This window comes from Linepithema humile, chromosome 4 (assembly GCF_040581485.1).
Source record: "Linepithema humile isolate Giens D197 chromosome 4, Lhum_UNIL_v1.0, whole genome shotgun sequence".
NCBI lineage: Eukaryota > Metazoa > Arthropoda > Insecta > Hymenoptera > Formicidae > Linepithema > Linepithema humile.
The window spans coordinates 14,340,102-14,412,190 of record NC_090131.1 but is presented as its reverse complement, the minus strand read 5'-3'; the positions used below and the strand labels follow the sequence as shown (position 1 = coordinate 14,412,190).

General features: G+C 31.6%; 5 protein-coding genes, 1 long non-coding RNA gene and 1 pseudogene across 11 annotated transcripts in view; 4 read left to right on the top strand and 3 right to left on the bottom strand.

Moving 5' to 3' along the window:
* LOC105671172 (transcriptional regulator ATRX homolog) overlaps positions 1-4,125 on the top strand; it is a 9,040-nt gene extending 4,915 nt beyond the window's left edge. The window contains exons 1-11 of one of the 2 annotated variants that reach the window (XM_067352765.1): positions 130-238; positions 622-809; positions 887-1,036; positions 1,126-1,257; positions 1,352-1,495; positions 1,685-1,756; positions 1,957-2,043; positions 2,808-2,903; positions 2,992-3,203; positions 3,547-3,706; positions 3,810-4,125. In XM_067352765.1, the coding sequence (XP_067208866.1) occupies positions 623-809; positions 887-1,036; positions 1,126-1,257; positions 1,352-1,495; positions 1,685-1,756; positions 1,957-2,043; positions 2,808-2,903; positions 2,992-3,203; positions 3,547-3,706; positions 3,810-3,916 (1,347 nt within the window). In that variant the 5' untranslated portion in view covers positions 130-238; position 622 and the 3' untranslated portion in view covers positions 3,917-4,125. Of the gene's footprint in view, positions 1-129; positions 239-621; positions 810-886; positions 1,037-1,125; positions 1,258-1,351; positions 1,496-1,684; positions 1,757-1,956; positions 2,044-2,807; positions 2,904-2,991; positions 3,204-3,546; positions 3,707-3,809 lie in introns of those variants that run through there. The other variant, XM_067352766.1, reaches the window with a different exon arrangement.
* Positions 4,126-19,225: 15,100 nt separating this feature from the next.
* On the bottom strand, positions 19,226-24,417 carry LOC105671196 (breast cancer type 1 susceptibility protein homolog). Of its 4 annotated transcripts, XM_012365147.2 has the most exons (7): positions 23,713-24,417; positions 23,411-23,447; positions 22,224-22,407; positions 21,491-21,549; positions 20,183-20,981; positions 19,790-19,904; positions 19,227-19,714 (listed from the first exon to the last, which is right to left on the bottom strand). In XM_012365147.2, the coding sequence occupies exons 3-7, from the start codon at positions 22,305-22,307 to the stop codon at positions 19,530-19,532; spliced, it is 1,242 nt and encodes a 413-aa protein (XP_012220570.1). In that variant the 5' UTR covers positions 22,308-22,407; positions 23,411-23,447; positions 23,713-24,417; the 3' UTR covers positions 19,227-19,529. The 4 variants fall into 4 exon arrangements, with proteins under 4 accessions (XP_012220588.1, XP_067208876.1, XP_012220570.1 ...); XM_012365165.2 differs by lacking the exons at positions 23,411-23,447; positions 23,713-24,417 and adding an exon at positions 22,630-22,905 and having other exon boundaries at positions 19,226-19,714; XM_067352775.1 differs by lacking the exons at positions 23,411-23,447; positions 23,713-24,417 and adding an exon at positions 22,538-22,556 and having other exon boundaries at positions 19,226-19,714.
* Positions 24,418-28,764: 4,347 nt separating this feature from the next.
* On the bottom strand, positions 28,765-32,236 carry LOC136999231 (uncharacterized). Its single transcript, XR_010889603.1, has 3 exons — positions 32,038-32,236; positions 31,531-31,598; positions 28,765-30,657 (listed from the first exon to the last, which is right to left on the bottom strand). It is a non-coding gene; the product is annotated as an uncharacterized lncRNA (long non-coding RNA).
* Positions 32,237-33,383: 1,147 nt separating this feature from the next.
* LOC136999612 (uncharacterized) lies at positions 33,384-36,585 on the top strand (annotated as a pseudogene).
* Positions 36,586-43,282: 6,697 nt separating this feature from the next.
* On the top strand, positions 43,283-45,244 carry LOC136999733 (putative nuclease HARBI1). The gene is made up of 4 exons (XM_067354361.1): positions 43,283-43,779; positions 43,996-44,273; positions 44,363-44,936; positions 45,003-45,244. The coding sequence occupies exons 1-4, from the start codon at positions 43,505-43,507 to the stop codon at positions 45,010-45,012; spliced, it is 1,137 nt and encodes a 378-aa protein (XP_067210462.1). The 5' UTR covers positions 43,283-43,504; the 3' UTR covers positions 45,013-45,244.
* A 633-nt stretch (positions 45,245-45,877) lies between these two features.
* Positions 45,878-47,905, bottom strand: LOC105667923 (myb/SANT-like DNA-binding domain-containing protein 3). Of its 2 annotated transcripts, none has more exons than XM_067354359.1 (5): positions 47,761-47,905; positions 47,129-47,542; positions 46,903-47,054; positions 46,685-46,828; positions 45,878-46,609 (listed from the first exon to the last, which is right to left on the bottom strand). In XM_067354359.1, exons 1-5 carry the CDS (start codon positions 47,792-47,794, stop codon positions 46,211-46,213), a joined length of 1,143 nt encoding a protein of 380 aa, XP_067210460.1. In that variant the 5' UTR covers positions 47,795-47,905; the 3' UTR covers positions 45,878-46,210. The 2 variants fall into 2 exon arrangements, with proteins under 2 accessions (XP_067210460.1, XP_067210461.1); XM_067354360.1 differs by having other exon boundaries at positions 47,636-47,853.
* An 8,152-nt stretch (positions 47,906-56,057) lies between these two features.
* LOC136999734 (uncharacterized) lies at positions 56,058-58,357 on the top strand. The gene has a single exon (XM_067354362.1). It carries the CDS (start codon positions 56,397-56,399, stop codon positions 57,453-57,455), a length of 1,059 nt encoding a protein of 352 aa, XP_067210463.1. The 5' UTR covers positions 56,058-56,396; the 3' UTR covers positions 57,456-58,357.
* The last annotated feature ends 13,732 nt before the right edge of the window (positions 58,358-72,089 follow it).

The window sequence follows — 72,089 nt, the reverse complement described above, 5'->3', positions numbered from 1 at the left end:
GAAAAATTCATTATCTTTGTACCCATGTTCATCGGAAAATATGGATGTGTATATTGTAAACAATTTATCCCAGTTAATGATATGGGCAGTTACCGAAATTTCGAATAAAGCTGTTCAACTTCCATTCAGGGAAGACTCATGGTGCTGTATGCCATTGCTACATTCATTGTAGCATTAAATTAGAAATTATTACTACCTCTACACTGTAGTACTACCTGATGGCCCGCTAATGAGAAAGGTATGATTCAATTTTATTTATGAATTGCGATAATATTTTAATGTTGTGCACATTTGAACGCATATATTTTTTTATTTATCGTACTACATTTTGTGATATATTTTTATGTGTAATATATTAATTAATTTGTATTTTTTGTTACTGTGTATTTTAGATGGCACCCGATTGACTACGCGTTTCAACATTTTATGTTATTATTGTTAGCATATTTTAAGTAATACATTAATATTTTGTATTTGGTTTAATCTATTACAATTTAATTTACAAATTATATTTTATTTTTTACATTATTATTATAAAATGCAGTCATAAAATAAATGTTTGCATATTTGAATTTATAACTGATATATGTATATTTTATAATTTATATATATTATTTTCAGAATGGAGTATTACGTTTTATTGTATGATATGTACTGCATATCTGTACCATCATCATGGATCAATTTCGATCAAAGTACTTTCAAGATGCCCAAAAAGCATTCAGAAGTGTCTAAAGCGTGTTATAAACAGCTTACTCCGTCAGACAATTGGCAGGAACTGTCATTCAAGAAAAAGTTTGGACCGTTTGGTGCGTGTCATGATTTGCAACAATTGCAACAAATGCAACAGTTAACACATGTATTTGTATTCTAAAATTTCTTTCAGATACTTACAGTAATGCACGAGCAGTCGAAAAAACTGTGAGTGAATTGTCAACATCAAATGATGAAAACATATTTGTTTTGACAACCGTTGACAAACAAAAAAGATTTATTAGAAAACGAAAGTTTTATGGCGACACATCAACGGATGAAGGTATTTACGTTCGTACAGGATATGTCGTTTTGTTCGTTATAATCCAAAATACTAGTGTAATTTTTAATGTATAATTTTTAAAATTCTAGATGAGCAAGAAAGGAAAAGAGAAAAGAATAAGAGAAATATAAACGCGCCTTCTAATTACATTCCACAAAAAAAAAGAGAACATTTATCTAATAGTCAACCAATTGAAAAGTCTGTTCCTTTTATTGAGCCAGGTTAAGATTTTTCTACACGAAATGCATAATATTATCAATGATGCATAAATAATACAAAAATAATTCTAACATATATGTTATTATTAATGCATAGAATACGAACCAGAGAAAATGAGAAAACATATCTCTATTTTGTATGATAAATGCAACGATTCCTTGGATGATCTAGAGAAAGGTAGCAAATTATCGCATTCATCGCATTCATCGCACAAACACTCTGATGAAGAAGATGTACCAGGTATTACATTAAAAGCAGATTAAACACGAAGTGTGTAAAATATTCAGTAGCCTTAAATATATTGTTTGTACTTAATTGTACGATATTGACAACTTCAACTGAATTAAAATAATAATCTACTTAAATAAAAAGAGCATTAATGTTTTCCAATATGTAATATTTATATTTTTATTTTTTCCGAAAATACAGACGAAATGAAGAATATAGATATACATAAAAATGATATAAACTTCCAAGAAATTAGGAAAGACAGAAAAGAAGGTATATATAAGCAATTGGAATCGCGCGATCTCATCCTAAAAAATCTTTAGAAAAATTTACATTATATATTACACAATATATACATTTCAAAAGTACATATAGATATATGTTGCTTTCTTCTTTTTTATTTAATTCTTTTTTTATTTAATTCAAGATTATTGCACATCTTAAAATATTTCACTTTTTTATTTTCCTGTTAGGACCGCTACAAGAAATGCAATTAAGTATCTCTAAAAACCCGAACAATAAAGGAAAGTTTTATGAAGCAAAAAAGAAGACGCAACAAGGTATATTATCAATTGTAATTGTGTTAAAACTTTACAAAGAATAACATTAATTGAATGAATTTGATAAATAGAGTCGAATTTATTATTGAACACCTAAATAATTTAAAATAGTGACAAATGATAATGTCACTTAAGGCTCTTGAGTAGTCACTGCTGTCAACGTCAAACTGTGATATCAGAAGCGAGAAATGACACGCTGAGACGGTTAAAAATTCTTGCGTTCTATTTTTAAATAAAAAGATATTTTGATGAAATAAGACCATAAATCACTTTAAACATGTAAAATTGTGCCTTATTATGCACATAACTAGGCGTACTTTACTGACACTCATTTGACGGTTTATGTATTAAAAACAGTTTTCAAACAATTTTAAAGGTATGTTAAAGTGATTTATGGTGTTATTTCATAAAAATATCTTTTCATTAAAAAATGGCGCGTAAGAATTTTTAACCGTCTTAGCATGTCATTTCTCGCTTCTGATGTCATGATTTGACGTTGGCAGCGATGACTACTCAGAAGCTAAGTTATGTGTGTTGGAAATCAAAAGATATGTTTTGTAGCTTTTTATCAGAAATGCAAAATCGAGATTTTCATATATCTATTTTGAACAATTGTTTTTTTCGATCACGAAAAGGATTTTCCGTTGTGTAATATATTTGAAGTCGCAATCGAAGTAACAAATTGCTTTCGATAATGATATTGATAGTGTCATTGCACTCCCTTAATATAACAAATTAATATAAATTTTTTTGTCGTTTTATAGAAGATTCAGGTAGGCAAGCAATGACTAATATTCCGATTAATGTACGAATTCAAAATCCAGTTAATAGTATGAATGAAGACCATACATCTTGCTGTAGTAAGTTCTGTTACTTTTACTTGACTGCTATTTTTACATTATAGAATTGCATTCTGTTTATTAATAAAGTAATTATTTTGTCCTTCAGATGCATGTCGACGAAAATTTTTACAAGAAAATGCAAAAGTAAAACGTAAGCTCAACCACATCATTAATTTGCTGGAAAATAAAGGAGGTGATAAAGCCGACCCAGTCGAACAAAATAACAATAACTTGTTACCAAACTTTCCTCTTAGTACAATACAGGAATTGAATAATTTCAACGAGCAATTGATGCAGAATGACGTTCAACAACAATTCGTAAGTCCATTATTATAATTAAAAAATTTTTAAGATATACTAACATAAAATATCAATAAAATATAATATATAAAATAAAATTATAATATAACAATATAACAAAATTATAATAATAAAAAGCAAAACTTGGATAATCTTTTAATTATTTTAATTATTGTAATTTATATGTTTCATAATTGAATAATTAAGTATTCTTCTTTTATAAATTTTAGTATTATATAAAACATTTCAAAAGCTAAATTGGAAAATCCAACTTTGAACCACACTATAAGAAATGTATATCTTTGTGTTTTTTTTAAATATTCAAAATATATATATATAATATATATCTATTATATTATAGGTACAAAAAATGTCAAAGATTGGCGGAGATACTGTCTGTAAAACAGTGCGAAATGTCATGTCTCTAACAATTGCAGATGAATTGGCCCAAATTTATACGTGGACAGGTCAAAAAAAGAGACTAGCATTAAAGAAAACTAAAATTTCAGATGTTATTATCGGTACATATATTCATTTATTTTATTCATATTTACACAATATACTTTTTATTTGTTTCATTCATTCCGCATTTAACCGTTCCATTATTTTATCATCTCTTTCTAGAAGCAATTATGATTTCAACAAATACGACAATGGCCGAAGTGGAAGGATATATGAAAGAATGGGTGCGACGAGCCGGCGATAGAATTAGATCGCTCTCAAAAAAATAAATTTTATTAATTAATAATATAGATGAAGAATGCGTCATTCTACTTGTAACGAGGACAAATAGTTCGTGTTTTCTCGCTGTATACGGCGGTTGAGATCGTTTTGGCGTTGTTCTTTGCTCGCGGAGTACTGAACAGAACAAGCAAACGTATAAAACAATATAAATAATACATACATAGATGAAATAATATATATAATTCTATTGATAAAATTTACATATTATTTATTTATTCCTATCCTTATATATGTAGCACAATAAATCACATTAAAACTAAAAATGGAAAATTTTGAAAAGTTTATATAAAATTACTATTGTGACAAAGTAAAAATTTACATACAAGTTAAACGATCTTTTGAATAATTATTTATTTAAACGCATTAATTCTTTAAACGTATTTATTGTGCTACTCTAAAAACTAAAATTTAAAAATATATTTATAAATTTCCAGCTAATCAAAATTGACAAAAGTTGCCGAATATTCAGCTATTGGTTGGTTTACGTCTCATTTTTTTTAACTCATTGAGCACTGATAATTATATCTTGTAGTTATCAATGTCCAATAAGTTAAAAAAGTGGGACATAAACCACCCAACAGCTGAGTATTCGGTAACCTGTCAATTTTCGTTAGCTTGGCTGATAGTCGACTCACAGTCAACTTATTGTCATTTTAAAGTCAACACATTGTCAACATATTGTCAACTTTAAAAGTCGACTGACAGTCAACTACTTTTGGGACATTCGTCTACAGTCGACTGTAAGTCGACTGACAGATTGACTTAAAAGTCAACTCTCGCCTTTCACAGTTAGCTTAAAGTCGGCTCATAGTCGACTTCGTGTTGTGTGGGAATTATTTGTAGTATTACTTGCACTATTAGTAATACCTTTGTATTATATTAATGGATATATCTTCTGTTGATGTTCTACACTTTTCTTTTGTAGATTTTCTTCGGTTATTCTGTTCACAAGTTGCTCTAGTGGCCTAGTGCAAGATTTGATTTTCTTTTTAAGTTTTTGTAAGTGATTTTCGAACTTGAAAGCACTAAAGTTGTACGGGACCAAATAATGCCACATAGTATGGGAGATGTATCAAACTGTGTACATTGTACGAAACATGTTTTGCGCCATACAGAATAGGATACATTTGCATATAGTAGATTAGCAATTCTTGTGCATACTTGTGATAATGTTTGTTTAAAATCTCACTGGCTAGTATTCGAATTGCCACACTTAAGCACACGAAATGTGTGTATTGATCTTTATTTAAAGTATTTTGAAATACAATCAAACCTGTGTAAAGCAAAATTTATCTTAATTCAGTCGCTTTAAATCGATCTACTTGATCCAATGTCCTTGGTTTCCTCGCATACTCATTCGGTACAAAATTTTTTAATCCCAATAAATCTCTAGACGCTATTTTTATATTCTCTTTATTCATGCGTACATTTTTTTTTCCTTTTATCCAAAATAATATTTTTTTTTTATAACTCCTAAGCATACAAGGTGCATATAATCAAGGGGAAACTGACTCACCATTCCGACACCTGTTCTCTCTAAAATTGAGGTTTTCTTGTGGTGTTCTTCTTGCGTTTTATTGCAAAATGATTTATTGGTTCTTAAAGCACTATCAATTTCAGGGAAAGTCATGCGGTTTTGGATATCTCCTTCTTGTATACAATTATCGCATCCAAAATACCCGTTATGTCTTACGGTACCTGCGATGTATTTTTTTGCTGGCGTGTCACATACAAAATGACAGACATTGACTTGTACTCGCTTATTTGCAATAAACAGTCCATGTGAGCGAATGTCCACAAGATCATCTACAAAACGCTTCATTAATTCATTGCTATCAGCAGGCTTTTCGAAGCCATGGTAAGTACCAATTATAAATGGCTCGGTATAAAATTTGGTTTGTAATGCACCTAAAATCGGATATAATTGACTACCGGAACTTTTTGTCAAAGGAAGGCCATCGACGTTAATGGAAAGCAGAATTTCAGATGGCACTTGTTCTAGAGCATAATATTTTTCAATCAATCTTAACAAAGGCGCTTTTAACTCAAAATGGTAGTACTGACCAGGAGACATATCTATTAACTGTACTTTTTGAGGAGTATGAAGTAGTGTTCTTGCATCGGTAGGTACATCTAATCCATGTGTTTTCAGGATTTTTAATAAAGGCGTCAACACAGTAGTCTTAGAGATATTATGCTCAATGGCCCAGTTTCGTAGATCATCTGTAAGTGTATTTTTATTTTCTTTTTTGAGGAAAAGTAGATCTTGGGGAAAAATTCTATTCGAAGGTTGCGTTGCAAAACTGTTTGCATCACTTTCGCTATAATAATTAATATGCAGGTTGTTATGTGCGTGATTATTGATATCTTCTTGACTCTTCTCCAAAATTGTTGAGCTTACTGTAATGCTTTCGGACTGACTACATGTTGCTGTAGGATCGATAACTCATGATAATGACACAATTTCTAGAGCTGACTCTTTGTAGTACTGAGGGGAAAGTGGTGGAATTTCAGTAGGTTTATTTTTACAACCACTTATATTATTTTTAATTCCTTGCTCGATTAATCGGCGTTTTTGGCGATTGCCAATGTAATTTAAGTCTTTTTTTATTTTGGGTGGCATATTTGTGCTATATTAATGTATGAATATATTGCACTTATTTTGAGTTAATATATCTGTTTAAACATTATAAAACGATATTATTTTTATTAACACTTGATGTCACATTATATTTTATAGTAAATAATAAAACTTAATGTATTAGGTTAAACGGACACTATATTTAATGATGCAGGTGACGGTTTCATATAACAAATTATTTTAAATGCGATTAACTAATTCAAGATAAACAGAACAAAATACCCTGAAGTTTAATAACAAAAATAATAGTTTGAACATTTTATAACACTTAAAATGCGGTTATATAAAACTATCCGTTTTGGGAGATACTCCATAAATAGACGACAAAGAAATTCCAGACTTTCCCAATTATGTGATTACGTTACATCACGTGGATGTTTAAAATATTATATAATCGTTACAGAGAATATATAATGTGTATTATGTAGCCGTGATGCAACATTGTTATAAACCCCATATTAAAGCAGTTCTATAACAGTTATGATATTTACAAGAATGAGAATAAAATATATTTACAAGAATATGAATCGTACAGCAATAGAGCATTCGTTATGTAAATGTTACATATACCTGTTTCAGCTTTAAAACATCACAAAGTTACATATGAAGTGAGTAACAAGTACATCACAATGTTTATATTATATCATAATTACGTAAACAATGTCACATACAGTGTACATCATAGGTTTACATAGCAGTAATATACATAATCTTTTAATGTTGACTGGGTATCTTATGCAAGTAGATTCGATTTTTATTTCAATCTGTGAATTTGTTAGTTTTGACATTTAAGAATTTCTTCTTTCATGAACAATATTCCACGGACATGTTTGGTTTGTCACGTACCTTTAGAAAAAAAATCACGTGATTCTTATCGCGAGAAAGGTGAAACACAATACGGCTACCAGCGTTCAGTTTTTCATCCATTTTTGAAAACGATTGGTCATCCGATTCAGATGATAATGAAGTTACTGAGTCTGACTAAATGTCCACATGTGATATTATTACTTTTAATCGGCTCTTTTCAGAGCCAAATAATGTGCAAAAACCGCTCAGGCAACTTCCCCGTGATGCACATCGGGTAACGCTAATACCGACGGTGAAAAAACATTTGATTAAAAAATCAAATACTTTTATCAGAACACACACACACGCACACGCACACGCGCATGCACACGCGCACGCAAACGCACACGCACACACACACACGCACACGCATAGAGAGAGAGAGAGGGAGGGAGGAAGGGAGGGAGGGAGAGAGAGAGGGAGGGAGGGAGGGAGGGAGGGAGAGAGAGAGAGGGAGGGAGGGAAAGAGAGAGGGAGGGAGGAAGGGAGGGAGGGAGGGAGGGAGAGAGAGAGAGAGAGAGAGAGAGAGAGAGAGAGAGAGAGAGAGGGAGAGGGGGAGAGAGAGGGAGAGGGAGAGGGGGAGGGGGAGAGAGAGAGAGAGAGAGAGAGAGAGAGAGAGAGAGAGAGAGAGAGAGAGAGAGAGAGAGAGAGAGAGAGAGAGAGAGAGAGAGAGAGAGAGAGAGAGAGAGAGAGAGAGAGAGAGAGAGAGAGAGAGAGAGAGAGAGAGAGAGAGAGAGAGAGAGAGAGAGAGAGAGAGAGAGAGAGAGAGAGAGAGAGAGAGAGAGAGAGAGAGAGAGAGAGAGAGAGAGAGAGAGAGAGAGAGAGAGAGAGAGAGAGAGAGAGAGAGAGAGAGAGAGAGAGAGAGAGAGAGAGAGAGAGAGAGAGAGAGAGAGAGAGAGAGAGAGAGAGAGAGAGAGAGAGAGAGAGAGAGAGAGAGAGAGAGCTGTAGACGCATGTGTTCACTCAAGTACATCCATAAGTACATGGGTTTTTTGGACGGAAAATTGCATTTTTCATGGTCTTCAATTTTTCCGTACTTTCCCCGTTGTCTAGAGGAAAACGGACTTTACCACGTGATTTTACGGTATAAAATCTATAAGAAACCATTTGTAGTTTTGGTTCCCCACCATGGGCCAAAATCGACCTATTTTTAACATCCTCCTTTCTTCACGGCGACCCTATTTGAAATTTACTCCGGTCTTCGTACTAATCGCAAATTTTGGAATTATAGAATCATTTCACACTTATTTCGGATCTTCGTGAATCCTATTTCTGATTGCACAATGATAATCGCGAAATTCGACATATTCAACTTCCCAATATAATCGCTTCGTTTAGATTTCTTTTCCAAAAATCAAGATTCTGAGCTATTGAATTCTGACGTCAATTAATTTTTTGTAAGAAATGTTGAACATTCAAGAGACTCTCGTTTATAACGATGACGCAAAAGTGGAAACGATGCCATGGCTGGGAGTCACATGTTAAAATTTTGAAACGTACATTTTCCAAGGACCGATAGCAAAATTTGTCATGCGTGTAAGCATGAAGAATTCCCGTGAATGTGGAATGAGAATCGCAATGTTTGCAAGTTTTCAAATTTTGTTGCTTCTGTCGCAGCGTAGGAATTGCATTATTTGAAAAATATAAAACTTTTGTTTCAATGCAAAATATTTTCCTTTAGAATCGATCACAAAACATGAAACATTCTATATGCATTCATTAATGCCAGTTCAGAAACAGTTTATTCAATTGCACCGCTTACAATTGTGAGATAAAATATTGATAGCTTCAATTGAAGGTATTTTTCAAAACAACTAATTTCTAAATAATATTCAGCTTTCAATGTACGTATGAATGTTCTTACGTATAATTCTTATCGTTAGCGTAATAAAGAGAATAAAGATATTTTTTTAATTACAACAAATAAAAATTAATTAAATTTATAATTTTCCAAAAAATTGCGCAAAATGTGAAAATTCACATTAAAAGGGGAAAAAAATAGTGACATTTGCCTTTACTTTATTTTGCTTACTCGCAATTTTTGTGCGCGGCAACTTAAATGGATAGCATGCGCTTTTCCAAATAAAAACGTGGTTCTCCCGTAAAATAATCCCTGCATTAAGATATTATTACTAGCCTGGTGCAGTTCAGCTCTTTTTGTGACATTTGCTAGAACGACAATTACTCTCGACATGCAATTTCCCGCCGAAACAAGCGCCGGACACGGCAAAAAAACTGAAGCGAGGAAAATATGGATGTCTTTCAGAATTTTTATAATCTCCTCCTCGCTTTTGCGGCGTTTGTTTTTGCCATCTATATTGAGGCGCTCGATTTTTTTTGTAGTTTCGTTATTGCCAATCAAAGAAAACGACGTGACGGCGAAAGAACGAATGTCCGATTGACGCCCCCGTTCTTCTCGATCCTGTCAATTGCAAAGCCGGAGGACTGACCAAAGATAAAAACCGGCAGTTATCCGCGGAATTGCTCATAAAGAGCATCGTCTTGCGTCGCATCGTGTTCGAGTAGCGATCCGTCGTTGGTGTCCGCAGGACATGCACGATGTTCCGTGAAATTGCTCGCGCGTGATGGCAATCTTGGTGGACCGAGTTACGCGTTATTTATCGTAGCTGGCATTTTTTCACTGCTTTATTGCGTTTTTTGGGCGAGGGTATTGCGAAGAGTAATATACGTGGCAACAAAACTGTATTATGAGTGCGATACTGAAAGTGAAAATTGAAGATAAAGCAGCTGTCGATATTTGCTTTAAAAAACCGCCAACGATTGAACGATGATAGGCCTGGTTCGCCAGGTCAAGCAGAAAGTTCATTAGCTTGATGTTGATGCAACTTATACTGTTTCAATGTATCGATTGTTTGCATGACGCGAACAGCCATCAGTTTGTTTTGGCCTCATTAAGTTACTTATCGTGCCACTTTATTGGATATTTTCTAATGCACAGATATTGATCCCTTAATTATCCGTTATTATAGCATATCGATCCACGTATATAGTGGATAATATTAAAAAGAAAACAGATGGACGGTTGCTCTCATCGATTATAATACTTTACATAAATCTAGTGTGCTCTTTCCACAGAATTAATTCGGAACATAATTCTGACGGCATACAAATTTAATTAATGTTATATCAATTGTTTATTACGACATATTTTTACGAAAGAAGTTATTGACAAAACACAATAAAATACATTTTAAACAAGTCAAAGCGTAATTTCTGTGATTTAACTGTGGGGTATATTTGCAATGATTCCTTTGAATTTTCATAATTACGCTGTATTCTGCAAACCGCGTAATTAAGACAAAAACCAATAATATGCGATGAGTCTATACAATTCCACAAGTGTCTCAAATTCAATTAACTTCAGTTTACAAAGCTGCAACAAATTTACAAACACTGACTCGATTTCACCGAAAACTGGACTCGCGAACAATGTGTACGAATGAATCAGAGATCAAAATTCAAAATATGGATGTATAGCGAACTTACAAGTGGAAAAATAACGAAAAAAAAAGAACGGACAATAAAAACATCGTTACTGTTTCTATTTTTCGATTCTATGACACATTGTTTGGTGAAATATTGCCGAGTGTTCTGTATATTTTGTTTTGCAAGTATTTTTATGCTTCTTGTTACGCAATAAAAAGAAGAACATCGGAACAAGAGAAGGGATTCATTTTACGACTGTAATCTCTTGACTGGAAAGCGAGATGCTTCGGGAAAACGGCAATCTGCACGGTAATTCATTGGAGTAATGGCAAGTTATTGCCACATACTTTTCACAAATTGTAATTTATTCAGACAGTTTGGCGATTAAGGAGCCAATGGTATTGCCTTGAAGCGCGTAAAACACGGGTCAGTGGAACGCTGACGGCTTCCTATTATTCGCCAATACGGATGTGTATTAGCTCGTTTTAATCATTATGTCAAATTTCGCCATTACCATTTTTTTCAATTTAATAAGTTTGTTTCAATACATAACAATAACAATTTTCAAAATAAATGACACAATGTAGCCGCGATGCTTAATTGATTTAGGCATCTGAAATATAATATAAAATAAAAATTATAAAAACTATTACAAAAAATAATAATTATGTTACAATTTATAGTGATGCTTCTTAATTTTTAATTCCTCTAAACATTCCTGGATTAGATATTCCTGCAGCTGATGAAAAGCATTTCAAACACGCTGCAGTAATATTAATTCCAAAACAATGGCAATTATTTTATTTGTGGTAAATCCATATTTCTACGACTCTTATACAATTAAATGAGACGTATTTAAAAACTCAAAAAATAACCTTTTCAAAAAAAAAAGGTAAAAAAAAAGGCGCCAAGTACACGCTCTTGTCACAACCAAAACAAAACAGTATTGTTTTACATTTAAAAAAAATTGCCGTATATATTAAACCTATCAAAAAACCTGTCGTATATATTACCCTTTCAAAAAAAGCTGTCGTACATATTAAAACCTTTCAACAAGTAATGCTGTTGTGTATATTAAAACTATAAAAAAATATGATATCAGGAAATGACGCAAGTGGGATTAAAGAACTATGAAAAAAGTTGTACACTATTTCTATAAAACTCTTCTATAAAACTTTTGTACATAAAGCTGTCGTATATATTAAAAAAAAAATCTAAAAAAATGCTGTCGTACATATATTATTATATTGCATACTATATTTCACCATATTTTACATATACTATACTATATATATTATATATATTATTACATATACTATACGATATATATTATTTATAATATTACATATACTATATATATTATAACAAATTAAACTCATAAATAAAAAAATAAAAAAAATATTAAAAAAATAAAAATATTTTAGCAAAAAAAATTTTTAAATATTAAAAAAATTTAATTAAAATAAAAAAATATTTATTAAAAAACGCAAAAAAACTTGGCGTTGCTACACCTCAAAATATTATAAAGCAAAAAAATTCGTAATAATATAACAATTGACGATTAATTGACATAATGTAATAAGTTGACATCATGTAAGTTAACATGTAGTTTACTGTAGCAACGCCAAGTTTTTTTGCGTTTTTTAATAAATATTTTTTTATTTTAATTAAATTTTTTTAATATTTAAAAATTTTTTTTGCTAAAATATTTTTATTTTTTTAATATTTTTTTTATTTTTTTTAATTATGAGTTTAATTTGTTATAATATATATAGTATATGTAATATTATAAATAATATATATCGTATAGTATATTCAAAAAAAAAAGGTAAAAAAAAAGGCGCCAAGTACACGCTCTTGTCACAACCAAAACAAAACAGTATTGTTTTACATTTAAAAAAAATTGCCGTATATATTAAACCTATCAAAAAACCAGTCGTATATATTACCCTTTCAAAAAAAGCTGTCGTACATATTAAAACCTTTCAACAAGTAATGCTGTTGTGTATATTAAAATATATTAAAACTATAAAAAAATAAGATATCAGGAAATGACGCCAAGTGGGATTAAAGAACTATGAAAAAAGTTGTACACTATTTCTATAAAACTCTTCTATAAAACTTTTGTACATAAAGCTGTCGTATATATTAAAAAAAAAATCTAAAAAAATGTTGTCGTACATATATTATTATATTGCATACTATATTTCACCATATTTTACATATACTATACTATATATATTATATATATTATAACATATACTATACGATATATATTATTTATAATATTACATATACTATATATATTATACCAAATTAAACTCATAATTAAAAAAAATAAAAAAAATATTAAAAAAATAAAAATATTTTAGCAAAAAAAATTTTAAAATATTAAAAAAATTTAATTAAAATAAAAAAATATTTATTAAAAAACGCAAAAAAACTTGGCGTTGCTACAGTAAACTACATGTTAACTTACATGATGTCAACTTATTACATTATGTCAATTAATCGTCAATTGTTATATTATTACTAATTTTTTTGCTTTATAATATTTTGAGGTGTAGCAACGCCAAGTTTTTTTGCGTTTTTTAATAAATATTTTTTTATTTTAATTAAATTTTTTTAATATTTTAAAATATTTTTTGCTAAAATATTTTTATTTTTTAAATATTTTTTTAATTTTTTTTATTTATGAGTTTAATTTTTTATAATATATATAGTATATGTAATATTATAAATAATATATATCGTATAGTATATGTAATAATATATATAATATATATAGTATAGTATATGTAAAATATGGTGAAATATAGTATGCAATATAATAATATATGTACGACAACATTTTTTTAGATTTTTTTTTTAATATATACGACAGCTTTATGTACAAAAGTTTTATAGAAGAGTTTTATAGAAATAGTGTACAACTTTTTTCATAGTTCTTTAATCCCACTTGGCGTCATTTCCTGATATCTTATTTTTTTATAGTTTTAATATATTTTAATATACACAACAGCATTACTTGTTGAAAGGTTTTAATATGTACGACAGCTTTTTTTGAAAGGGTAATATATACGACTGGTTTTTTGATAGGTTTAATATATACGGCAATTTTTTTTAAATGTAAAACAATACTGTTTTGTTTTGGTTGTGACAAGAGCGTGTACTTGGCGCCTTTTTTTTTACCTTTTTTTTTTGAAAAGGTTATTTTTTGAGATATTATTTCTTTTTTTTTAGTAATTTGTTTTGATTGTGACAAGAGCGTGTACTTGGCACCTTTATTTTACCTTTTTTTTTAAAAAAGGTAATTGATAGATATTTTTTTTTTAATGATATATATACGACAGTGTTTTTTAAAGCTAAAATAATGAAATATCAGTTAGATTTTGCTAAAGACGGCCCATTATCACCCCAGTCGTACTTTCAGTATACAGCATACGACGGTCCTCTTTAATTAATTAAGTTACAAAAATACAAAATTCTGTAAGTATCATATTGTTTCTAGGCCATTGTGTTTTTCTAATTGAAGCATCATCAGCTTCAATCCAATCATTTTCTTCTCTATGCAGGGTGTCCCATTTAACTTGAGACAACTAAATATTTCGAAAAATAAGCATTGTACGAAAAAATGTCCCAAATAAATTTTTAATATTATCAAGGGGGACGTCTGGCTGTATAAAAATTAACCCGCCCCCACCGCCTCTTGGGGGTGGGGCGGGTGGCAACTTTGAAATTTCAAATAAGAACCTCCATTTTTTTATTACAGATTCGGATTCCTCGGAAACAAATACGTAAGTTTTGTCCGAGACATTTCTTCGAATCGTGATAGATGGCGCTGTAATCAGTGAAAATTAGTTTTTGCCATTTTCTCTCACCATCGGGGTGCTTTATTTCGGTGAGTCCCCTCGCCTCTTACTATTCAATTACAATAAATGCTCGAAATGATGACTTTCCATTTTGATGCATTTATTAACTCGAGCTTGGAATGCTTGTACACATGTAGAAAGTGTATCTGGCGTTATTTGTGCGCAAGCATATCTAATACGTTCCACCATGTTTTCTCGAGTATTTGGTATTTTTGTATACTCTTTTTCTTTAAGGTAAAATTATTTCAACTTTCAAAATTATTTCAACTTTCTTCTCTAAAGATAAATAATCCATTATTTATTTAATAATGGCTGAAATAAAGAACGCGTCCGTAAAAAAACAAGTAGCTAGCGTACCAAAACTATGAGGCATCTACAAATGTAGTAAATTTCTGAAATACTGAAAATACTGAAAAGGAGAAACAAAATAAATGAAAGAAATTAAGTCAGAACAATTCTTCAATAACTGGATTCTTTAAATTTCAAGTCAAGTAAATTTCAGTAATACGTACGCTAGCTACTTGTTTTTTTACGGACGCGTTCTTTATGTCAGTAAATAAATAATGGATTATTTATCTTTAGAGAAGAAAGTTGAAATAATTTTATGTTACCTTAAAGAGAAAGTGTATACAAAAGTACCAAATACTCGAGAAAACATGGTGGAACGTATTAGATATGCTTGCGCACAAATAACGCCAGATACACTTTCTACATGTGTACAAGCATTCCAAGCTCGAGTTAATAAATGCATCGAAATGGAAAGTCATCATTTCGAGCATTTATTGTAATTGAATAGTGAGAGGCGAGGGGACTCACCGAAATAAAGCACCCCGATGGTGAGAGAAAATGGCAAAAACTAATTTTCACTGATTACAGCGCCATCTATCACGATTCGAAAAAATGTCTCGGACAAAACTTACGTATTTTTTTCCAAGAAATTCGAATCTGCAATAAAAAATAAGGGTTCCTATTTAAAATTTCAAAGTTGCCACCCGCCCCACCCCCAAGGAGCGGTGGCGGCAGGTTAATTTTTACACAGGCAGACGTCCCCCTTGATAATATTAAAAGTTTATTTGGGACATTTTTTCGTACAATGCTTATTTTTCGAAATATTTAGTTGTCTCAAGTTAAATGGGACACCCTGTATATATTACGTTTATAATTATCTATTTCATTTAGCCTCTATTAGGCCTTGACCTATTATCATCTCTTTCAGTTTAATAAATAATTTAATTATAGTTGGTATAAATAGAATTACAAACTCGTATTACATAGTTAAATTCAATTTGCAATTTATAAGTGGCATTCAAAAACGATATTCAAATACATTGAGTACATGAGTTAGATAATTAATTAAATATGTTAGTACGTATTATTCATTTGATTAGTTATTTAAAAACAATATACTACATATAATTATTTTTAACATGTTCACAATTTATACTGACAATGAAAAATAGAAACTAGCAGATATTACATTATATTACCACGATTTGGCCGTTCTGCACGTGCGCGACGTCTGTAGCTTGCGTACGGGATATATGTATAGGTACAACGCTTGCGCACAACGCACAGAGTCTGCTCTAAAGTGAGAAACAAATATCATCCGCACCGTAATATTTTTCGAAACTCTCAAGCACAATCAGCAATGTAGGAGTATTACACATATTTTATTTCACACACGTATACCGCTGTGTGGCCAGATTTGAGACACAAACAGCAGCAGCAGCAGCAGGAATGAAAAGATTACCGCATATATGCGCAAGTCACATTGTACATGTGAGCTCCGCGCTTCGCATGTACATGGCTTGCGCATGCGTTGCCGGCGATACATGCCGATATGTGTACATCTGAGATACTAGCCATCTATCGGCAAGAATTTATAAAGTACATCCCAGACGACTGAAATAATTTTCATAGTTTTCATGACATTTCGACTTTAAACTTTAATATCTTTATTTATACAGCATATAGAGCAAAAACAAGCATACTTTTATTATATATTTTGGGTAAGCGCTATCGATTGAGCCTATTTTTAAATCGATCGACTCAGGCATTACTGAGATCCGATAATCTCGGCTCGTCTCAACTTTCGGTCTCGCGTAAAGATACACGGTCGGTCTTGCGCTGCGCGTGAACTTGGCGCGAGACACTGCCGTGTCTCTTGATATGTACCGTTATTTTGGAATACCTTGAATTTAACGTCTTTCTTTTTACAATATATTTATAAGATATAAATATTTTTAGAAACTAAAACGAAAACATTTTACGTTACAAAAATATCTTCTCGGTTAAGGTTTCAAACGGAAGCTTTATGATATTTGAATTCCATTTGAGGGGATGAGTGAAATATTCGAACGCGCGCGCTGGTTTTATCAGATGTAAATTATCGGATTAAAAGTAACCAGATGATTGCGACGCAATTAACGTGTCGTGTCGCAAGTGAGACGCTTCGGCAGTCCCAGGGATGACGCCAAAATTTGTTACGTTCCGGAGTGATTAAACGGGAGATGCATAAGCGCACGGTTATTGCCTATACTTGCCACAGCGCACCGTCATGAAATGCGCGTACAAACATTACTATATTATACGAGGTACATTATAACAAAAACCCAGTAATGCGCGATGGAATGGGCATGTCTGATGAGCGTTATCAAAGCTCACGAAGGCTAGCATAATTATTGATAACCCCTGGTAATTACACACGCGTTTGATTACTAGGTTAGGTTACCGTTCGTCTACAGTATAAGTATAGACGATATATGATTTATTTTTTGTTTACCGCGTATTTGCAACAACTGAAATTGCATATTCAAACACTACTGTTTTTCGACAAGTAATTCATATCGATATCTTTAAGATCGATCGAAAGTTGACGTGCATGCAATGGGGACGCGACATAGAATCACTTATCTTCTTCTTAATCGCTTATCTCGTGCCTTTCTCTCGTCGCGTCATGATTTCAATTTAATAAAGGAAGCCTCGTTCAAAGGCGATAATGTACTGGCGTTTTACCTTCTGCCGACGACGCGAATGAACGCGATGCACACGCGTATGCGCGCAAGTGAGTAGCGTCGCGCAAGAACACACAATGGCGCTCTCCAGTGCGCCGCACAATTGAGAGCGATTCGCAAACACGGGCATAGAAGACCGCGCACAATGGTGAACTTCAATAGTGTCGAGTTATGTACGGTATAGCGGAGAAAAGACATAATCAAATCTCTATATATTGTAAACAGGCAAATCCCAAGTAACTTGCTTCAATCAAAATTCACCGCCGCTCGCCGCAAAGCGGCGCGCGAATGCCATTGTTAATGGCGGTTGCACTTGCATAATTTATAGTTATCTATTATTGTAATAATTCATTATTAACGTCATCAACGTTGAATAAAACATCTACAACGCTTTCATCTGTGAAATTACAGTGGCAAAATTATATTTTAAACAAGTAACTAATAGACAAGATACTCGCAATCTTAATTTTGATGACAAATTTGAAATCGATTTTTTCTTAACGAAAATATTGAAGCACTTGTGGTTTTTTAGTTACAAGTGACTGAAAAGGAAGGCTTTTACAAATTAAGTAATGGAGAAAAAATAGTTGTGAGATGACACGATAATATTGTTCAGTTAATTTCGAGTAGACTACAATAGAATTTTTATTTAAAACTTAATTACAGAGATATATAATGTTAAAAATTGGAAAGTTGTGATAAATGATGATCTGCCTCGACGCTTTCACTGAGGAAAAACTTTAAATTACTCTAAGAAAATTGAAGACGCGCCATTAAAATTACACGCGCAAGTTGTAGAATACTTTGTGCAATGATTAATAAATGTTTGAAAAATATGCGATTTAAAGTGTGGCGGAGCTCGCGAGGTCGTGTTAATTTTGACCCGCTACTCGATACGCGCATATCGTCCCCAATAATAATGTCGGGGATATCACGTGTATGTATAGAATGTATCGCGTTCGTTTTTCATTGCTTGCATACAATCGGACGGGATTCATAACCGCTGTGCGGTGCGCGAGCGGATGAGAGTTGGCTACAGGTGGTCCCGGGCAAATCAATATGTGTACGCGTGTTGAGGTGGATATACGAGAGAGCACCCTTTAACGTTCCCTTACAGTCATCGCCATGGATTTTACGATCTCGGCGGAGACGACAGCGACAATGACAACGGTCTATCGCGCGGCGAAAAATATTTTTCCTTTGCTTCGTCACAAGACCGAACGAGTCTCAGACTCTTTTTTTCTCTCTCTTTCATTAACGCTCGCAAAATATCTCGAGACGCGTCTTACGGTACTTACCGCAGTCTTGGGTAACTTGAGGCTAAATTGGAAAGCTGTGTGAGGTGGACCTGGTAGACGGAAAGGTCTTTGCAACAACAAACTTGCTACAACAAATAAAATAAAAACATCATTTCGAACAAAGTACGAAAATCAAATTAAAGAGGGAGGAGATTTTGATCGAAACAAACTTTTATTACAAACTCATATAAATTATAAATTATATGATGATAACATCTGAACATATATATACTGTATATAAAAAAAAAACAATATAATCATGTAACAGTTAACAGCATGTAACAGTTAATACTATAACGATAGATATGGCAAATGATAGAAGTTTAATTCACGCAGTTATGTAGGTTTCGTAAGTGCTAACATAACTTAAACATAAGAATACTACTATAGTGAAGATCGTTAGAGTGTCGAAAATATATAATGATGTATATACGAGTCAATAAGAATTATTCAAAAAATATATCTCTTTTATATTAATTCTTTTATATTAATTCAACGTCACTGTATTCTTCGTATTCTTCCACGAGCTCTCGTGGATAGCCGATGGCCTGAAAGTCCTCCACCGACAAATATTGTGATGCGAGCTTCAGTAATTTGTATTGTCCGATACATTCCACTATCCATTCGACGAAAATGGGCGCCGCTTTGGCAGTGTAATACCAACGTTCTGAAAAAGAATTGCCTAATATGTTGGCGTGGACTCAAGAAAAACTAGTATCCTTGTATCGCGATAATAGCCTACCGATCATTTCAGTATCATGAGTATTGTACTGGATTACCACGCCTTTCATGCCTCCTTTCTTAGCGAGATCTTCGAGAGAGTCGACCACCGTGGCTCCAGTGGCGAGTAACAAGTCCTAAAAACCGAGAGTATTGTTACACGATGGGTTTGGCCCGGGTCCAATTTTAAATGATGTCGGCTGAACGCGAAGAAAGCGTAAATAAAAATCCTTCCGGTCCAGCGACGCGTACAAAGCATTCGTTTTAATCACTGCCGGAAAAAATGCCGTTGTTCTTCACGACGCATATTAATAGAATTTGCGAGAAGAGAGAATGACGTCTAGATAAGTTTTAGATAAGAAAGTCGGAAGTAAAGATACATCTTTAATTTTGTGACAATTATGATAAAACTAACTTGATATTGGCTGAGCGAGACGTTGTGATACGGTTTAATGCACAAAAACGTGAACCCTTCAAACAGATCCTTTTCGCGCAGTCTGGAATTCCGTGGGCCCTTAACGCCGATGACGCCGTCATTGAATGATGACGGCGACGTAGTCGCTTCGTAGGGAACTTCATTCAGCAGTTTCTCTTGCATGATACAATCCTCGACCCACCTATAGATGACTATCCACTTCCGGTGAGCTATACCTTGGAGATACTTGAGCGTGCTACTTTTGGCTACGTTCCGCTTGCCGGTCGTGTTCACGATGACGTGCGTTACGTTGCGATCGAACTGGTTCACGTAATTCGCGCTGTGCTTCGCCGCGAGTTTCTTCACGAGCGATACTTGAACTTTCGACAAGCTGGTACATAAAAAGCATAGCTGTTGTCTGTCAGACAGGACGTTCTCCGACGTCTTACCATCCGTCTGCTTCGGCAGCAAATTACTACCGATCACTATAGTTTCCTGTTTGCTGTATAGTTTCCTGCTCTGCCCGGATACGGTGGGACGCGCTATTTTTGGCGTGCTTTCATACAGCGGCATCGTAAGAATAGAGCTACCGCTCGTAATCGTAATCGCTGATAAACGTGATGTACTTTTCCTCGATTCAACTGTTTTTATGTTGCTTTCGCTACTGCAATATTGCGCTATTTTTGGCGTGCTTTCATACAGCGGCATCGTAAGAATAGAGCTACCGCTCGTAATCGTAATCGTTGATAAACGTGATGTACTTTTCCTCGATTCAACTGTTTTTATGTTGCTTTCGCTACTGCAATATTGCAATGTTATTTAACACATCATTCTACACTACAATAATTAAAGAATAATAATAATAATAATAATAATAATAATAATAATAAAAATAAAAAACAGTCAGAATTGTCCTTTTCTCTCAGCAATTGCGAATATGAATTTTATTTTATTAACTGTACTTCAATGTGTATTTGCGAATCGATGCAAAACAGATGCATCAAATACTGGCTATCGTTTAAATCACAAAAACTGTACGCGTGTGTACATATAATTCTGAATATTAAATAACATTTATTTTATTATTTTTTCAACCGCTTATGTTTTTCGCAACGTTTTAAATATTTTGCAGCGCTACATTCGAGGCCAAATGAAGAAGGACAGTTCTGGCCATTTTATTGTAAATCATGTAGCACAGTGCTTACATATTTACAATATGTACAAGCGTATTACCAAAGTAGCAAAAGCGTTTAAGCGCACTCACAAAGTGTACTGTGAGGCGGAAAAAGGTTTAAAACGAGTACTTACCTTTTTCTCGTTCTCTCAGGAGTGTTCTCCACAATGTCGTCTTCTTCGGCATGGCGTCCCTGCGTTTAAAAGTATCGTGTGATTCTTCATACGCTACATTATGTGACAAGCTCTCGTGTTGCAAAACCGAAATGCATGACAATTATAAATAACAGTGAGCTAACTAAATGAAATGAGATTGCAAGTGTTATAGCGCAGGCTTGCGAGGGACGAGATAATATATAGGGGAATAGGCTATTTCATAATTCTCTGCTGCCGTGTAATGCATCCTCCTGTAATTTCGCATAGACTGACGCGTACACATATGTAAAGCAACTGGCTTTATAAAAAGAGCCGTAAAACGTTTATAGCGCAAAAATTTAGTGGAATCTAAAATGTTGGTATTAGTATATTTAATGCCACAGATTAAATTTTTCGAGCACGCGAGAAAATTAATTACACGAATTATTTCAGTGAGATAAAACTTCCTTCAATTTCTGGAAAATGCGTGTACAACGTATCTCTATTATTGCATGCGCAATAAAAAATAAGTCATGCAGAAATTGTACTCAAATGTAAATTCAATTAGTTGCAACTGTTTTTCTTTTTCTAAAGAATTTGTTGCAATGTGAGGCAGACAAATATCATTTTGAGATAACAAAGGCATTAAAAAAGCATGATGAAAAACATGCAATATACCGATTAAAAATAGATGAAGAGTGTCATACAACAATTGTGTAAATAATAAACTTACTTCTGCCGCTGCATTTTCGTCTCTGTCATTTAGCTTTCTTCTTTTCGGAGTGCGCTGCTCCTCTCGATCGTTCTGGGAAGCCATCTTCGGTGTCGTTTTTCGTGTAGACGAGCTGCTGAATAGATCCTGCTCAAAGATTTGCAGGTGAGCCTGATCTGATTTTTACCCAATATTCCCGCTATTACTGAAAAACATATTCGTTATTTTATGGTTTAATACTCGAAAGACGGAAAAATTTCGGATCGATGCTTTGGCGAGCAATGTTCGACACGAATTAGTATTACGAATGTCGAGAAACTGGTGATCGAACGCACAAAATAATACTCTACGACAATCGTCACTCGATTCCAGACTACCGACATAACCATGACACGATGAAAAAATTCAAGAATATATATAGAGACACCTTCGGACTGACGCTTGGCGTTTCGACAAGCAATGTTCGACATGACGCGACGAATGCGATTTGATGATTCGGCGAGCAATGTCCGACATAACACGACGAACGCGACTTGACGATTCGGCAATATTCGACATGATACGAGCGCAATTGTCTTTACGAACATCGAGAGACTGGTAAACGCGACTGCACGCATTGAATAACGGAGGCAACTTCGGACCGACGCTCGGTGATTTGGAAAATAATGGCCGACGCGACGCGACTGACTTTCCAAGTGCCGAAAGACTGATAATCGCGATTGCGCACAGTAAATAACATTCCGCAACAATAGCTCGTCCTTTGATTCGACTCTCCCGACATTTGTTGCGAATAATATTTATTTCAATAAACATAAACGCGCGTAAAATACAGGACGATACTTACTCACATCCAACACCACCGCCGTCTTCTCGCGAACTACTTCGTGACGCGAATAGATCTCGTGACGTCACGATAATCACGTGATCCGCGTGATCGCGCTCAATTCAGATTCAATAAATAATTTATTTATTAAATATATAATATATTTATATATTTATAAATTCCGGTAAATTCAAGAGTTCTTTTAAACTTAATTTAAATAATTTTTACAAATATATCAATTTTTTTGTCCTATTCTTATCATTAATATTATTTAATTGCTGACATTATTTTTACCTTGTAATAAAAATAGTAATATACAAAATATCCTACATCATTAATTAATTTTTTTAATAATATTAAAATAAAACAAATTAAATTGACTTACCGACAGGATGCGCAGCAGGAGTTGTTCACAAGTTAATCTGTACATACAAAATACATTCAAATTATATACAGCAAATTATTAAAAAACAATTATTATGCACATTAAACTTTTATTCATTTATCATGCAAATATCTATTAAAAAAGAATTATATGTTTATATTTAATAGATAACCATAAATATTAAGAATTACAGTTTTTTACTGAAAGAATTAATTTCAAAGTTTTTATGCGTGTTACATTGTATGATTAATATTTTACATGCAATAGTTTGCAAATAACATAACAAATAAATGATTACTTACCCTAAAGTTGCTCCGCCGGCGCCCGATGCCTTTTCTGAGCCTTTTCCTCCTCCTCTCGGACTTTCTTCCAGTTTTTTAAAGCACTCACATGCGTTCGCGAATACAAAAATCGCACGACGTTTTAAACGATACTCCCGCGTACTTTGTCATTCGGACAAAGTAAAACTCGATTATATTATCGCACGGATTACACGTTCGACACTTTCCACAATATGTAACGACGGAAAAAAATAAGATGAAAAACTGTGGGAAGTGGCAAGAGTATTATTGGAGAGGATAACACGCCGATACGGAATAGTGTACCTCGTACAAGTGTCGCCGTGCGAATGATGATAGGACAATAATAGGGTAACAATAAATAGAACAAGCACAAGATCGCGCCGATGAAGAATTTGGAGAATGTGGGAAGTAGAGAACAACAACACTCATGCCGATACATAGCGTGCGAGAAGGGAGAGGATATGGAGCGCGCGACTAAGCACAACAAACAACCCCACCACACACGCCGTGAGTCGGTCTCAAAATTATTAGAGCATTTATCAAATATTTATCGAAATCGACTTTAAATTCGATTTCAATAAATATTCAATAAATGCTATAATGTTTTGAGACCGACTTGCGGCGACTGGTGAGGTTGTTTTTTGTCATCGCGCCCAGCCTGAGCTCTATATCGCTCTTTCTTACGTCCTATGTATCCACATGTACATTATTGAACTACATGGAGAAAATTTTATATAAAAAATTACTATATACGGCATTAACCGTGGACCATGAAGCCGCAGACTGAAATTTTTTACTATGTTTCACATGTAAAAACATAGTAAAAATTTTTATAATTCCTTCATGGTCCACGGCTACTACCGTACGTAGTAATTTTTTATATAAAATTTTCTCCGTGTACACTCTCCGCATTCTCCAAAATCGAAATCGGCACGACTTTGTCTTTTATATGTTCATTGCCTTTTTATCATTCGCACGGTGGCATCTCGTATAAAACAGATCGTTCCGTATCGCATGATTCTCTGCAATAGCATTATTATTTCCCGCAGTTTTCGATCTCACTCTTTCCGTTGTTACGGATGCGACAGTGTGTCGAATGTGTAATCCGTGCAAACTTTACTTTTGTCCTAATATGACAAAACACGCGTCAAGCCGTTTCAAATATTGTGAAATTTTTGTATTTGCGTCATAAATGCGTGTGAGTGCCTTAAAAAACTGTAAAGAGTACTGAGAGCAGGAGAAGGCTCAGAAAGGGCATCGTGCGCCGGTGGAGAGTAACTTTAGGGTAGTAATCATTCATTCCTTATCTGTTTGTTATTTGCAAAATATTGTACGTAAAATATTATCTATGTAACGCACATAAAAAATTTGAAATATTTAGTAAAAGATTTGTAATTTTTAATATTTTTGGTTATCACATATAAATATATGATTCTTTTATTAAATATTTGCATAAAAAGAAATAAGTAAAAGTTTAATGTGCGTGATAATTATTTCTCAAATGATTATTTTAAACGCTGCTATAATTTGAACGTACTTTGTATGTTACAGATCAATTAGTGAACAACTCCACTGCTGCGTATCGTGCCGGTAAGTCTAATTTGTTTTATTTTAATATCATTAATCGCTATTTATCAATCAATATTATTTATTTTCAACAAACTCCGAATTTAATCCCACCCGAAACAGTATAAATACGAATATTAATTTCTATTTGCTTTTAACAATATAGAATTCAAATTATTATTTATTATAAAGAAATATGTGCCACTTGTTATAGCATAATCATTTGTAATATAATATATACCATAATATACCATATACCATAATAGCAATAATAATAATATATCATATGTGCCGATTATTATGAAAGTGGCCTAAGTCACAAAACCAAAAAAAAAATGAGATTTTTATTTAGTGTAATATTATATCAACTATATTTCATTATTATGGAAGAATTTTTGCAAAGTTACCATGAAATAAGCAATAAAATGAAGTTGTCATTTTCATTATTATCAGATGTAATTGCATGCTTATTTTGAAAGTGGCATAAGTCATTTAACGGTTAAAAACACACAGTTTCGTGCAAGTCATTCGTAAAATTTAATGATCTTACATAAATTTAACATCAGGAGAATATTATAATTTTTGATAAATTTTGCACCATGATGGAAAAATATTTTTAATATGGTCAAACGCAAAAGTTTGAATATCTCGAAACGAGAAATATGTATATGACTTAGGGCACTTTCATAATAACCGGCACATATAGCTGATTGTTTCAAATAAAACAAATAATAAGCAATATCAAAAAAGACAAATAAAGTCAAGATATTATAAATGTGATGAAAATATTAAAATATATTTTATATATGAAAATAAAATTACTCATAATAATAACTTTAAAAGCATTTACAAGAAATATAAAGAGAAAATATAAATAAAATCAAATTACAGAAATAAATTTTGTTTACTAATGATAACACGAAAGATAATAATTATAATTAATTATAAAAAAAGTAAATTACGCGTAAATAAAATACGTATGCGTTAATGTATAAATATAAAAGAAAAAGACGCCAAGTACACGCTCTTGTCACAACCAAAACAAAACAGTATTGTTTTACATTTAAAAAAAATTGCCGTATATATTAAACCTATCAAAAAACCTGTCGTATATATTACCCTTTCAAAAAAAGCTGTCGTACATATTAAAACCTTTCAACAAGTAATGCTGTTGTGTATATTAAAACTATAAAAAAATATGATATCAGGAAATGACGCCAAGTGGGATTAAAGAACTATGAAAAAAGTTGTACACTATTTCTATAAAACTCTTCTATAAAACTTTTGTACATAAAGCTGTCGTATATATTAAAAAAAAAATCTAAAAAAATGCTGTCGTACATATATTATTATATTGCATACTATATTTCACCATATTTTACATATACTATACTATATATATTATATATATTATAACATATACTATACGATATATATTATTTATAATATTACATATACTATATATATTATAACAAATTAAACTCATAAATAAAAAAAATAAAAAAAATATTTAAAAAATAAAAATATTTTAGCAAAAAAAATTTTTAAATATTAAAAAAATTTAATTAAAATAAAAAAATATTTATTAAAAAACGCAAAAAAACTTGGCGTTGCTACAGTAAACTACATGTTAACTTACATGATGTCAACTTATTACATTATGTCAATTTATCGTCAATTGTTATATTATTACTAATTTTTTTGCTTTATAATATTTTGAGGTGTAGCAACGCCAAGTTTTTTTGCGTTTTTTAATAAATATTTTTTTATTTTAATTAAATTTTTTTAATATTTAAAAATTTTTTTTGCTAAAATATTTTTATTTTTTTAATATTTTTTTTATTTTTTTTATTTATGAGTTTAATTTGTTATAATATATATAGTATATGTAATATTATAAATAATATATATCGTATAGTATATGTTATAATATATATAATATATATAGTATAGTATATGTAAAATATGGTGAAATATAGTATGCAATATAATAATATATGTACGACAGCATTTTTTTAGATTTTTTTTTTAATATATACGACAGCTTTATGTACAAAAGTTTTATAGAAGAGTTTTATAGAAATAGTGTACAACTTTTTTCATAGTTCTTTAATCCCACTTGGCGTCATTTCCTGATATCATATTTTTTTATAGTTTTAATATACACAACAGCATTACTTGTTGAAAGGTTTTAATATGTACGACAGCTTTTTTTGAAAGGGTAATATATACGACAGGTTTTTTGATAGGTTTAATATATACGGCAATTTTTTTTAAATGTAAAACAATACTGTTTTGTTTTGGTTGTGACAAGAGCGTGTACTTGGCGTCTTTTTCTTTACCTTTTTTTTTGAAAAGGTTATTTTTTGAGATATTATTTCTTTTTTTTAGTAATTAGTTTTGATTGTGACAAGAGCGTGTACTTGGCACCTTTATTTTACCTTTTTTTTAAAAAAGGTAATTGATAGAATTTTTTTTTCTAATGATATATATACGACAGTGTTTTTTAAAGCTAAAATAATGAAATATTAGTTAGATTTTGCTAAAGACGGCCCATCATCACCCCAGTTGTACTTTCAGTATACAGCATACGACGGTCCTCTTTAATTAATTAAGTTACAAAAATACAAAATTCTATAAATATCATATTGTTTCTAGGCCATTGTGTTTTTCTAATTGAAGCATCATCAGCTTTAATCCAATCATTTTTTTCTCTATACAGGGTGTCCCATTTAACTTGAGACAACTAAATATTTCGAAAAATAAGCATTGTACGAAAAAATGTCCCAAATAAACTTTTAATATTATCAGGGGGACGTCTGCCTGTATAAAAATTAACCCGCCCCCACCGCTCCTTGGGGGTGGGGCGGGTGGCAACTTTGAAATTTCAAATAGGAACCTCCATTTTTTATTACAGATTCGGATTCCTTGGAAAAAAATACGTAAGTTTTGTCTGAGACATTTTTTCGAATCGTGATAGATGGCGCTGTAATCAGTGAAAATTAGTTTTTGCCATTTTCTCTCACCATCGAAGTGCTTTATTTCAGTGAGTCCCCTTGCCTCTCACTATTCAATTACAATAAATGCTCGAAATGATGACTTTCCATTTCGATGCATTTATTAACTCGAGCTTGGAATACTTGTACACATGTAGAAAGTGTATCTGGCGTTATTTGTGCGCAAGCATATCTAATACGTTCCACCATGTTTTCTCGAGTATTTGGTACTTTTGTATACACTTTTTCTTTAAGGTAACATAAAATTATTTCAACTTTCAAAATTATTTCAAAATTATTTCAACTTTCTTCTTTAAAGATAAATAATCCATTATTTATTTGCTGAAATAAAGAACGCGTCCGTAAAAAAACAAGTAGCTAGCGTACCAAAACTATGAGGCATCTACATATGTAGTAAATTTCTGAAATACTGAAAATACTGAAAAGGAGAAACAAAATAAATGAAAGAAATTAAGTCAGAACAATTCTTCAATAACTGGATTTTTTAAATTTCAAGTCAAGTAAATTTCAGTAATACGTACGCTAGCTACTTGTTTTTTTACGGACGCGTTCTTTATGTCAGCAAATAAATAATGGATTATTTATCTTTAGAGAAGAAAGTTGATATAATTTTGAAATAATTTTGAAAGTTGAAATAATTTTATGTTACCTTAAAGAAAAAGTGTATACAAAAGTACCAAATACTCGAGAAAACATGGTGGAACGTATTAGATATGCTTGCGCACAAATAACGCCAGATACACTTTCTACATGTGTACAAGCATTCCAAGCTCGAGTTAATAAATGCATCGAAATGGAAAGTCATCATTTCGAGCATTTATTGTAATTGAATAGTGAGAGGCGAGGGGACTCACCGAAATAAAGCACCCCGATGGTGAGAGAAAATGGCAAAAACTAATTTTCACTGATTACAGCGCCATCTATCACGATTTGAAAAAATGTCTCGGACAAAACTTATGTATTTTTTTCCAAGGAATTCGAATCTGCAATAAAAAATAGGGGTTCCCATTTAAAATTTCAAAGTTGCCACCCGCCCCACCCCCAAGGAGCGGTGGCGGCAGGTTAATTTTTACACAGGCAGACGTCCCCCTTGATAATATTAAAAGTTTATTTGGGACATTTTTTCGTACAATGCTTATTTTTCGAAATATTTAGTTGTCTCAAGTTAAATGGGACACCCTGTATATATTACAACGTTTATAATTATCTATTTTATTTAGTCTCTATTAGGCCCTGACCTATTATCATCTCTTTCAGTTTAATAAATAATTTAATTATAGTTGTTATAAATAGAATTACAAACTCGTATTACATAGTTAAATTAAATTTGCAATTTATAAGTGGCATTCAAAAACGATATTCAAATACATTGAGTACATGAGTTAGATAATTAATTAAATATGTTAGTACGTATTATTCATTTGATTAGTTATTTAAAAACAATATACTACATATAATTATTTTTAACATGTTCACAATTTATACTGACAATAAAAAATAGAAACTAGCAGATATTACATTATATTACCACGATTTGGCCGTTCTGCACGTGCGCGACGTCTGTAGCCTGCGTACGGGATATATGTATAGGTACAACGCTTGCGCACAACGCACAGAGTCTGCTCTAAAGTGAGAAACAAATATCATCCGCACCGTAATATTTTTCGAAACTCTCAAGCACAATCAGCAATGTAGGAGTATTACACATATTTTATTTCACACACGTATACCGCTATGTGGCCAGATTTGAGACACAAACAGCAGCAGCAGCAGCAGGAATAAAAGGATTACCGCATATATGCGCAAGTCACATTGTACATGTGAGCTCCGCGCTTCGCATGTACATGGCTTGTGCATGCGTTGCCGGCGATACATGCCGATATGTGTACATCTGAGATACTAGCCATCTATCGGCAAGAATTTATAAAGTACATCCCAGACGACTGAAATAATTTTCATAGTTTTCATGACATTTCGACTTTAGACTTTAATATCTTTATTTATACAGCATATAGAGCAAAAACAAGCATACTTTTATTATATATTTTGGGTAAGCGCTATCGATTGAGCCTATTTTTAAATCGATCGGCTCAGGCATTACTGAGATCCAATAATCTCGGCTCGTCTCAACTTTCGGTCTCGCGTAAAGATACACGGTCGGTCTTGCGCTGCGCGTGAACTTGGCGCGAGACACTGCCGTGTCTCTTGATTGACTTACCAGTTGCTGTCCACGGTAAAGCCTCGACTGACAATGAATCTTCTCTATTCCTTGGCACACTTGTTCCCATAACTATGCTAATAAATTCAGTACAATAATGATTCAGCAGCTCCGATGCAATATTTACGTGACAACTTAATTCTTCTAATAAAAATATTAAAATATATGTTATAATTTTACTTGAATCGTGAAAAAAATTAGCGGTGTTATTAATTATAGCAAATATAACCTAAAAATTTAAAGTTGTATAATTAAATTCTAAATAAAAACATCGCAAGCATTTTTATACGCTTGTGATATATTTTAAACAAAGAATTATAATCTATTGCTATTAGATAATTGACAGATCACAAATCTAGAAGAATAAATAAATCACAAAGGATATTAATGTACGCGATTTAAGATTCTAACTTCGACGACAATCAACAGTCATAAAACAATTTCGGATATTTTATTCTTCTGATGTAATTCAAATAAATACGCATAATGATAATGTGGGCACACTTGTACAGAATTGCAAATCTAATGACAACAATCTGCTGACATACTTTGATAATCGTTTTATAAAGCGATTCAAAGTCCGATATTCATTTTGTATATTCCCGCTCATTATATTATCCACAGAATTAGTTTGGATGACGATGATTGTTCAATACTTATTTTAATACTACATATACTCATTTATGCACGTAATATAATTCATATTAAAAATTCTTGAGAATTACAAAACATTCCTAATCGCGGCACGCAATACAGCAGTCATACAAGCAAGCGTTCGAAAACAATAATGAACACGAACTACCGACTGCAATATTTTAACATAATTGCACAATGCTTTCAATGTGTATGACACACATAAGGTACGTTCGACTTGGCGATCGCAACGCTTGTGGAATCATTTTATCTTTGTTTTTCATCGAAAGTTAAAGAAAGATAGATAATGTTCACGAGCGTTGCGATCACCAAGTGGAACTCAGCCATAGTAGACGCATAGTACGAATAAATATGTATACTCACGGTATTTAGGCACTTGATGCACCCTGGATACATTCTTTCGCCCGCGACGATATCTTCAATGGATAAAACTGGCAGGAATAACAGAGAGAAGACAATTTATCTCGATCGAATTTCGCATGAAAAATTGAAATTCTGCAACGTCATGCAAATTGCATGATGCAATCCACCGCTCGAAAACTTACAAGTTATAAAACGTTGTGACGTCAGAACAAGGGTGCCAAATTTAATAAATTATAAAACACTGCGACGTTAGAGCAAGGGTACCAAACTTAATAAATTATAAGACGCTGTGACGTCACATGAACAAGCGCTACGGGGATTACACAAGTAAAACAAGAAATCTAAGACTTGATATTTTTGCAATAATGATCACTTATATTTCAGTATTTCTGAGACTTTAGGCTCGTGATGCATTTTCGATGATCAGAAATTCGCGAGAATCTTCAAATATATAAGACTGACCTCCCTTGCGGCACAAAAAACATTAAAGTGTTGTATTATACTCACGATACTGAACGGTGTACGCCCACAGTATGTAAATACTCATTGCAGGTTCTTTGATACGCATATTTCTCATTGCTCGCGACAATATCTCCAATGGACGAAACTCGCAGAAGTTACAGAGGATGTTCAGGGTATTTATCCCGCTCGTTGCACCTCACGTTTCGTATGTACTGAGATTCTATTGATACGCGACCAAGCGTTCGAAAATCTGCAAGTTGTAACACACTGTGACGTCAGAGCAAAGGTGCAAATTTAATAAATTATAAAACACTGCGTCGTTAGAGCAAGGGTACCAAACTTTACGAATTATAAGATGCTGTGGCGTTATAACAAGGGTACCAAATTTAACAAATTATAAGACGCTGTGACATCATATGAATTATAGAGATCATACATATGTAGAAAGAACTATAAGTCTCTTGATATTTTTTGCAATAATAGCAGTTATTGCATTATACTTATAAAACATTCCAATGAATAAATGTATGCCACGATTCTTGATTATTTCTAATTATTTAAATCGGCAATATTCTCCACTCAAAAAAATGATCTCGCAATAATAGCTAAAATTTTCTAGGTGTAAAAAATTAACTAAAACAGATAAATGATTAGCAACTGTTGGGATATTGCATATGTAATTACTTAATCAGTTTAGATGACAGAAACAGAATATATATCTGTATTGTTTGTGAACTTTAAAAAGAAAGTTTCTCCAAAGCGCCTATCTATATAAGATCAATCACGTGTTAGATCATGCAATGAATAACATTTAGCAATGGTACCTAAATTTTTCAGAAGCTATTGCTAGAACATTACTGCTATAAATTCTATATGTGACAAACAATGTTTTCACAGATACGAAAAATAGTGATACATTCTTGTTGCGATATCTAGAAATCTAACTACATCAGCGAAATATTTTTTTGAGTGTCGTAATAAAAAATGTTGCTCACAGCATGAATTGAAAAACTGTAGTGTAAAATGATGATTAATATGTGTTTTAAAAATAATTTCGGATATTTTGTAATATCTTGCATGCATTTCGACAAATAAATATGCATGACGAAAATTGCGCTTATTGGAATAAAAACAAGAATTTAATATAACGCGATACGATTAAAGTATCTAAGATTAAATATACTTAAAAATATTCATAATTGTAAACATATTTATAAATATATTTACTTTTTGCGGTCAACTTTTCATTGAAAAAATGTCAAACAAGTTTGATCACTTTTAAATTTATAAGAATCATTTATCAAGCATTTTATAGTTAATTATAATTTAATCATTTCATTATAAAATGAGAGAAATTTATATCACATAAATAATTTTTAAGTCAAGTATTATAATATTTAACCGTATCTTTCTGCAATTGATATCAAATTTTAATGAACAAATTATACTGGAAGCATATAATTTCATTACAGCTAATGTCATTAAGAGGAACCAAAAGACCAAGCATGGACACACTTGAACAGCCATCAAGAACGACACAGCCACCACCTTTAATCTCGGATAAAGGTTGTTATTTTATATTGTATTAATAAATATAATTAAAAGTATTTATAATTAAGTTCTGGACTCGAAATCTTTTATATTAATTTTGAAAAAACAAACACTACTCATCAAACGTTTTATTAGTTATTTCGATAACAAGCTTCAGAACATTTTGTTTTATAAGAAAAATTTATACTGTGTCATATGTATACGTTCAATATTCTTTTTTATACGGCAACTACTTTAAGATAACATTATTATGCAATGTATACCAAATTATAAAAATTAAATCACTTTTTTCAAAATAATGATTAAATAACAAAAATTAAATCGTCCTTTCAATGTCATTACAGGATATTCATGCTCCTGCCCACCCTTTGAATGCATATGCACATTACAAACAAACGTACCGTCCTATCCGCAATCTCATCATCATCAGACAACGGTATACTCCCAACAATTGCCTCCCACAGATGGTCCCTACTGGCTGCAAGGCGCTCCACCGCTGGACAACACCGTTGGTTATTGTCTACGAAATCAGATTTCCCAAGAAGCTTCTTATGGTGATTTTCCACCTTTTACGGGTGACCTTTTCCAACCAGAAGAAATCTTTCAACTAGACCAACCTTTAAGACCGGACTTTCCAGCAAATTCCCAGGACAGCTCGCTCACCACCAACTTTACTCGACCTTGGCAGCGGCACCATTAAATACGAGGTGAAACAACAGAATCAAGATCAAGGTTATTGGAACCAGTTTCTCAGCGAAGACTCCAGCAGCAGTCATCTGAGCTTATCTCAGGAGGAAAAGCTCCATTTTGCCAACTTCGAGTCTGAAAAGATCTGCAATAGTTTCTCTTCGAGAAGGATGCACCATTATGTCCAAGAAAAGAATCAGAGTCAACCTGGAAATGACAGTCTATGTTACCAGAATTATTCTAGGTCGCAAAATCAAAAAGATTTCATCGAGGGGAGCGCGAAAAACGAACATGAACAATCTTACTGGTCTCAAGATCAACATAGTAACAGATTACATTTAGAAGGTTTTGAAATTAAAGAAGACTTATTGTCCTCACGTAGAGAGATTGAATGTTATAAAAATAGTTGTCAATCTTCTATGCTAAACAGAGCAGAGTACAATACATACCAGAGACCGAAGAGCGAGGATCTGCAAGATACAACTCATCGCAATTCTAATACTGAAGATAAGCCATATCCTTTTGATGAATATCATCAGATGTTCGAACACGGCGACACTAAGAGTCAGCCACACAATCACGCAGCTCATCAGAACTCAACCAGCATGAACTTGGACAACAGATTGCAGGGTGGTTATGGTAATCAAGAGACTCCAGAAATTGCAGAGAGGCTATTTCATAATTCCGGAGTGGTGGAAACATCGATCCAATCACAGAATAGTCCAGAGCCACTCTTTTATCCTAACAACGATCGTTGCCATTACACTTGCGAGATTCTCGAACGGATGCCTCAGATGATGAACACTGGAACAGTCCATGGGTCCGTCAATAATTATGGCGATCAAACTACCACCGACCTAGATCTGCCACCTTTCGTAGATTACACACTGGTCGGAATGTTGTGCAGCTCCATGGATGAGGATACGTCAAACATGTTACCAGGATGTCCCCAAGGCTCGCACACCTATATTCCTCATTAGAATATATTTGGTCGTTGTGCTCTACTCATTTGTATTATATAAATAAATATAAGACAGTTACATTTTCTCTTCAAGATAGTGGACTTGTTCATTCACCAGATATTTCCAAAGTTTTCTTTGAAACCGTGTGAGCTTTTCGAGCGCGGTATAGCTCGTCGGAATCCAGGTTCGGTCGGTTGGGGGTGTGTCAAAGAAAATGCGTTTAGTTAATGGTAAATTAGAAGACGTGTTTATTTAATTTAGTATGTTTGATGACTGTGTGTGTACATGCGATGCGAAAGAATTATTAAGCAACGGCTGAATAATTATTTGAGCTAGGTAAAATACATATGAAAGGATATATCGGTGAAATCAGTAACAGAATATCGGTGAAATAATTATTTGGCAATGGCGAAATAAATCTTGAGGCGGCGTGGAATAAATATAAAGCAGCGTGAACGTAAGCGAAGTATCGGCGGTAGCAGAATAATTATCTGAACAACGGTGAAATAATTATTTTAAAGCGGCGCAAAATAAAAGCGAAAACAACGTGAAAATAAATGTGAAATATTGGCAATAATGAGATAATTATTTGAGCGGCGGCGAAATAATTATTTAGTGTGACGTGAGGCGTCTTGGTGCGGTCGGTGAGAGCGCAAGCGCGGGCGATCGTGTCGCAACGGTTGGTACGATACGGAGCGCTGGTCGGTGAGTGCGTTCGTAGTATCGCGAGTCTGTTCGATCGTAGATCGATGCGGACTATTCGGCGGCGCGGATTAGTCGACGTGGTTTTGCTTGCCGGACGGATTACGATTTTGAAATCCCGGCGAATAAACGCGGTATCAGGACTTAGGTTGCCGATTACGCTCGGCGGGAGTACGAGGATGCTCGTACGAAGGCGGAATCTTAGAACGGCGACTTAGCTTGGTATGCGGAAATGCCCGCAATACGAAGTTCGGTGGCCTAGAGGAGCCAAGTACGCTCGGCGGGTATACGAATAGATTTGTATGCGGGAATCAAGAATACCGAGGACGCTCGGCGGTACACGAGGATACTCGTGTGCTGGCACAGGTATACGAAAAACCGAGTATGCTCGGTTGAGGACTACGAGGACACTCGTAGAGGAATGTTCGCTGTCTATCAGCGAACGGAGTCTGGTGAGAAGACGTTCAGCCGGGCCTCTTTTATACCCGGCTGGCGGCCGAATGATTTCGAATCGGCAAGCATCGGCGGTTTCGGCGGCGAGTCCCCCACAAAACGGAATTTCGGAACGGTCGGGTGTGGGGGATTTTCGGCGGTTGACCGCCGCTGTTTTTGATAGGAAATTTATCGGCGCGCGATGCGCCCTTGGTGGGCTACGGACGATGGACGGTCCGTAGCCGTAACGATGCAGCCCGATGCATCGTTACATCTTCAATCAGGATAAACACAGATTTTTAAAACTGAAGAGTTTACATCAACAGGAAGACCTGTAAATCAATATAGTTTGAAAAAAGTCATACAACTTATTTGTATCTATTTAGAAAAACTAAGCTCGATAAATTAAAATCATTATAAAGATAAGTTGCCTCTTCAAGTTTCTTTCCAAAAGTTTAACCTTGATAAATCAACGCCAATACTATTTATTTTCATCAAAAAAGTTTCTGGTTATTTTAGACAGCTTCTGCAACAGTAAATTTAATAATGGTATTATCCTGATATAAAATTTTATTATATTTCTTTTTATATTTTCTTCTTCAACAGATTGATTTCAAACATTATTGAATAAATCCAAATTCCAAATTTCCAATTAACTCTAATCACACAGCATTTTAATAAATAATATGCTTTTATTTTTATTTTCTTTGAAAAAAATATTAAGTAACAATATAGTTTGTTAAAATACCTTTTAAATATAATATGGCACATAATGCTTGCACATACATAATTATATACTTGTATTTACAATATTCTGTGTATTATCTTGTGCCACACAATGGATGTGAAAAGATTACATCAAAATTATACAAATGTGGAACCTTGAGATTTTCTGCAAAAATGATAATCAGTAACAACAAATAGCTACTTGTTAACATCATAAATTCACAGATTGCTTTTTATCAATTCCCAAAGCTGTAAATTAGATGCAAATTAGTATTATGGTATCACATAAAAAAATATTAATGTACATGTTATAGCAATATACCTTTTTCCTTTTAGAATATTCAACAATTATCAAATATAACTTTTATGCAGTATGAAAGCTAGAAGTTTTTGCCATTATACTTGCAATTCTCGATGAGTATAATCACTAATAATTATTATTATACATGTTTCTTCATAGAAATACATGGTAAGTATAGAAATAAAATCTAAAACATATAATAACTATTATTTTACATCACACAGCTTCCTAACCTTATATATCGCGAGCAAGTTTTCGATTACATAAAAATTATATTGCAACATTAATAAGTTTCAACTGCCGCGTATTGAAATAAGTCTAAAATATGCAATAATTGTTCATTTATAACGCATTATGAGTAAAATCTAACATTGCAAACCTATGCAAAAACATAATTTGTTCATAAACCGTCGATTACCGTAGCGCTTGATCGTGTTATGTCACGATACCATTATCGTTTATGTCAGAGCTCGGCGTTAGTCCCACATTTCGGCTCGATTCTTGAGACGACGCTTCCAGCATGGTGGAAAGAAACAAGGTGAGTTATTGCGCATAATGGCGGCAAAGAGTTGGGGGACTTGCTTGTCAACCAATCACAGGGGACCCATTTTATGCGCGCAAAATTCGAACGTTCACAGCTGATTAAAAAATCAAAACAGTATTGTAAATAAATAAATACTGCGACTATTACAATTTTTAATGCAACAGGTCGGCATACTGTCTACAAAGATAAAGTCACATAATATTACATATTACACCAAACTCTAAACAAATCTTTATATTATATATTCATTTATTACTTACACGACGGTCACATCGGTCTTTTCCAAATTTAAGAAAACTCTCTGCACGAACACTATATATTTTTTTAAGAGGAACACTGTATACACTTTATATACGTTAATAAAGCATGTCATCAGCCATCAGCCATACTGAATTTTCATGAAATGGGCCCCCTATGATTGGCTGTCCGCTCCCCACTACCTTTAGACTACTGCGCAACCACGAGAATAACTCACCTTGTTTCTTTCCACCATGGCCTCCAGCACTCCCACTACCGCGAGGTCGCTGGCGGCCGAGCCGCCGATAGCTTTGACTCAGGAGCGTCTGTGTAACAAATAGGATGATGATGAGCGGGCACCATTTTTGTCAATTTTACACTGAAGATGACCACATCCTTTATGCCGAAACGTTTGTAATAATTCTTTAATAAAATGAACTTTTGAGCAATTCTATCCGACTCCTGCTCTATTAGTTTGTTGTTTTCACTTTTATTATTTTAATAAGGAAGAGCAAAATCTTAATATTATTTGTATAAATTAAAAAGTTTTCTTATTAGTTTTTCTATAAATTCGTGGATATATAGAGTAAAAATTTGAAAAATGTAACGATAAAAGTAACTGTTAAATTCGTTACTCGTTACCAAAAAATGTAACAAAGTTACTTTTTTTCGTAAACAAAAAAATTTTCGTAAACAAAAACAAAAAAATTTGTAACGCCGTTATCAGAGAGAAGACTGAGAGTGGACATGCCCGCATTTTACGTGTTTCTGTGGGCTAGCGCCTCTATATGCACAAAACGTGCACATTGAACTACGTAGCCAATGTCCAAGAATCCCGTAGGTAATGTCCACGATCTTTTGGGTCTCTTCCGTGCTACGTTCACGACTTTTTGGTTCTGATATGTGCTATATCTACAAAGTGTCGATAATGCATACTTGTAAAACATGATTATGTATATCAATCAGATTTGAAATAATACACACGTATTGTAAATACATGTATTGTATTTACTTTTGCATTTACAGTTTATTTAGCAAAAGATCAGTTATTTTCAATAACCTGTGTAATTTGAAAATGTACATTTAAATTATTTTAATAAATTACTTCTATAATTTTGTGTGTGTGTGCGTGCGTGCGTGCGTGTGTGTAAATAAAGTATTGCATTTTTGTTAATATTTAAAAAGATGATAAACTCTTATAGATATTTCATACAGTAATGACCAATAACTTATTTTAAATATTAAAAGCCAGGGTTGGGCGTTTACACGTAAACTATAATAGATGCAAAAACACTCGTATATTAAACACGAATGCAAGCTAGACAGTAAAAACAATCTTTTCATCTATAATTTGAGAGGACTATAGTCATGAATCGTCGCAAGCAAGTGTGCAAATTGTGCACCGCACAAAGTTTCATTTAACAATTAAGTTTTAAAATTTAATTCTATATTCTTAACACTACACATACACACAATTTTGTATGCTTGTTCTAGAAGACTTTAATTTCTTCTAAAACAAATATTGTATATCAATTAAAAAGAACCGTGTCATAAAACTTGAAACTATATTGGTCGGATCGAATACTTGTTTATTTTTTAAAATATGACTACCCTAAAAATCGCCTTTTTAAAAAATTGTGTATTTACCAATCCTTTACCCATACAACAATTCGACGTTCGATGGATGTCTATAGGACGTCCCACTCGACATGTACGGACGTCCAGATGACGTACCAGACATGTTCCGAGAACGTTCAGTAGATGTCATTTGTACGTACAATGTACCGCCCTTAGACGTCCTCTGTACGTCCTTAGTACATCCTTTGTACATCTTTAGAACGCCGTCGTATGTCGTTGGTACGTCGTTAGTACGTCATTATCGTGACGTTACTACGTCTTCTATACGTCCTTAGTACGTTATTGTTGTATTTTATTTAGTAAAATATATTTTCATGTCAGTAAAAATAGTGTAATTAAAAGTAAACAAATATTTTATAATAATGACAAAAACAAAATTAAAACGCGCATATTTGTTTACATTTTATACTATTTTTACTGACATAAATCATTTTTCAAAAAAAAACGTCCGTAAGAAATCCATTATGTTACGTTACAACGATGCACTAATGCCGTACTACGAAAATATGTTGTTTAAGTATGGGTATATACTTGTACTTAAATGCATACAAGTATAAATAACGGACACCAATGCAATTAAACTATAAAATACTTTTTTTATTTTAATTGAAACACAATATAATACAATATAACACAATATAATTTAAATAGAATTTAAATTTTTTATTATGAAACGCATTACACATTCTTCTCCTGTTTTTTTAGGCGATCTGTCGCTCGCCGGAACCAATCAATTATTGTTGTTTCGATCGCACGATCGTCGATCTTTTTGTATCGGTGTTTCACAGCCTCTGTAAAAGAAATAGTGACTATATTACAATTACGTACAATTATGTACCTGGGCATAATAATATTGCACGTTATACATTATATATATATATATATATATATACAGGGTGTCTGGCAATAATCGCCCCACCGGTCATATACAGGTAGAGGAGGTCAAATCGAGTAGAAAAGTCCTTTACCATTTTTTAATTTTCATAATAAGTACTGAGTAATTAACGAAAAAAGATCGGCGAATCCGCGCGAGTAAAGCGCGCGCGGTGAGAAGGACGTCCCACTGCTACGCGATCACTAGGACACAAGGATCTAGCGTTACGCGCCGCTCGTATGTTGCCATTGTCATTTGTAGAGCGCTCCTCCCAACGCTTCATCGCGCGCCTAGTGATCGCATAGCAGTGGGATGTCCTTCTCGCTGCGCGCGCTTTACTTGCACGGATTCACCAATCTTTTTTCGTTAATTACTTAGTACTTATTACAAAAATCAAAAAATGGTAAAGGACTTTTCTACTCGATTTGACCTCCTCTACCTGTATATGACCGGTGGAGCGATTATTGCCAGACACCCTGTATATATATATATATATATAAATATACATATATATATATTTTTATTTTATGAATATATTTAATAATCATATATACATATATTTTGTAATTGCATGTAAATTAAATTATGATTAGTCAAAAATTAATTCTGATTATAAAAAATAAAAAATTTTGAAAAATCTGAATTTTTATTTATTTTATTTAATTTAATTTTTATAAATTTCACTTACATCTATTTGTTAAAATGTATTAATTTTTGATTGTTTATTTAAAAAAAACAAATTGTTAATAAATTCAACATTTTTGTATAATGCATTTAATTTTTACGGAATGAATTGTAAAGTATTGTAAAATATTAATAAATTATTACTAAAAATGTACAGTTTATTTTTAAATTATAATGTAATCAATGTAATTTGTTATTATTTTAATTTATTTAATTATTTACTATTTACAAAACTTTAATTTATTTGAATAAATTATATCATATTTTTATTACATGATTTAAAACGTACAATTTATTTTTTATTGACATATTTTTAATAAATCCAATTAAAAATCGATTTAATTTTTATAAAAATAATTTCTATTTCTTCAATTTTCTTAAATAAAATATATAATATTTAAATAGCTGATTTTTAATCCTCAATAAAACATAAATAAAAGTTCTTATATAATCAATTAAATTCAGTTTATTTTTATATAATTAATTTCAATTTATTTAAATAAAATTTATGACATTTATAATTGATTATTATTGTTATGTATTTAATTTTTATTAAAATAAATTTGCAATTTTTAAGTAATCCAATTTTTGTATTTTTAATTGATTATTTTAAAATGTTAAAAATATTATATTAAAAATTTTTTGTATTATTAAATTTTTTTATTTTCAACTTTTTATTAAGTATATATATATATATTAAATATTTTTATTATATATGATTATATATATGTATAATACACTAATAATATAATATAGTATATATGTAAAGAAAGTACGGGGTACTTCCTTTTTAATTATCCCGCGCACGCTTACGGCGCGCAGGGAAAATAGGCTTCTACACACACAAGGAGAGAGGGAGAAAAGTAAGAAAGAGGAGTAGGAGAGAAGTAACCACGTGTAAGGAGTAATATATAAAAGTGACGAGTGTAAAGACTGTAATTGGGGAAAAGACAGAGTGAATAATTGACATTTAATGTCGTTTCTCTTTTTACAGGTAAGCTCAATAAATAGTTGTAAGTAAGAACAAGAATAAGATGTGTAAAATAAAAGAAATGCTCTTTTTACAGGAGAAACTCAGTGGTGTTATTGTTCCTGTCTTTACCTAATTAGTATTTAGTAGAGAGAATAAAAAACTCTTATAAAACGACATTATCGTCAAGAAAAGCAGGACTATGGAAAAATTAAGATTCGATTTTGTTGTGAAAGCAGCAGGGGATGGGAAAACCAATGCAATTACCCTAACCTCAATTGGAACACAGGAAAACAAGAACTTCATTATGCCGGCAGAACACCAAGCAATGAATTTACACACAATTCTGGAAAAAACAAAAGCTTATGACAGAATAAGAAATACGCTTAAAAAAAGGCACCAGAAGAGAGGAATATGGATAACTCTCACAGAAGATTTGAGAAAAACATACCTGGATGAAGAAGAAAATATAATGTTTAATGAATATTATTTAGAAGAAGCTGAGGGAGAAATATTAGAAAAGAAAGACACCGAAGTCACAGAAGACGCTATGACTAAATTACTAGAAAAACTCATAAACCAACAGCAAAACTATGAACGCCAAAACCTACAAAAAATATCAGAAAAATTTATATTGGAAAAATACTCAACAAAAAGTACCAATGCATATTAATGGGTACAAGACTTTGAGAAGGAATGTCACCGCTTTGAGATAATACAAGATAGAAAAAAAATTGAAATTTTTAAACTATTTCTAGAGAAATCTTGCCTAGATTGGTACAGCAGCATGATGATAAAACTATCTATGGACTCAGAGTGGGAAAAGTGGAGAAAAAGTTTTATTGAAACTTACGCAAATAAAGGATGGAGCCAAATTAGATACGCAATATCATATAGATACCAAACAGGCGCACTGCTAGAATATGCAGTGAAGAAAGAAAAGCTTCTATTAGAGGTAAGGAAAACTATTGATACTGGTACATTAATAGATCTAGGGCCGGTTGTTCCAATTTCTTGGTAAATTTACCTATCAATTATCTATTAGGTAAATATCAGAAAGTGTTGTTCCATTTGTTGGTAAGATTTACCTACGGGTTAAATTGTTATTACCAAAAGGTAATTTTACTCGGTACTCAAACCACCGAGTAAAGTCTCTGTTAGTAGGTAGAGTGATGATTTTAGGTTATGTTTTACGTATTGCTTTATGATTACATATTGGGAATATTACGTCCTGTGTGTTTCACTTACGAAAATGGCTTTAGATATATATGCGGAACTTTTTGAATATGAGGAGGATTTTTGCGAGGAAAATTATGAGATTTTGATCCGCATCCGCAAACCATATACTGTTCGGCCACGACCAGATCTTTTAAATATGTATGATAAAAATGAATTCATTGCACGCTTTAGATTGTGTAAAGAAACAGTTCTCAGAATAGTTGATCTTATTCGTGATAGAATACAAACAAGAACAATGAGGTAAATGCAATAAAAATAAAATAAAGTAGAATATTTATTATTATTTATATTTATGTATTTTTATTTATTTTTATTTATTTTATTTATTTTATTATTATTATTTATAATTATTATTATTTATTATTTATTTATTATTATTTTATTATCATATGTATAATTGATGCAATATTAATAATACAATTATAATGAAAAACTTTTATTGTTTTGGTTTTTTAGGAATAATGCTATAACACCATTGCATCAGTTATTATTGACCTTGCGTTTCTATGCAACTGGAACTTTTCAGATTAGTATAGCTGATTTTGCAGGAATTCATAAATCTACTGCGTGTAGAATTATAAAAAAAGTAACAATAGCTCTGGCTTCTGAATGTCATCGTTACATACGTTTTCCAGAAAACACAGAAAGAATACGTCAACAGTTTTATAATATTGCTAAATTTCCACGTGTCATTGGTGCAATAGATTGCACTCATGTTAAAATTCAGTCACCAGGTACATTAAGTAAATCATGGAATTTAGATGTTTAAATTTATATTTTATTGTTAAATAAATTATTAAACATATTTTCATAATTTGTTCAGGCGGAGAAGAAGCAGAAGTTTTCCGAAATAGAAAAGGTTTCTTTAGCATTAATGTGCAAGCCGTATGTAACAGTGAACTACAATTTCAAGACATTGTGTCACGATGGCCTGGTTCAACTCATGATGCTACAATTTTTAATGCTAGTCGTTTACATGCCAGATTTGTTGAGGGTGAAATACAAGATGGAATCTTACTAGGAGATAATGGATATCCTTGCACTAAATTTTTAATGACTCCTTTATTGCAAACACATAATCGTGCTGAAGAATTGTATAATGAGTCACAAATACGCACTCGAAATGTTATTGAACGTGCCTTTGGTGTATGGAAACGTAGATTTCCTATATTAGCAATAGGCATGAGATTGTCCATAGTCACTATTCAAGCTATTATAATTGCAACAGCAGTATTGCATAACATTGCTCGTCAAATGCACGATCCCGATCCACCAGTTAATTTAGATATAGAACAATTAATTGAAACATTAGAAAATGATGAAAATGAAATAGCGGCATTAAATAATGTTCGAGGTGATACTGCAAGACGAGTATTAATTGACACATATTTCAGAAGGTTTGTAATGTTGTTTAAATTTTATTTAAAGAAAAATATTTTTATTATATTTTACTTTTTTTTCAGATTACAATAAATCCAACACTTATCTTGATCTTGTCATACACTGTCAGTTTTTTTCATTCGATAATATGTTGATATATATATCAATATAAAATTAATAAAAAATAACGTATAACATTTATTAAACTTTTATGATATTTATATTATTTGTACTGTATTGTTTATACATATATAAGATACATATATATATTTTTTTAATATATGTAATTTATAATACATAAATAAATTAAAAACATAAAAAAATATTTGAAATGTGTTCGCATAAAATAATTAACCTTTTTATTAAACATTTATCGCAGAAACTGCTCTGATTTTGTATAACAATATAATCTTTTTTTATAAACTTAACTCTCTTTTTTATGAACTTAACTTTCTAACTTTTTAATAAACTTTTTGGATTATGCGTCAGTCTTTGAAAAAAGTAATATATTTTATAACACTTATTGTTAGTGTAAGTATAACTATAAAATCTTAACTAAAATCTTTTCAGTTAGATAAGCTATAAATTACAAGACTGCTATTTATAGCAAATGTCAAAATGCAAAATCTCTTTGGCAACAACTTATAAGTGATTATATAAAAATATAATCTTTTTTTATGAACTTAACTCTTTTTTTTTTATAAACTTAACTTTTTTTTAATGAGCGTTTTAGATTATGCGTCAGTGTCTTTTGAAGAGTATAATATATATTTTATAAAAATAATATTTTATAAGAGTATAACTATAAAATCTTAATTATAAAATATCTTAATTATAAAATCTTTTTAGTTAGATAATCTATAAATTACAAGGTTGCTATTTATAGCATTTACTTATAGCATTTAATTATTAATTGCATTTACCTTATTGTTCTTCTTTGTATTCTATCACAAATAAAATCAATTATTTTGAGAACTCTTTCTTTATACAACCTAAAGTGTGCAATGAATTCATTTCCATCAAACATATTTAAAAGATCTGGTCATAACCGAACCGAATATGATTTGCGAATGCGGATCAAAATCTCATAATCTTCCAAATAAAAATCCTCATATTTAAAAAGTTCCGCATATATATCCAAAGCCATTTCCGCAAGTGAAACAAACAGAACGTAATATTTCCACTAATTATAAAGGGTAATCATAAAGCAATATGTAAAACAATCTAAAATCATCACTCTATCTACTAACAGAGACCTTACTGTATATATATAATATAATATATATGCTATTTATAGCAGCCTTGTAAGTTGTTGTTTTTTAATCTCCACTTCTAGTTCTTTAAGTTGTATCTCTAATTTTACAAATTTTAATTTTTCTTTACTTATTTCCAATTCTATTTGTAAAATCTCTTCTTGCGTATTGTTATTTCTTTCTTTAATTTGTATATCTGTCTCTAAAGCTGTTTTTTGCAATTGCACTAATTCTTCTTTTGCGTTTGCTAAATTGATAATATCAGTTTTTATAATTGATTTTGATGCATTCCCATTTTCAGTCTTAAGTTCCTTGCTAACTTTTTTTCTCAGAATATCAACGCCGGTTTTGGCTGATTTTGTACACTTTTCTGTTGAATTGGAGGTTGTTCTCGAAACGTATTTTTTCACATTTTTTAAATCAAGTACGCTTTTTATCTGTAAATTTATAAAACATTTAAAATATAATTAAAAATATAAACATTATTGTAAAGTTAATAGATGTGATCTTACATTATTATCATCAATATCGTATGTTTTTATTTTTTTTACATGTGCGCTTGAATGTGTATTAAAAACGTCTTCTAAAGGTAATCGCTTTTTATTTGTATATTTTGTATCATCTTCTACATCACTGAAATAGGCTGCGTTTTCTGTCTATAAGTGTACAAATAAATTAGTTATTAAAATAAAAATATAATTAGATATATTCAAAAAAGTCCATATCTTACTTTATCTTCATCATTAACTTCATCTACATTAAGTGTTTCATATATCCATTCAAATTGATCATCAGTATCTTGAGTTTGAGATTCATCATTTATATTGTCTTTTATAACAACTGTTTCTGCTAAAGAGGTTTTGCGTTTTGACATTTGTTTATCTGAAACATATATACATATGAACATTATAAAATAATAACAAAGTATAAATTGTATACATATATAAAATTAATACCTGCTAATATTCTATCAGAATCAAAAACGGAAGGCAATCCTTGAATAGTGGACGGTAAAAAAGATAAAAGAATTTCTTCAGCAAAAGTAAGTGGTTGTATATTTGCAGGTCCACCGCCAGTTTTAAATGTTTCCATTTTATTTCTTGATAATTTTTTCTTTAAGTTCTTTTTCATATCTTCGTATTTTGTTTTTACGCTTTTTTTCTTTCGATAAGTTTCTCCACAGCAAGAATTTAATTCATCTGTGATTTTAGACCAACATTCATCTTTGTCTCGCCATGTAGTACTATCAGTTTTTTTGCATTCGATGATATGTTGATATTTTTTTACAAGTTCTATTAAAGTAATAATCTCACTAGCTGTAAAATTAACGCTTCTACCTTCTTTAACAGATTCTTCCATTTTTAATATAACTGTAAAAATAACTTATTTTTATATATATTACATTACTGTAATATTTTAGATAACACTAAATATACATATATGTGAATAAATATCCAACTTACACTTTTTTGCATATTTATCAGATATACCACAATTCGATAGATAGATTAAAATGATTAACACAACCTCACTTTTTAATGATATGAAGTTAGCAATATACAAACCGGAAGCGCATTTTCATACTTACCGACGAGGTAACTACCTAATAGATATTTTATCATGGAACAACATGTTGAATTAAACCTGGCGGTAAACTAATAGGTAAATTTTATCTACAGGGTAGCCACCTTTCAGGTCAGTATGATTTTACCTAGAAGTTAGAACAACCGGCCCCTAATAGCTGCAGGTTTACCAAATTTCATAGCAGACAGGATTGACAGAGAGTCATTACAAGAAACTGAAGACTTGTTTAATGAGATAGGAAAACTAGAGCTAAGGCACTAGATATGTAGGTATTCTCATCCGCCATTTTGGTTCCTATTAGATGGAGAATTATAGCGTATACAGGGTGACACTTAAAGACTGCCCACTAAGTACATAGCGTTATTCCTTGCCAAAAAATGAGTCAAAAAAAGTCCTGAATCATTTTTAATAATTGACGTGTTACACATGTACGCTATACTATACTATATACGCTATAATTCTCCATCTAGTAGGAATCAAAATGGCGGATAAGAATACCTACATATCTAGTGCCTTACTAGAGCACATGACTGAAAAAAGAAAATTTGGAGAAAAAAAAAATTATAACCAAAATGGAAATAAAATCACAAGAACACCATGTAAAATCTGTGAAAAAAATAACAAAGGCTCACGTTATCACCCCGAAGCACTATGCTGGTTTAAACCGAAAAATAATAAAGAAAAAAAAAAAATGAAAAAATAGAATTTGTAAATAATTCTGAAGTAGAAAACGCATTGATAAAAGAAAATCCAAAAAAACTAGATTTAACACCATTGATTAAAATAAAGGTACTGCTCAACGAAACTCTGGAAGTGAATGGCATTTATGACTCCGGTTCAAACGTATCTTTGATAAACTCAAGATTGCTAAAAAAGGAGAGAAGTAATACCACTAATACAAATTTAAAAACAATCAATGGTGTTAAAAAAGCAGATGGAGTAATCACTGTAAAAATAAAAATTTTTAATATAGAAAACATGATGGATATTTTTGTTATAAATAGTGAACATTTCAATTATGATTTCCTAATTGGCTTAGATTGCATAAAAAAATTTAAATTATGCCAAAATGAAAAATTAGAAATAAAACAGAGGATAATTCCAAATCTACAAGGAGAAGAAAAAAAAAAAAACTATGATGATAAAGAAGAGAAAAACTACACAATAAATTTTAACGAACACATATAGCGTTTTCGATTATACAGGATTTGAACGACCCAAGATTGGTTAATGACGTCATTGCAACCTCTCCACCAATGAAAGACTTGCATTTATAGTAAAATAGTGATTGATCAACCCTAGATCGTTCAAACCCCGTTTATTCGAAAACGCTAATAGATAGGGAAAATTTTGAAATAGTTACGGACCACCTAGAACATGAAAAGAAAAATGGGATTGATAAACTTATAGAAAAATATGGAGCAACATTCGCAAAAAATAAATATGATATAGGAACAGTAAGAAATTATGAAGCTCACATAGATCTGTTAATTGAAAAATATCCTAGTAAAAGACCATATAGATGTACGATTGAAGACAGGAAAGAAATTGAACAACAAATTGCTAAATTACTAGAAACAAAATTAATTGAAGAATCATACAGTCCATTTGCCGCTCCGGTAACCTTGGCATACAAACGAGAAGAGAATAAAAAAACAAGATTATGTACAGATTTTCGGGACTTAAATAAAATAGTAGTGCCTCAATCACAACCATTCCCCTTGATCGAAGATCTTATGGAGAAAACAAGAGACTGCAAGTACTTTTCCACGTTAGACATAAACTCAGCATTTTGGGCAATACCTTTGAAGATTGAAGATAGAGAAAAAACAGCATTTGTGACACAAGAGGGTCATTTTCAATGGACTTGTCTACCATTTGGGTTGAAAACCTCGCCAGCAATTTTCCAAAGGATTCTGAGTAACATTAAAAGAAAATATAAACTCGCGGACTTTGTAGTCAATTATATCGACGACATACTAGTTTTTTCGGAAACATTTGCTAAGCATATTGAACACTTGACAAAATTATTAGAATCAATAAAGAGTGAAGGTTTCAAATTAAAGTTTTCAAAATGTGCATTTGCAAGGAATTGGGTAAAATATTTGGGGCACATAATACAAAACAATTCAATACGCCCATTAAAAGACAACCTAGTATCAATAAGAAAGTTTCCTACACCAAAAACACAAAAAAACGTTAGACAATTCCTGGGAAAGATAAACTTCTACAATAAATACGTAAAAAACAATGCAATTATCTTAGACCCACTACATAATCTGCTAAGGAAAAATCAACAATTTATTTGGACGGAAGATTGTCAGACATCATTCGACAAAATAAAAGATCTTCTTTGTCATCAACCAATTTTAGGGATATTTGATCCAAAGTTACCAATAAACATATACACGGATGCTAGTTTGAAAGGAATAGGAGCAATTTTAAAACAACCACAAATAAATGGAGAAGAAAAACCAATCGCATACTTTTCAAAAAAACTTAATGATGCTCAAAAGAAAAAAAAAGCCATTTATCTGGAATGCCTAGCTATAAAGGAAGCTGTAAAATACTGGCAACATCGACTCATAGGACAAAAATTTACAGTTTTTTCAGACCACAAGCCATTAGAAAATATGAATATAAAATCTAGAACCGACGAAGAACTGGGTGAATTGACATATTATTTATCTCAATACAACTTCAACATAAAATATTCACCAGGAAAATATAACCTAGAAGCAGACTGCTTAAGCAGAAACCCGGTTTTAGAACCAAATGAAGACGAAGATGAACAGCTAAAAATTGTAAACCTCATAACATCAGAAGAAATTATCAGCGACCAAGAAAAAAACGAAAATCTGCAGATTGAAAAGGAAAAAATGATACAAAAGGATAAAATACACTATAAAAAGAAAAGAAAAAAAGAAAAGATTGTACTATCAGAAAAACTTAGTATAGAACTCATAAAAAAAATTCATGAGCACTATTGCCACATAGGTATAGAACAAATGAAAAACAAAATTAGCCCTTTTTACACAAGCAAAAATTTACTGCTGAATATAAAAAAAATATGTAAAAACTGCACAATATGCATACAAAATAAATCTAGAGGTCAAGATAAATATGGCCTGATGTCTCATTTAGGACCAGCGGAACGACCGTTCGAAATTATATCAATAGACACAATTGGAGGATTTGGAGGATCAAGATCAACAAAAAAATACCTGCACCTACTAGTCGATCATTTTACCAGATACGCCTGGATATTGACATCAAAAACTCAGAGTGCCAATGATTTTATAAAATTAGCAAAAAAAATTACGAAAGACGAAAAGATTGGCATGGTACTAACAGACCAATATCCAGGAATAAATTCAAAGGAATTTAAGAATTTTCTAGAAGAAAAAAAAATACCATTGATCTTCACAGCAGTAAACTCACCTTTCTCCAACGGGCTCAACGAAAGATTAAACCAGACATTGATAAATAAAATAAGATGCACAATAAATGAGAGGAAAAAAAAATTGCATGGACGACAATTGCCCAAGAATGCACAAAAAGATATAATGAAACAGAGCATACAGTCACAAGATTTACACCAAAATACTTACTGGAAGGGGAAAACACGACAATTTTACCAAAAAAATTAAAACAGGAGAAAACACAAAGCGACCTACAGAAAGACAGAAAACTCGCTTTTCACAGGACAAAACAATCACACAACTACAACAAAAAGATATTCGACAAAAGCAGAAAACAACTGGAACTCAAGGCTGGAGACATGGTTTTTGTAAAAAACAGTAACAGACTGAACAGGAAAAAGTTAGATGAGCTGAAGATCGGCCCATACAAAATCTTAAAGAAAATATCAAATTCCATATACGAAATAGACACTGGACACAAAAAAACAGAGTCAAACATGTTTCACATAACGAAACTAACACCAGCACCCGTTACGGATGAATAAAGAAAACTACATTGGTCATCTATAAGGAGTGAAAACAAATTTTTACAAAATTTTGTCCCCAAGCGGGGAGATGTAAAGAAAGTACGGGGTACTTCCTTTTTAATTATCCCGCGCACGCTTACGGCGCGCAGGGAAAATAGGCTTCTACACACACAAGGAGAGAGGGAGAAAAGTAAGAAAGAGGAGTAGGAGAGAAGTAACCACGTGTAAGGAGTAATGTATAAAAGTGACGAGTGTAAAGACTGTAATTGGGGAAAAGACAGAGTGAATAATTGACATTTAATGTCGTTTCTCTTTTTACAGGTAAGCTCAATAAATAGTTGTAAGTAAGAACAAGAATAAGATGTGTAAAATAAAAGAAATGCTCTTTTTACAGGAGAAACTCAGTGGTGTTATTGTTCCTGTCTTTACCTAATTAGTATTTAGTAGAGAGAATAAAAAACTCTTATATATATAATATAAATATGTGTAAGTTCGCACGAATTACATTATTCTCTGGGAACGGATGTCTTTTGAGACATTATTATGGACGTCTTTGGGTCATACCACAGATGTCCTCGGGCCGTACCACAGACATCCTGGGGACATTTTATGGATGTTCCCAGGACATCTTCAAAACATCTTATCTCTCATAAAGATGTAGACAATATTTTGGAACGTCCATAAAACGTTCTCTGGACGTCCTTTCGACGTCCAAAAACTGACGTCATAAAATGGACATCTGAGGACATATGTGGTACGTCCCGAAGACGTCCATGTGTTGTGTGGGTATAAATCAGATATTGTCAAAAATTATTTTAAGAATATCTTATTTATAAAAGATTGGTAAATAAAAATATGCAACAAAAATGAATGAAATAATGAGACAACAAAGGACTTTTTGAAATTTTTTAATTTGGAAATACATAATTTACCGTTCAATATAACAGAATCGTTAAAAAAATTTGAAACATTGTGGTTTATAATTACAGAAAAACAGGTCATAACAATTCTTTACACGTTTTCACGTCACAAAATTATTCGCTCACGCTACGAACCGACTAAAACAAATGCAGTCTACAAACTTCGATTGGTATTTGTTTCTGATTGTTGCTTAAGATAGTCAGTATAACATAGAAAAGCATTCAGTAAGCATCGATTTCCATTTATAACTTCTCGTTTCAATAATTCATTATCATGGGCAGAAAAAGCAAAGAAACAAATCTAGAAGTTAGGAAATTAATTATTTTTTACTGGAAAAATGGTAAATTTTAAGAGAATTTGGAAGTATTGTTTGAAAAAGTTATTCGACAGTGCGATCAGGGTCGCGTTTGTAAAATTTGTGCCCAGAGGCTTGTGATCTTTGAGCGCCTCGATCTAGCCTCCCTCCCCCAATGAGTAAACAGTAAATAATTAACACTTTAAATATTAATATAATTCTACCAAAATACACTTAAGAAGATAATTAAAAATGGAACATTTTTGTAAAAGTGTAAAAGATAAAGAAACATTAAATAAAAATAAAAATTATACCTGCAAAATCACACCTAAAAAATAAAAACTTAATTAAAATCTGAAAAATTAAAATATTAAGTTAAAATCTGAAAATAATTATAGATAAAAAATTAAAATTTTTATGACGCTACATCAAATAGCATGTTAAAAAACTTTCTTAAAAGCATTAACCAGATATACATATACATATCAAATATATAAATATAAAAGATAAAGAAACATTAAATAAAAATCTGAAAAATCATACCTGACAAATTACACCTAAAAAATAAAAGCGTTTAATAAAAATTTAGGAAATATTTATTTTGTTTTAGGAAACTATTCTTCATTTTTCATTGTCATAATATATCATTGTTCGATAACCTAAAACAAATAAATGTGAATATTGTCGAATTGGAAATTTTATTTTGTACATTTATATTCATATTGTACATTTATTGAAGATTCCATTTGCATCGTTTTATATAAGAGATCGACTACAACGGTAATCGTAATTATGTAAGAAATTGAAAAAACATTCATATCTCTTAAGTGATAAGTAGATAATCGCAAAAGAATACAAATGAAATTTTCAAATAAACGGAACATTTTTTTATCGAAAAATAAATAGAGGAAAATATATGTAACAATATATAACAAAATAATTTAAAATAGAATTAACAATAATTTGTTTTATATTACCTTTTTATATATTTTTTTATATATATTGCCCTCTTAATTTTTCACCGAAATAATACACAAAATAACATAAAACAGAAATAATATTAAATAAAAGGAAGATGTATCCTCATCATTCCTTTGAACTCGATATTTCAATTATAAAAATTAATATAATAATTTATTTGCTATCAAGATGTCAATATAAAGACGTTTAAACGTTTAAAAAATTTATGGAAAATTTTAAAAATTTTATTTGAAAAGAGCAAAGTATCTTATAAAACTATGGAAAACTTTCCTATCGTGAAAGTTATTTTCTATATATTTAAACATCTATATATTAATTTAAACATCTATATATTTCTATATATTAAACATCTAAACGCCTTACTTTCAATATAATGCTTTATTTGCGGAAGAAATTTCTTTCGTTTTTCGAAAGAAAATCTTGCTGTTTGCCCACCCAAAGTTTTGTCATTTTCTTTGTCATCGACAAACTGCAAACTCACTGTCAAAGCAGAAGTTTCAATATTTATCAATGCACAGAAATAAAAAAAATACAAAATTTATACAAAATTGTTTAATCCTGCCTAACAAAAAATTCTATCTAATAAAACAATTCTATCTAATAGAAAATCCTACCTAATAAAAGATGTAGATATCTGAAAACTCGTGTAAATCAAATAAACCGAGAAACGCGGATAGAGATAATGATTTAACGATTAACGATTTAATTTATAAGTATCGATTTAATATCACGTTATACGCATTTTCGTGTACGCAAATGACATCTTTCACTTGAGAGAATTCCGAGGATAACGACCTCGGCGTTTTTCGAGTGATGCTTAGCGCAGAGCTCAGCTCAGTTATCGCTATTTGCATCGAAAATCCGAGAGTGATTGTCTCGATGTTTCTCGCAGGACGCTAGCGCAGAGCTCGGCTCAGTTTCCGCTAGTTGCGTCCGAAATTTGTATTAATAGTCGACCATTGTTCAATGTTCGATCATATCAATGTTTCGAGATCCGTGCTCGACCATCATCAATGGGACCACGAATTTCGAAAGTCCATGCTCAACCATGGGATCAACACTGGAACTACCGATGATTAACATATACCAACTTCTATTTCTTTTTTCTTTTTTTATAAAAAGTGATAAAGAGAAAAAGTACATTAATCAATTAAATTATTTAACACAATGCAACAAGTCACAGAAAAAAATCTCTACAAATACATTATAAATTTAAATAATTATTCTAAAAAGAATAAACCGGTCATTTTGACCGCTTTGGTAGTTTTAGTGTTAAGCCATAGGACCACGGATGCATGGGTAGGCTGGAAAGATTGCGAAGAAATTGACGTATAGCAAGAATAAATATATATTTCAAAATTGTAAATAAATTGTTAATAAAAAATGCACTCCTTTTTTATTAAACTGGAACAATACAGGCGCGCGCTGCGCGCGTGCACTTATTATAGTAATTTAATAATTAAAAAATCTAAATATTTAGATAAATTTTTTTTATTTTAAATAACCGTCAAAATAACCTTTGCTATCAAGCTATCAAACTATGGCTGCGTTCCCATTTCGTCTCACTCACAAGGGAACGTTCACAAGTGTCCCCCCCCCCCCCGATTTGATTCTCATTGAAATATGTTGTAAAACATACAATTTGAGGAGACACGTATTTTTTTATAGCTGCCCTATCTCAAATTTAAGGGGTGAAACACCCCTTTGAAAAAAAAACGGTTTTTTTCTTTGTGTGTAACTATCGCCAAAACCGTAGGAGATATAAAAAAATGTTTCAAATAGAAGTTGTAGGGCTTGTAATGGGCTATATAACTGTGTAGTTGGATTTTCAAAAAATGTTATTTTTTTTAATTTACCCCCACCCCTTGTTATTATTTTTTTGAATTTCAAAATTTTTGTAATGACAAAAGTTGTAGCATTTTTTACGCTGAATTCAACCATATATGATTTTATTATGTTCCGAAATCGCATCTTTCAAAAATGAGTCATCAAGTATCACATTATATGTGTCGCGCTGCATGACGCATCGTTTATATCGCACTTGTGTTGTGCAATAGTCGCAAAATGAATATAAAAATGACATACAATATGTTATCACATATTTGAGGAAGAAAAATTTGCTAAAATTGTTGCTAAAACATCCCTTCCACATTACATTCTTATAGATAATCACTGCATTTCGTGCGCAGCGCGTTGTTATATGCAAGTTAGCTATACATGTGTATACAAAATGTAAATATTATTTAATCATAAATTAAGAAAAACAAGTATAAATATATTATTAATTTGAAAACATCACGTTTGAGAGACGTGATTTTACACGAAAGATTAGATTATGTAATCATAAGTTAATAATAAACAAGTGTGAATGGAAGCTATAAATGCGTACAAGAGGCCTACATTCATAGTCTGTGAAACGAACTTGGTGAAATCGTATCTGCAACTGTTTTTCTTTTCTTAAATTTAATTTTCGGGAAAAGAATTATCAATTAAAATGATTATCAATCCACTCAACGTTGCTAGACTTTTACTAACATCAATAACTACTATGTATCTTATGGAAACGCCAGTAAATAAAGCCGAAATAGAATTAAAAGAAAATATTCAGAAGTTAATATTGGAGAATATTCATCAATTTAACGGATTAGAAGTGACAGAAGAAACATCGCTTGATTATGAAGAACCTGATAAATTGCATACTTTTGAAATTATTGAAGAAAATGAGGAAGCATGGAATGAAGATAATTCAAATTCTCACAATTGGCAATGCCATGATGACGACAATTTTAATGTTTCTTACAAAAGGCGAGCTGTTGAATATTGGCGGCAGTCGGACAAAGAAAATCGTCCTTTCAAGTCAGTACAACACACATTTAGAAGAATTTCATCTGTACGTCAATTGAGGCGATGGGAAGAACAGTTAGAGCACGGTGGAAATCGTCTTGAAAAATTATCTCATATTTCCAAAGCTACTCATGATAAATTTAATGTAGCTGTGCAGACAGGACTAATAATTCATGATGTTGATATAAAAAGATGGGCCTTGGAAGCTCAAAGAGAAATAGGAGATTTAGATCCTGTATTTCAAGCATCTCCTAGTTGGCTATTACGATTTAAAAAGTCTCATCGAATTGTGTCCAGAAAAATAACAAAATTCATTACAAGAAAAACGTTAGAAGATTCTCATAATATACAAAGAGAAGCCGAAAATTTTGTAACCGTAGTAAAACCTCTCATTGAACGATTTGGATTGGAAAATGTATATAATACAGATCAAAGTGGATTTCAATTAGAAATCCACTCTGGAAGATCACTATCTGACCAAGAAATGAAGACAATAGACCGTGTGGTGCAGTCAGTATCATCAACTACACATTCGTACACTATTCAACCAACAATTTCTTGTGATGGAAAATTACTGTCACCTTTGTTTATCGTATTACAAGAACATAGTAGTACTTTTGAGCCTAGAGTACAAGAAAATTTATTCAGAGCATCAAATATTATTGTAACTGCTTCGAAATCCGGTAAAATGACATCAGGTATGAGATAAATTTTAGCTTTTTATATCTTATAATATATTTTAATCTTATATAAAAATATTATTATAATTATAATTATTATTCACACTTTTCTTTCTATTTTATAGATCATTTTAAAAAATGGTTGGAAGAAGCTTATTTTCCAAATGTAGGTCGCGATAGTGTTCTTCTTATGGATTCATGGAGCGGGCAATGTCCAGCAATTGTTACTGATTTAACACCAATGGAAAAACAAGTTACTACTATGGTAATACCGAAAGGAACTACAGGAAAAATACAGCCGTTGGATGTTTACGGGTTTAGAATCTGGAAAAACTTTGCAAGAAGATTTTCGGATACTGTTCTATTATTGAATTATGATCAAGAGACACGGCAGTGTCTCGCGCCAAGTTCACGCGCAGCGCAAGACCGACCGTGTCTCTTTACGCGAGACCGAAAGTTGAGACGAGCCGAGATTATCGGATCTCAGTAATGCCTGAGCCGATCGATTTAAAAATAGGCTCAATCGATAGCGCATACCCAAAATATATAATAAAAGTGTGCTTGTTTTTGCTCTATATGCTGTATAAATAAAGATATTAAAGTTTAAAGTCGAAATGTCATGAAAACTATGAAAATTATTTCAGTCGTCTGGGATGTACTTTATAAATTCTTGCCGATAGATGGCTAGTATCTCAGATGTACACATATCGGCATGTATCGCCGGCAACGCATGCGCAAGCCATGTACATGCGAAGCGCGGAGCTCACATGTACAATGTGACTTGCGCATATATGCGGTAATCCTTCCATTCCTGCTGCTGCTGCTGTTTGTGTATCAAATCTGACCACACAGCGGTATACGTGTGTGAAGTAAAATATATGTAATACTCCTACATTGCTGATTGTGCTTGAGAGTTTCGAAAAATATTACGGTGCGGATGATATTTGTTTCCCACTCTAGAGCAGACTCTGTGCGTTGTGCGCAAGCGTTGTACCTATACATATATCCCGTACGCAGGCTACAGACGTCGCGCACGTGCAGAACGGCCAAATCGTGGTAATATAATGTAATATCTGCTAGTTTCTATTTTTCATTGTCCTTATTGTCAGTATAAATTGTGAACATGTTAAAAATAATTATATGTAGTATATTGTTTTTAAATAACTACTCAAATGAATAATACGTACTAACATATTTAATTAATTATCTAACTCATGTACTCAATGTATTTGAATATCGTTTTTGAATGCCACTTATAAATTGCAAATTTAATTTAACTATGTAATACGAGTTTGTAATTCTATTTATAACAACTATAATTAAATTATTTATTAAACTGAAAGAGATGATAATAGGTCAGGGCCTAATAGAGACTAAATGAAATAGATAATTATAAACGTTGTAATATATACAGGGTGTCCCATTTAACTTGAGACAACTAAATATTTCGAAAAATAAGCATTGTACGAAAAAATGTCCCAAATAAACTTTTAATATTATCAAGGGGGACGTCTGCCTGTGTAAAAATTAACCTGCCGCCCCTTGGAGGTGGGGCGGGTGGCAACTTTGAAATTTCAAATGGGAACCCCCATTTTTTATTGCAGATTTGAATTCCTTGGAAAAAAATACGTAAGTTTTGTCCGAGACATTTTTTCGAATCGTGATAGATGGCGCTGTAATCAGTGAAAATTAGTTTTTGCCATTTTCTCTCACCATCGGGGTGCTTTATTTTGGTGAGTCCCCTCGCCTCTCACTATTCAATTACAATAAATGCTCGAAATGATGACTTTCCATTTCGATGCATTTATTAACTCGAGCTTGGAATGCTTGTACACATGTAGAAAGTGTATCTGGCGTTATTTGTGCGCAAGCATATCTAATACGTTCCACCATGTTTTCTCGAGTATTTGATACTTTTGTATACACTTTTTCTTTAAGGTAACATAAAATTATTTCAACTTTCAAAATTATTTTAAAATTATTTCAACTTTCTTCTCTAAAGATAAATAATCCATTATTTATTTGCTGACATAAAGAACGCGTCCGTAAAACAAGTAGCTAGCGTACGTATTACTGAAATTTACTTGACTTGAAATTTAAAGAATCCAGTTATTGAAGAATTGTTCTGACTTAATTTCTTTCATTTATTTTGTTTCTCCTTTTCAGTATTTTCAGTATTTCAGAAATTTACTACATATGTAGATGCCTCATAGTTTTGTTACGCTAGCTACTTGTTTTTTTACGGACGCGTTCTTTATTTCAGCAAATAAATAATGGATTATTTATCTTTAGAGAAGAAAGTTGAAATAATTTTGAAAGTTGAAATAATTTTATGTTATCTTAAAGAAAAAGAGTATACAAAAATACCAAATACTCGAGAAAACATGGTGGAACGTATTAGATATGTTTGCGCACAAATAACGCCAGATACACTTTCTACATGTGTACAAGCATTCCAAGCTCGAGTTAATAAATGCATCGAAATGGAAAGTCATCATTTCGAGCATTTATTGTAATTGAATAGTGAGAGGCAAGGGGACTCACCGAAATAAAGCACTCCGATAGTGAGAGAAAATGGCAAAAACTAATTTTCACTGATTACAGCGCCATCACGATTCGAAAAAATGTCTTGAACAAAACTTACGTATTTTTTTCCAAGGAATCCGAAACTGTAATAAAAAATAGAGGTTCCTATTTAAAATTTCAAAGTTGCCACCCGCCCCACCCCCAAGGGGCGGTGGGGGCGGGTTAATTTTTATACAGCCAGACGTCTCCCTTGATAATATTAAAAGTTTATTTGGACATTTTTTCGTACAATGCTTATTTTTCGAAATATTTAGTTGTCTCAAGTTAAATGGGACACCCTGCATAGAGAAGAAAATGATTGGATTGAAGCTGATGATGCTTCAATTAGAAAAACACAATGGCCTAGAAACAATATACTTATAGAATTTTGTATTTTTGTAACTTAATTAATTAAAGAGGACCGTCGTATGCTGTATACTGAAAGTACGACTGGGGTGATAATGGGCCGTCTTTAGCAAAATCTAACTGATATTTCATTATTTTAGCTTTAAAAAACACTGTCGTATATATATCATTAAAAAAAAAATATCTATCAATTACCTTTTTTTAAAAAAAAGGTAAAATAAAGGTGCCAAGTACACGCTCTTGTCACAATCAAAACAAATTACTAAAAAAAAAAAAATAATATCTCAAAAAATAACCTTTTCAAAAAAAAAAGGTAAAGAAAAAAGCGCCAAGTACACGCTCTTGTCACAACTAAAACAAAACAGTATTGTTTTACATTTTAAAAAAATTGCCGTATATATTAAACCTATCAAAAAACCAGTCGTATATATTACCCTTTCAAAAAAAGCTGTCGTACATATTAAAACCTTTCAACAAGTAATGCTGTTGTGTATATTAAAACTATAAAAAAATATGATATCAGGAAATGACGCCAAGTGGGATTAAAGAACTATGAAAAAAGTTGTACACTATTTCTATAAAACTTTTGTACATAAAGCTGTCGTATATATTAAAAAAAAATCTAAAAAAATGCTGTCGTACATATATTATTATATTGCATACTATATTTCACCATATTTTACATATACTATACTATATATATTATATATATTATTACATATACTATACAATATATATTATTTATAATATTACATATACTATATATATTATAAAAAATTAAACTCATAAATAAAAAAAATTAAAAAAATATTAAAAAAATTTAATTAAAATAAATAAATATTTATTAAAAAACGCAAAAAAACTTGGCGTTGCTACACCTCAAAATATTATAAAGCAAAAAAATTAGTAATAATATAACAATTGACGATTAATTGACATAATGTAATAAGTTGACATCATGTAAGTTAACATGTAGTTTACTGTAGCAACGCCAAGTTTTTTTGCGTTTTTTAATAAATATTTTTTTATTTTAATTAAATTTTTTTAATATTTTTTTAATTTTTTTTATTTATGAGTTTAATTTTTTATAATATATATAGTATATGTAATATTATAAATAATATATATTGTATAGTATATGTAATAATATATATAATATATATAGTATAGTATATGTAAAATATGGTGAAATATAGTATGCAATATAATAATATATGTACGACAGCATTTTTTTAGATTTTTTTTTAATATATACGACAGCTTTATGTACAAAAGTTTTATAGAAATAGTGTACAACTTTTTTCATAGTTCTTTAATCCCACTTGGCGTCATTTCCTGATATCATATTTTTTTATAGTTTTAATATACACAACAGCATTACTTGTTGAAAGGTTTTAATATGTACGACAGCTTTTTTTGAAAGGGTAATATATACGACTGGTTTTTTGATAGGTTTAATATATACGGCAATTTTTTTAAAATGTAAAACAATACTGTTTTGTTTTAGTTGTGACAAGAGCGTGTACTTGGCGCTTTTTTCTTTACCTTTTTATAAATTTACATCAGCGAAATAATATTATAAAATTGCAATCTTTAATACACAATCAGTTATAATCTCCTCGATATCAAAATTTATTTAAATATTCATGGTTTAAAAGTGGATATACGAATGAAAGACCAGAAACATTTAAAAATCCAGTAGAATTTAGTTTTGAACAAACATCAAGCACATGTGACATTGAAGATTGCAATGATATAGCTGTAATACAATGTTCTTGGTGCGGAAAATCATTATGTTTAAAACATTTTTTTATAGAGTATCATTATTGTAACATCTATAACGGGTGTGACTAAATTTAATATATATAGCTTTAATAACAATTTTAGTAAACTTTTCTTCCTCAAATATGTGATAACATATTGTATTTCATTTTTATATTTATTTTGCGACTATTGCACAACACAAGTGCGATATAAACGATGCGTCATGCAGCGCGACACATATAATGTGATACTTGATGACTCATTTTTGAAAGATGCGATTTCGGAACATAATAAAATCATATATGGTTGAATTTAGCGTAAAAAATGCTACAACTTTTGTCATTACAAAAATTTTAAAATTCAAAAAAATAATAACAAGGGGTGGGGGTAAATTAAAAAAAATAACATTTTTTGAAAATCCAACTACACAGTTATATAGCCCATTACAAGCCCTACAACTTCTATTTGAAACATTTTTTTATATCTCCTACGGTTTTGGCGATAGTTACACACAAAGAAAAAAACCGTTTTTTTTCAAAGGGGTGTTTCACCCCTTAAATTTGAGATAGGGCAGCTATAAAAAAATACGTGTCTCCTCAAATTGTATGTTTTACAACATATTTCAAGGAGAATCAAATCGGGGGGGGACACTTGTGAACGTTCCCTTGTCAGTGCAGTATCCAGCAAAATGGCGGCCACTGGACCAAATTACTGGACCAAATATTTGATAATTAGGACAAAATGATTTAACTCTCATTACCAAATATTTGGTACTTAGGACGAAATAATTTAGCTCCCATTACCAAATATTTGGTAATTAGGACGAAATGATTTAGCTCCCATTACCAAATATTTGGTAATTAGGACGAAATGATTTAGCTCCCATTACCAAATATTTGGTAATTAGGACGAAATAATTTAGCTCCCATTGCCAAATATATGGTAATTAGGACGAAATGATTTAGCTCCCATTGCCAAATATTTGGTAATTAGGACGAAATGATTTAGCTCCCATTGCCAAATATTTGGTAATTAGGACGAAATGATTTAGCTCCCATTACCAAATATTTGGTAAATATTTACTTGAATAAAAAAAATCATTTACTTGATTCTAATAAATATTTACTTGATTCTAATAAATATTTACTTGATTCTAATAAATATTTATTTGATTCTAATAAATATTTACTTGATTCTAATAAATATTTACTTAATTTATTAGAATAATTATTTAATATATTTATTAAATATATTATCAACTTTTTAAACACTATTTTTGATGCATGATTAGCATTATGATATAATTTTAATGTAATAAATTCTTGAACATAAAATAAATTCTAAATTATTGTGGAATAGCAATTAAAATATACAAAATATACAGGCCAATAAAATTAATATCAAAAATTATAAGATGCGATAAAATATTTAAATGGAAAGTAGATAAAAAATTATTTTTTTATGTGAACAAAATAATTACAACAAATAAGATTTGCATGTGATTTATAAACGTTTATAGATTTCAAATTTTAAGTAGCAATTCCAAATTATATTAAACTGTTTTAAATTAAAAAAAGACTTTTAATTTGTTAAATTTTTAGGGGAAAGAAGCAAACTTAGTCTTATATATATCACTTAACGTTTTTCGTTACACGTGTGCAAGCAATACAAAACAGCAGTGAACCAGGCGTACCAACAAAAAGAGAAACTAAAAGAGTAGCATAAAACCAGCTAAATCGCCGTAGCCCGCAAAAAATAAAAATATATAACTATGATATGCATGTGTATATTATGATATTCCTACACTTCCTCTATCAGAATACACGCATGCATGTTAAAACATATGTGATTGCCCGTGTTTAATTTCCTGTAAGGCTTAGTGAATGAACGCAGTTGAGGTGTTTATCCTTCACCAAAGATTTTGTTAGTATGTCTGCTGTATTTTCATTTGTAGGAATAAACTTTGTGTCGATTAGACCTTTGCTTTGGGCATCTCTAGAAAAGTGCCATCTTATTTCTATATGCTTACTTCTTTGGTGAAGCATATGTTCTTTACTCAATACAATTGCGCTTTGATTATCGCATAAAATAGTTGTTGGATCGCAGACATATTTATCGCCGTATATAGCTTTAATCAATCTACGTAAATGAATAGTTTCTTTCGTTGCCTCGGAAAGGGCAACGTACTCTGCTTCCATTGTTGACAGTGCGACCGATGTTTGTTTCCTTGAGAACCAACTAATTGGTCCTCCAGCTAGTATATGTACATTCCCCGAGCAGGATTTGCGATCATCTTGGTCGCCTGTCCAATCTGCATCGGTATATACATATAATGGTTTTCCAGTTTTTCGGTATATTATTTTATAGTCAACAGTTTGCTTTAGATATCGTAATACGTGTTTTGCGCATTTCCAATGTTGTACTCTGGGGTTTAAGTTGTATTTACTTAAAGCTCCTACAGTGAATGAAATATCGGGTCTTGTTGTATTAGCCAAATAAAGAAGACTACCTATTAACTCTCTATACGGTTTATCTTGTATTTCGCCTTTTTCATCTAAAGTCTCTGTTTCTTTCGTTAACTTAATACCCGAAGATAGAGGAGTAGACACAGAGTTGCATGAACTCATTCCAAATCGTTCAATTATTTCATTTATATATTTTCTTTGTGAAATTTTTATTGTTCCTGTGTCGTCATCTCTTTCAACTTGCATTCCCAATATTTCACTCACAGGCCCTAAATCTTTCATTTTAAAGAATTGACTTAATTCTAACTTCACTTTGTTTAAGACTTCTATCGATTTTGACGCCAACAACAAGTCGTCTACATATACAACCACTATTACATTATAACCATTAATATTACCGTTATAAACACAAGGTTCTATTTCAGATGCACTAAGCCCGATTTCTTTCAGCCTCTTGCTAAGTTTCTGTTGCCATGCTCGGCCAGATTGTTTTAAACCATAGATCGGGCGGCGCAAACGACATATCTTATTACTATTGTTTTCAAACATAGGAGGTTGGCTCATGTATACAGTTTCTAATAGATCACCTTGTATATACGCTGTAATTACTTCCATTTGATGTACATGATAACCCATTTCTACACTAATCGCTAAAAGTGTCCTTATTGTTTGTATTCGAGCAACTGGAGCGTAAACTTCTACATAATCAATGCCATATTTTTGTTTACATTCTCGTGCGACTAATCTTGCTTTGTATCTATCTATTTCTCCGTTTTGAAATCTTTTTATGTGAAAGACCCATCTACATGAAATTATTCTCATATCTGGAGTTTTATCAACCAAATCCCATGTATTACATTCTAACAGTGAATTATATTCATCTTTCATGGCATTTAACCATGTTTCTTTGTCGGATCTTTCTAAGACTTCCTCTATCGTGTTAGGATCTCTGTTTGATATGCCTATTGCAACATTTGCCATGTGATACTGTTTCTTAGGACGTCCTGGATTACCAGTTCTCACAATTTTAGGCCTACTGCGAGATCTTTTGCTATGCTCAGGAGTTGGCAATTCTCCATTCAGTGTGTCACTTGCATCTTCGTACGTGCTAACATCTAACGGATCGTTTAGATTTTCTAACTCACTACTTTCTTCTATTTCTACATTTTCTTTATTTCCTACGCTCTCTAATGTTTCAGTCTCATCTATAACGTTTGTTTTCGACAATAACTCTATATCTATAGTTTCTACTTTATTATCATTTGTCACTTCAATAAATCTAACGTCCCTACTTTTAATTATTCTTGTTGTACCGGGAATCCATAATCTATAAGCCTTTGCTTCGCTAGAATAACCGACAAAAATTGCTTTTTCTCCTTTCGGATCAAATTTTGTGATGCCTGGTCCTTTCTTTAAAAATGTTGCATGTGAGCCAAATATCTTTAAGAACTTAACGTTAGGCTTGTTACCTGTCCACAATTCATATGGAGTTATGCTGTTATTTGCTTTGGCAGGGCATCTATTCCGTAAAAACGCCGCCGTATTAACGGCTTCAGCCCATAATCCTTTAGGTACATTTGATTGTATTAACATTGCCCGTGCCATTTCAACAATTGTCCTATTCGCGCGTTCCGCTACTCCATTTTGCTGTGGTGTGTATTCCACAGACAATTGTCTCCTAATACCCTGACTTTCTAAGTAATCGTTAAATTCTTTACTCACATATTCTTTAGCGTTATCACTCCGTAATTTAGTTATTTTACGACCAGTTTCTTTTTCAACGCGTAATTGATATTTTTTGAATTCTTCCAAAATATCACTGCGTGATTTTAAAAATACTATTTCTACGTATCGTGTTTTGTCGTCGATAAAGGTTGCAAAATATCGTGCATTTCCAAAAGACTTTACATTCATAGGCCCGCATATGTCTGTGTGCACCAATTCTAAAACATTTTTTGCTCGAGTACCTTCACCAAACGGTAGCACATGAATTTTTGCTTGATCGCATATCCCGCATGATAATTTTTGACTATGTTGCGGAAAATACAAACCGTAAACTCTATTTTTGTCCGATAATTCCTTTAAATCCTGATAATTTAAATGACCATACCTTTCGTGCCATAGTATCAATTTGAAGTTAGAAACATTATTAACATTGAAAGCTTTTTGATTTGTATCCTCTTTAACAACATACATTCTATTTCTCCTAGTGGCTATAAATACTAATGAGTTATCTGGCCTTGTAATATATGCGTTATTCTCGGTGAATTTTACTTTAAATTTCTTTTCAGTTATTGCTGAAACTAATAACAAATTGTTTCTTAACCCGGGTACATATAATACGTTAGTTAATTTTACTGATTTTACTCTATCATGCAGCTTAATATTAAGTCTCACAGTCCCTGTTCCGTGCGATATTATGTTCTCTTTTCCGGCTGTACTTATATTACTAAGTGGTCCATTAGTTACAGTCTCAAACGCGTTCTTATTGTTACACATATGTGATGTTGCATCACTATCTAAGCACCATTCGTCTTTTTCTGCTGAACACACCAGAGCTGAAACTGCGATCAACGAGTCTTCTTCATCTTTTGCTTTTTCTGCTTGATTTGCCGAGCTATTTTTCTTTTTGAGTCGACAATGATTTGCCTGATGCCCATACTTGCCACAATTGAAACAATTTCCATCAAATTTCTTCTTATTTTGGTCCCACTTCATTGACTTTTTATTTGCAGATGCAGATGCTCCCTTGTGTGTACTCTGTTTCCGGGAAACCAGTGCCGAAGTTGTTCCATCCTCTTTATTAATGCATCCTTGGCGTCTTGCCTCTTCTTCTATAATTTTACCTTTTATGAAATCTATCGCTGGTATTTGATCTCTTGATTCAATGGCTACGCAGAAGTTTTCATAATCTTCAGGTAGGCTATTTAATAACATTATTGATTGCAGCTCAGGCGGAATTTCTATTCCTGCGTCTTCTAATAGATTAATTTTCTCTTGAAATACATTTATGTACTGCGACATTGAATCGGAAGAGTTTTTCCTTAGGTTATATAACTGTCTGTATAACACTGCTTTCCTTACGGGGCCCTTTGAACTATGAATTTTTCCTAATTTATCCCATGCCTGCTTTGAAGTTGTAGCTCTTCTTATATGTCCTAATTCTGTTTTTGATATGCTCAACGTGATGAGTGCGAGCGCTTTCTCATCTTTGTTTGTCCAATTTATTATTTGTACCTTCGTTTCAGGTCTTGTGATTTCACCGCTGGTGTAGCCCCAGAGATCATTGAAAATCAATACGCTCTTCATTTGCATTCTCCATGCCTCATAGTTTCCCTCGGCCAACTTCTCAATGTGCTGTATGCTGCTATGCATCTTAACCTTTTTCGTAGCCCAAGAATGACCGGTAACCTCACTTTATATTTTTGCTTACACAATATATATATACGTTTTCCCCTTTTTCACTTTTTGGTACCACGTGCCTGGGTCCATAACCTGTTAAATTTTTAGGGGAAAGAAGCAAACTTAGTCTTATATATATCACTTAACGTTTTTCGTTACACGTGTGCAAGCAATACAAAACAGCAGTGAACCAGGCGTACCAACAAAAAGAGAAACTAAAAGAGCAGCATAAAACCAGCTAAATCGCCGTAGCCCGCGAAAAATAAAAATATATAACTATGATATGCATGTGTATATTATGATATTCCTACATAATTAAATTTTCAAACTAAAATATATTTGCAACGCTGGTAAATGTTGTTCACTGAATCAAAAATTTCAAAATTTATTTAAGAAATAAATTTTTAAATTCTGGTTTTCTCCGTCACGTTTTTATCTTAATTATCTAATTGTAAGTCAATCCGTTAAAAACGGTGATATTTCCGTTACGCTTTTCGTTCCAATTTCCGACGCAGTAAACAATCTCGCCGCGACGATGTCCAGCCCGGTTAATTAAAGTTAATTAATTTTAACAGATATCATCGAGCAATTGCAAATATCTTTCAAAGTCGATCTCTCAAATAAAGATTTTTATTTGTATGAAATTAAAATACATTGATGATTTAATTTCATACAAACAACAATCTCCATTTGAAAGATCGACTTTGAGAGATATTTGCAATTGCTAGATGATATTTGTTAAAATTTATTTCTTTAAAATTTCAAGTACTTAATTACATTATTTAAAAATTTTAAAGAAATATATATATATATATACAGGGTGAGGCAAAAGTATGGAAACCCCCGAATAAGTTTTGAGGAAGGCATTTTACGAAAAAATGTTAAATACAAAAGTTTTAGGAAATTTCTCTGGCTTTTCAATGGTGACCTTGGATTTGACCTTGACCGTGACCTTGAAGGTCATTTAAAGGTCAGAGTAATTTTTTAAATGGAAACCCCTATTTTTTATTCCAAAATCTAATAGCTGGTGTCAAGAGCTTTTCAAAACACTATAATGAAGTTATTTTTTATTAAGTACTTTTCGAGTTATGAGGCTTGTAAATTACAGTATTTTGACATAAAATACAAAATATCTTGTAAAACATTCAATTTTTGGGAATTTTACCTTAATACTTTTATGCATAAAATAATGAGACGAATCAATTGGTATAAAGAAAACACATTGGTTTTAAAAAAAAGTATGCAGTTGCATGTTGCAAACTACATATTTTTTCTTGAAAGCAACTATGTGTTTTCTTTATACCAATTGATTCGTCTCATTATTTTATGCATAAAAGTATTAAGGTAAGATTCCCAAAAATTGAATGTTTTACAAGATATTTTGTATTTTATGTCAAAATACTGTAATTTACAAGCCTCATAACTCGAAAAGTACTTAATAAAAAATAACTTCATTATAGTGTTTTGAAAAGCTCTTGACACCAGCTATTAGATTTTGGAATAAAAAATAGGGGTTTCCATTTAAAAAAATTACTCTGACCTTCAAATGACCTTCAAGGTCACGGTCAAGGTCAAATCCAAGGTCACCATTGAAAAGCCAGAGAAATTTCCTAAAACTTTTGTATTTAACATTTTTTCGTAAAATGCCTTCCTCAAAACTTATTCGGGGGTTTTCATACTTTTGCCTCACCCTGTATATATATATATATATATATATATATATATATGTCAATTGGCTATTTTGACGACAGTGACAAATACGCTATATTATTGTATACATTAGAGTACATTGACTTCCCGACGTATACATCACAAAAATTTTTGCAATGTATACGTCAGAAAGTTAATGTATAAGCAATTAACTATGGATTGGCTATTTCGACGACAGTCCAAAATTATGTACAATGATATATTGTTTGATTAGTTTGGCGACCCTATCATATTATATGAAATAATTAAATGTGCTTATTTGTGTATTAAATGAAACAATTAAAACACATTTTTTGATAAAAAATTTAAATGCGAATATTCCATCAATTATGCAATACTTATTATAAGAATTAATTAGAGAACATAAAAAAAAATGCTTGTGCAAAAATTAATATAAAAAATCTATACAGGGTGGGCCATTTTAATCCATCCACGCAAATAACTCCGAAGGTATAGGTGATAGCGAAAAATAACTCGTACAAAAGTTGTAGGGTTCAAAGGGAGCCAACCGTTGATGACCTTGAACTTGACCTCGAAGTCGATTTTCAAAGTCATTTTAAGATTAACAAGTGTTTTTTAAATGGAAACCCCTATTTTTGATTCCAAAATCTAATAGCTGGTGTCAAGAGCTTTTCAAAACACTATAATGAAGTTATTTTTCATTAAGTACTTTTCGAGTTATGAGGCTTGTAAATTACAGTATTTTGACATAAAATACAAAATATCTTGTAAAACATTCAATTTTTGGGAATTTTACCTTAATACTTTTATGCATAAAATAATGAGACGAATCAATTGGTATAAAGAAAACACATAGTTGCTTTCAAGAAAAAATATGTAATTTGCAACATGCAACTGCATACTTTTTCTTGAAAGCAACTATGTGTTTTCTTTATACCAATTGATTCGTCTCATTATTTTATGCATAAAAGTATTAAGGTAAGATTCCCAAAAATTGAATGTTTTACAAGATATTTTGTATTTTATGTCAAAATACTGTAATTTACAAGCCTCATAACTCGAAAAGTACTTAATGAAAAATAACTTCATTATAGTGTTTTGAAAAGCTCTTGACACCAGCTATTAGATTTTGGAATCAAAAATAGGGGTTTCTATTTAAAAAACACTTGTTAATCTTAAAATAACTTTGAAAATCGACTTCGAGGTCAAGTTCAAGGTTATCAACGGTTGGCTCCCTTTGAACCCTACAATTTTTGTACGAGTTATTTTTCGCTATCACCTATACCTTCGGAGTTATTTGCGTGGATGGATTAAAATGGCCCACCCTGTATATACAGAAATTTATATACATAAATAATATATATCCTTTCACATAATATGGTCAAATCGCCGTATTAAACCAAACAATGTAATATTGTAATTTTATACTCGCAGAAATAGCAATCTATAGTTAATTGTTTATACAAATTTACTGATGTTCCATACTATAAAAAATTTTATAATGCATATGTCAGAAAGTGATATGCTTCGATGTATGCAATAAAATAATTGCAGTGTAACTTCTATTTCTTTTATTTAAGTAAAAGTGTGTGAGACAAAATCAGCAATATTATATTCTATCTCTCTCGGTATTATTTAGCTCCCTCTTCTATTGTGCTAACTATGTTATATATAACTGACTTTATTTATCAAAAATAATTTATTTAACACGAATAATATAACATATTTAAAAATTTAATATTCTCTATCAAAATTTAAAAAAAAGCGAACTTCTAGAAAGAGAAAGAAAGATATAACAATAAAATAGCATGCCTTGCAAAAATAAACGGACTTAAGTAAGTACATGTGAATAAGACTCATTGTAAGGCAATGTGGATGCACTGTAATGTGATAAAATATGTTATGTTATTTGGGAGCAAGTAAAAGTATTTAAAGTACATATTAAAACATGATTGATATTTCTGTTTTTGATGTGGTGTGAATAGTGAGTGTAACTGTGTATATAATCATGTCTCTCATAGGACTACAATAATTAATTAAAGCTTCTTACTTCAAGTGTTAAGTAAAGTAATACACACAACACTACACTTTTGCAATTAAAAGATATTACTGTGTTCATGTAATAAATAAGTGTTGCAAATAAAATACATTTATGCTAAGATTCTGATTTTTATAATTAACATAAACGGATTTTTATAATTAATATTAACACAATAAAATGAACAGCTTACTGTTTCTATTAATATTTTAAACATATATGTATATGTGTGCGATGTGTAATATTCTACATATTGAATTGTCACTGCTGTCAAAGAAGCTGTTAGAAGAGAATCCATTTTCAAAGCACGAGATTCTTTCCAGCGAGAGTTTATTATTATTAATTTCCTTGCTACTAGAATTCTGTATAATGTTGTGGAAATATCAATATCT

Bases quoted from the DNA above. Each gene is read 5' to 3' on its own strand.
- LOC105671196 (XM_012365147.2), bottom strand. From the start codon at position 22,307: ATGGCTTCCCAGAACGATCGAGAGGAGCAGCGCACTCCGAAAAGAAGA. The intron at 21,550-22,223 runs GTAAGTTTATTA...TTTTAAACGCAG, and splicing joins ACGAAAATGCAGCGGCAGAA to GGACGCCATGCCGAAGAAGA. The intron at 19,905-20,182 runs GTTAGTTTTATC...CTCGGTTTTTAG, and splicing joins TCTCGCTCAGCCAATATCAA to GACTTGTTACTCGCCACTGG.
- LOC136999733 (XM_067354361.1), top strand. From the start codon at position 43,505: ATGATTACATATTGGGAATATTACGTCCTGTGTGTTTCACTTACGAAA. The intron at 43,780-43,995 runs GTAAATGCAATA...TTGGTTTTTTAG, and splicing joins ATACAAACAAGAACAATGAG to GAATAATGCTATAACACCAT. The intron at 44,274-44,362 runs GTACATTAAGTA...TAATTTGTTCAG, and splicing joins TGTTAAAATTCAGTCACCAG to GCGGAGAAGAAGCAGAAGTT.
- LOC105667923 (XM_067354359.1), bottom strand. From the start codon at position 47,794: ATGATAAAATATCTATTAGGTAGTTACCTCGTCG. The intron at 46,829-46,902 runs GTAAGATATGGA...GTACACTTATAG, and splicing joins AAGTTAATGATGAAGATAAA to ACAGAAAACGCAGCCTATTT. The intron at 46,610-46,684 runs GTAAGATCACAT...ATAAATTTACAG, and splicing joins ACGATATTGATGATAATAAT to ATAAAAAGCGTACTTGATTT.
- LOC136999734 (XM_067354362.1), top strand. From the start codon at position 56,397: ATGATTATCAATCCACTCAACGTTGCTAGACTTTTACTAACATCAATA.